Source organism: Peromyscus leucopus, chromosome 4 (genome assembly GCF_004664715.2).
Source record: "Peromyscus leucopus breed LL Stock chromosome 4, UCI_PerLeu_2.1, whole genome shotgun sequence".
Lineage (NCBI taxonomy): Eukaryota > Metazoa > Chordata > Mammalia > Rodentia > Cricetidae > Peromyscus > Peromyscus leucopus.
In genome coordinates, this window is record NC_051066.1 from 69785440 (window position 1) to 69851021 (window position 65582).

The window sequence follows — 65582 nt, forward strand, 5'->3', positions numbered from 1 at the left end:
TGAGCACTCCTGAACCATCCCTTGCTTTGAGGCTGCATCCCTCTAATGCAAAAAATGGTGGTAAATATCTTTGTCCATGTCACAGATACAGAGGACACTAATAATACCATTTACTAGACAGATGTAGTATACAAAAATAATAAATACGCCATATTTCTTGTAGCCATAGACCTTTCACCAGGTCACAGAAAATAATCTCACAAATTTACAGGAAGATAATTGTTATAGAAAACATTATTAGGTCCCAATGGAATTGAAGAAAAAGAAAGTAATAACAGTCTTGTTCTGGTTGTTATTACTATTTTTTTTGGACAGTTTGACACAGTCCAGGGTCATCTGGGAAGAAAGAACTTCAACTGAGAAGATGTTCCCATCAGATGGCTGATAGGCAAGTCTGTGAGGCATTTTATCGATTAATGATTGACGTGGAGGGCCCAGCCCACTGTGGGTGGTGTCAGTCCTGGGTTTGTAGCCCTAGGTGGTATATGAAAGTTGGTTGAGCAAGCCACAAGGAATAAACCAGCAGCAGAGTTCCTTCATGGCTTCCGCTTCGGTTCTGATTGTGGGGGCACACGCTGGGAAGATGAGCTGAAGAAGTACAGAGAGGGGACCTGACTGAAGGCTTGAGGCACGCCTGGAAGCAGGAACAGAGAAGTCACACGTGATCCTCACAGTTCACTAAAGATTAAGTGCAAGAGATGCCAACAGCCACCCTCTCCCCAACGCTATCCCCCACCCCCACCCCAGTTACAGCGGTGGACCGGAATAATAAAGCCACGGGAAAAATTCCCATTTGGAAAAGGGAATAACAGGACACTGGAGGCGTCACTGGCACAGCCACAGACCAACCTGGCTGCTTCCTGCTCTGAGAAAGAAACTGTTGCCCCTTTAGCCAACTCCATTCTGAGACTCTCTCCTTTCTCCGTCATCTTCTGGGGCCACAGCATCAGCAAAGAGAATGTTAGAGGACCTGGCCTCTTTGGGAGTCAGTGGGGGTGGGCAACCATACTAACCACTTCTTAGTCCTTTATTCCTTCTTGGACAATAAAAGTGAACCAATAAAAACTAGTTGGGGCCAATGGAATGGCTCAGTAGGAAAAGTATTTCCCACACTGCAACTTGATAACCTGAGTCCAATCCCTGAGGCTCATATTTGGGGGGAGAGGGGTAGGGGTTGAGGCAGTGCCAAGCATCTGTAATCCCAATACTCCTAAGGGGAGATGGGGGAGGGGCAGGGTAGGGATATTGTCCAGAAGCTCGTGGGCCAGCTAGCCTAGGGCACACAGCATGGCTGAACAGGAGCATGCCTGCCTCGACACAGTGGAAGGAGAGAGCTGGTTCCACAAAGTTGTCCTTGGATCTCCATGCATGTGGCTGCATATGCATGTGTGCCCCCTGTGTGTGTATGTGCATGTGCACACATGTGCGCACAAGTTTTAAAAGTTTTAAATCTTAAAAGAACATTCCTCTGATGTTTGCAAGGTTTTTAAGCAACCACACCCAACAATGCCTTTGGGTAGAGTCCTGAAGTCAGCTATCTAACTTGGCTTCCTGCCCTCACCCAGGCTTCTTGTAATTTGGGCTATCTTAGGGTGGTGCCAAACCAGTACATTTGAAGGGAACAGCCTTAAGAGCCTGTGTTGGATGTCTTGGGTGGCCTCTGAGAAAGGTGCTAAGCAACTGAGTCTGAATTCTTAGTGTGGGGGTGAAAAAGCACCCATGTTTCCAGACACTGTGTGGGTAGTTTGAGTGTAATTGGCCCCCATAAGGGCACAGGCTGTGGCACCACTGGGAGGCATGGCCTTTTTAAAGTGGGTGTGGCCTTGTTGGAGGAAGTGTGTCACTGTGGGGACAGGCTTTGAGGTCTCCTTTGCTTAAGTTTTGCTCAGTGTCACAGTCCACTTCCTGTTGCCTCCTGATCAAGATGTAGCCAGCACCATGTCTGCCTGCACGCTGCCATGCTCCCCACCATGATGATAATGGACTGAACCTCTGAGCTGTAAGCTGCCACCCCAATTAAATGTTTTCCTTTATAAGAGTTGCTGTGGTCATGGTGTCTTCACAGCAATGGAATCCTTAACAAGGACACACTGCCTGTCTTTCTTGAAAGGATCTGCTACAGGGCAGGGGGAATGCATACTACCTGTTGAGCTTTCCCAACATCTAGAGCCATTGGCTTTGTTAGCACCTGATCAGCCTCCCAGATGTCATAGAAGTGATTTTTCTCCAATGCTTTGCCAACAAGTCATCAACTTCCCAGTTGGCAAATGTGTGCCATCCCTGAGTGCAGCAAAAAATGACCAGGCTGGCAGCACCTGCTGCCAGCACACATTTCCATTCAGGGAAGGCTGGTATTGCAAGTACGAAGACTCAATGGCTCAAAGAAGACAGTAGCATGTATTGTCATGTGTAAAACTCTGTGGTGATCCCTCCCAATGTAAGGACACTTGTTTAGCTCCACAAGTCATTAGGAGACCTGGGGTTCTTCCCCTTGTTGGCTCCATTGCCACAGGGTTGCTGCTATTATGTGTCTCCATTTGTGGAAAAGGGAAAGAATGTGATTGCAGTGTGAGAGGAGGTTCACTCACAATCTTAGGGCCACACAAGAAAGTGGGTCATGAGAATTAGCTACATGGCCTAGGGAAGGATGAATGGGCAAGAAGTCATTAGGAATTCTTGTAGTTTTGGAGCCGCTGCCCCGACCCCTCCTCCCCTTCATATACACAGGCCACACACTCTCATTCCTACCCGGAAGCCCAAACAAGCCCAACGGATTATCACGATATATCTTAGTATGGTGAGCATTGCCATTTCCCCAAGTTTACCCTAAAATGGTGTCCACCACCCTTCCTGTGCCAAGTGGGGGCCGAGGGGAAGATTTAGAAATACTAGGAACACAATGGATATTGTGAATGAAAGAGTTTGCTAGCCCAGGGTATCCAAGAAGCAGGTATCAACAAGAGATTATGTCAAGAGAAGGCTGGCGTGGTGGCTTAGCCGTAAAGGTACTTCTCACCAAGCCAGACAACCTGAGTTTGATTCCCCAGGAAGCACACAGCAGAAGGAGAAAACCAGCTCCTGCAAGTTGTCCTCTGACTTACACACGCACTCCTTGATACACATGCTTATACACACACATACACACACACACACATACACACATACATATACACACATACACATATGCACACACATACACACACACACACATACACACATACATATACACACATACACATATGCACACACATACACACACACACACACACACACACACACACACACACACACACTACATTTTTAAGTGTCAAGATGTGCCTGTGTGGAATGAAACAGGGAGGGGCCTAGGAAAGACTGGAGTGGCTGCCAGCTGGGATGTGTGACAGATCCTGAGAGACAAGATGGAGAAGGTTCCCCGCAGAGGCACAGCAGCTATGAAAGCTACAGCAGAGCATTAGCACATGCTGGGGCCCAAGACTCCCAGCTACAAACTCTTCACACCTCCTTGGATCACTAGCTGTGTGCACACTAGTGTCAGCATCATTGAAGGAGGTGAAGGGATTCAAAGGCAGAGAGCATCCTCTGGTCATTTACATGCCCCACAGGAAGAACTCTGAAAGGCAGCCACCCTCGTGGCTGCCATAGAGGCTTAGAGCAGAAAACTAGGGATCTGTACTCTAGAAACAGCACAGGCTGGGAACTGAAAACATATAATACCAGGTCATAATGCACTAACTATATTTGGGGTGTGTGTGTGTGTGTGTGTGTGTGTGTGTGTGTGTGTCTAACAGCAAAGTCTCATGTAGCCCAGGCTAGCCTCAAACTTGCTATGTAGCTGAGGAGGATGACCTTGAACTCTTTCCAGGCACCTTGGAGGAGCCCTGCCCCCAAGCCTACCCCCCTCTTCCACCGTCCCAGGCTTGCTCTCTCAGGTATGGCCACACCGAAACCTCTGTTTCTCTTCCAGCCTCTCTCTGGGCCACTGATTCTACTGCACATCTTTTTCCATCATCTCTCAGAACTGCTACTTAGAGGCCAAACTAAGAACCTGGGACAAAATTAAATATCAATTCTGTGCCTGTAGGTAGGAGCCTTAGCTTCAATGAATAGGTTAGATACCTACTCGGATTTTATTAAACTATGATGCAGATCCATGTGTACTGACACTAAATGCAGATCCATTCAAGTCAAAATGCAGGATGAAAATGACTTATAGAGCACAGACCAAATATGTACACATAAGCACAGCTTCCAAAATGCCTGCCTGTTCACCCCTGGGCAGTGGGAGTAAGAGGGATGTGCTTTGCACTATAATGAACAAATATTTCCCAAATGATCAATATAGAAAAATCCAAGTTGGAAGTGGTGAAACTTGCCTATAGCACTTGGGAAGCAGAGGCAGGAAGAACAGGAGTTCAGAGCTGTCTTCAGCTGCATTGAGATCTGGAGGAAAGGATATGGTTTCTACAACAATCCTCCATGTGGGCCAGGACCCTGCATGGAGACTCTCCGGGAAGGCCTTCAGTGAGGTAGAGGGATCGTTCAGAAACCTGGGGCATCTGGCTCTTGGGGAGGAAAAGGAGCCAGAGTTGAAGAGCTGAGACAAGAATAAGGGACAGGAAAGTCCTTAGTGAAGCTGTAGCCTTTTGCTCCCAACCCTGGAGCTCAGGCTAGCCCAGCCTGACAGCTGCAGTGACTGGGATCAACCACAGTTGCCTCACAAGAATGAGGTCCTGGCAGCTAAGGGCATGCTGTTAGGATTCCTGACACAGTGGAGCCATTTTGAGTGCCATGGTGCTCTCAGGGGCTGGCATGGGGCTAAAGCCCCAATCGCTAGCACCCTGTGTCTGTCCTCCCATCTCTGAGCCAGTAGGAGAGGCATCCTTTCATACGTTGTGTGTGTATTTTATGTTTGTTTCCTCTGCTCACTGTCTTGCACATAGTATGGCTTCATGAGACAGAGGAGAAAAGGAGTAATTTAGATCCTAAGTGAGTCATGTGCAGGAAGACAGACAGCCGGACACAAACACACACACACAGAGTCTAACCCTACAGACAGCCGGACACACACACACACACACACACACACACACACTAACCCTACCACTTACGGGGACACACACACACACACACACACACACACACACACACACACACACACACACACACACACACACAACACACACACACACACACACACACACCACACACACACACACTAACCCTACCACTAGGGGGCGCCTGAGCACGGAGACTTGGCTACCTCTGAGCAGAGTTTGTATTTGTTCTCGGGTTTAGCAATCTGGCCCAGGTGAGCCGTGGACTAATTCTGCGGGCTTGATCGTTCGGGACTGGGTATAAGCACCGGCTCTCCTTAGCAGAATGTTGTTTGTTACCCCGGACGCCACCTGCCGCCAGGCAACACTGCTCCATTCCTAGCCCGGGAGATTTCGGCTGTAGAATGTGGGGTGGCCGCTGAAGAGCCCTGGGAAGGGAAAGGAGACCCAGAGTCAGCAGCCCTCGGCTCTCCTTGTGGTTTCTTCCTGGAAGCTGGGCTTGTTTTCTACTCCGTAAACAAAGACCTATGCTGAGAAAGGGTGGGGATGCGGTGGGACCTTGTCGCCCTGCTGACTCTGATCCTCCCTCCGCGGTAGCCTGAGGGAGCCTAGGAGAAGGGAGGGAGGAAGAGACTTGATTCACCCGAAGCACAGGTGCACTGGGCACTGAGCTGAGTCAGCGCAGCGTGAGGGGGCGGGGAAGGGAGGAAGAGTCGCTCACCTGCCGGGACAGCGAATGCGCACCCACACACTCACCCTCCCTCGGCTTAAACGTCCCGGCCCGACTTCCCATTGTTGGTTCGGGATTTGGTCTCCTGCGGTCTCCCAGCACCACGATGTCTCCCACAAAGAAGACATCGCCAGGAAAGGGCAGAGTGGTATCTTGCCTGCTAGGTAACCCGGACCTCCCTGAGAGGTCAACCGCACAGAAGAGAGAGCTCTCCATCCTTAGAACACCACCCTCGCCTCCCAGGCCATGTGGAGAGCAGACCAGAGCGTCAGGGACACCCTGGGCCGGGTGGGGACCCACTTGGGTAGGCAGGTGCACCGGAGGTGTCGCCTCAATCTGGAGACAGAAGTTTTCTGGGTTACCCCACTTGGCCCTCCCTGCCCCTTCCTCATCCACATTTCCTCCTCCTCTGTCTTCCAAACCGGACCCACTAAAGTTCAAGAAGTCCAAAGCCCGGAGAAGTGCACTGTGTAAATATATTGGCTTTATTTGTGTCCATTCGGACGCCTCACCGACAACATCCAGGTAAAAAGACCGTTAAATAAAACGCCTTCAGCTATTGCAATGCAAAAATAAATATCAATCCTCCGGCTGCAGCAGCAGGCGCGCTGCGCCCCAAGTCCCCTCGGCCAGCCCAACAATTATAAAAGTGTTCAGCGAGAGTGTCGGCGTGAGTGTGAACGGGTGTGCGATGGGGGTGGGGCACAGTGGAGCGGTGTGCAAAATCGGAGTTGCAAACCAAAAGGCCTTGCAGCGGCGACCCCCGGCAGCGGCGAGCCAGCTCAGCACGGGCCGCCTCCCGCGCACACTCACAGTTCGTACTGGGAAAGAGTTAAAAAATAAACATTTACAAGGGCAAAGAAAGCGGCTCCCCTCCCTGGCGTCCCCGAACTGGCTCCAGGGAGCCGGCGTGTCCGCGGCCCGGCAAGAGTCAGAGCGAGCGAGGGGTGCCGATCCCCGATGGTCGGGGCCGCCTGGGGGCACGGGTCCCCTCCGGGTGCGCCCGCGGCTTTCCGGCGCGTGGCAGCGGAGCGAGTCCCCAAGCTGGCTGTTGCCTCACAGGGCCGAGTCGGAGTCGCTGGAGTCCAGGCTGTTCCTCAGTTTGCAGCTGGCGAGCGGCTCCCTCTGCAGCGACAGGCTCTGCGTGCTGCGGCGCAGGCACTCCAAGCTCTGCAGGAACGACTTCTTGGCCTTCTCCTCCTCCATCGGGGACACCCCCTCCTCCTCCACCTCCTGGATCTCGTCGAAGGTCACCGGCTGCGTCTTGAAGCGGGACTGGCGCGGCCGCCGCAGCCGGCCCTTGCCCTTGGGCAGCTTGGCGGGCCGCACCGGCTGCGGGAACTCGTCGGCCAGGCACACGAAGTGCGGCATCACCGCCTGGTAACTGGAGCAGATGCCCATGAGCTCGCCGGGCTTGGCGGCCGCCATGGCGCCGTCGGTGGCTGCGGGGCCGGGGGGCGGCGGTGCGCCCGGGCTCTCCGGGGGCGGCCGCGGCTCCGGGGTCCCCCGGGAGGCGGCAGCCTGAGGCTCTCCGGGCGGGGGATCCAAATCTGCTGCGGGGTGGCGGCGGGCCTCGTTGGCCCGAGCCGGCGCTGCTGGGGAGGGATGGCGGGCGGGCGGGCCCGTCGAGGGGCGCGGGGCTGTGCTGAGCTGCTCCGCGGCGCTCTGAGAGGCTCCCTGCCGCCGCTGTCGCTGTCGCCGTGTGCCCCGCGGCAGCCCGCCTCGCTGCTTATATAGCCCGCCTCTGCCCACACGACTGCAAGCTCGGATGACAGCGAATGCCATTTAAAGCGTGCGCGCCCCGCGCCCTTCCGCCTGACGTCGCCCTCCCCGCCACTCTGGGAAAGTAACGGCCCCTTCCCTGGCCCCGCCCGCCAGGCCCCGCCAGCCACGATCCGGAAGGCGCGCCCCGCCTGCCGCGGTCTATCCAGCGAAAGTACCAGCTGCTCCGGGACCCTGCTACCCGGACCCAGAGAACCGGGCCACCACTGTCGGTCCTGGGACACCCTCAGCCCCAAGTCTGCACCGATCGGAGTGGCCGGGATTTCAGGTCGCTTCCCCCGTCCCCAGCTCCAGTCATTCCAGGGCGGCGCAGGCTCTTCTGCCAGGTACCGCGCCGCCACAGGGTGGCTGCTGGCTCTCCTGTGGGTCTCCACAGCCAGGGCGCCCAGCTCCCCAGACCCTGAACTCAGAGAAATGGGCGGATTTCTGAAGCCATCCCTCCCCAGGCGCCTTACGGTACACACACACACACACACACACACACACACACACACACACACACGCTCACGCACGAATACAAACACACCCCATTATTCCATCCCAGTTCTTCCCTTCCCTACGTGCTTATCTCCTCACTCTCCCCACCCCAAGTCCCTCTGGCACCCCCATTCATGAACCGCAGAGTGGCACTTGGATAGGGCACTAACAACAATAATAATAGCTCCCATCTGGAGCACTCTATCAGAGCCAGCCAGAGAGCTCCCTGTACATACATTATCTTGTTCATCCTCCTAACAGCCGGGTGGGATAATTAGTATTCCTTCAATTTCACATGAGAAAATGGAGGCGCGGAAGAAATAATTAACTACTCCACTAGAAACTGATGGAAACGAGCGGGGTGGACTCCAGAACCCAACACTAAGGGTAGCATTCTCAAGACAAATCCCACCAGTGAGTGACCCAAGACCTTGGGCAAGAAGGTTCACAGCCCTTGCTCATGCCCCAGGGCCCCAGGAGGTAACTCTGTGAGTCCTGCCTTAACCTGGATGCTCATGGCCTCTAGCAATGGAGGCTATCAGTGGGGTTTGGCCTCCATATATACCCACTCACCAGAGGCCTATTAAGAATTTGTGTGGGAGCTCGAGAACTAAATGGGAGCCCTGGTGAAAGAGTCCTGAGTACAGGGTATTGGCAAACACCTGTAATCTCAGCCCTTGAGAGATGGAGGACAGAGGATCCGGAGTTCAAAGCCAGCCTGGGCTACATGAGAACTTGTCAAGAGAGGGAGAGGGAAAAAGAAGGAGCCCATAGCTTCCATCATAAAAGTTCATTCTAGTTGGGGTGGGGTGGGGTGGGGCATAAAAACATCAACAAGAACAGGTGGCTTGGTGGAAATGCAGAGGGAGAGGTGGGCAGAGCTGTTACCGGGAGAGGCTTCTCCAGGGGGGTGGCACTTCGCCGGCACCTGATAGACAATGACAGTACTGCTAAGCGCTCCAAATGCACCGGGGCAAGTCGGGTTATGCATCAACTCGGGCAAGTGACGCCATGCTATCCTCTCAGCAACCTTGGGGAGCCACAACCATAGCACCGCTGGGCATACCGGAGGAAAACAGAGGCACAGGAGAGCTGAGCGACTTGTCCTGTAGCTGGTCAGCGGCAGAGGTGAGATCGAAAGCCCTTACTGTTACCCACCACACTGCGGGGGGGCACGGGGGTGGGGGGATGCCAAGGCAGGAAGAAAGTGTGTGAGTGTCAGGACCTTTGGCACAAGGCACTAAGGCAGCAGTAGGATTGGTGAGTACAGTGACCACTGGGCAGCCTGTGTGACCGCGTAGGAGAGGAGGACGAGAAGTGGGGAGTTTCTTAAGGTCTTGAGGCCGTGCCATAGAATAGAATTTCATCATGAGGGCATCAGTAAGGTATTGACGGGGATTTCCTCTGATTGATGTTTTTCAAACTCACTGTGGCTACTGTGAGGCGAGAAGTGTGGGCACCAGGGAAGCCACCTAGATGACTGCCACATGACCTCGCTCAGGCCACTAAAGCCTTGCATGAGGGCCGAGGCCATAGAGATGTAGGAAAATGTTTTGATGTGTGTTTGTCTGGAGATGGGGTATGGGGCAGGCCTCAGGGATCCAGGCTAACTTCTAAGCAGTTGGCTCCAGCAAGCGTCCAAGGGTGCTTACTGTTGGCGATCAGGGGAAGGGGAGTGCCATGGTAGATTCTGCCAGCTGTCCATCAAAACTCATTTTCTGCTTAGGTGAGACTTGAAATTAGATTAGATTAGATAAGAATTATATCAGGTGAAAAGAAGAAAATCAGTTTGCATAATCTTAAAACTTGAGGCCGCTGTGCTTTGCATTGCTTTTAATAGCAGTTTAGCAATGCTCAAATATCAGTGTGGGTACCAGGAAGGGAAAACTGTCCCAGACGGATCCGTTCAAATCAGAGTACTAGCTTAAGCAGCTACTGGGGAGCAGAAAGCTGGGGACCTTTGTTACGATGGAGTGCAGTGCTTATCACTGACATCACGTGAGGTAATTTGGAAGTCAGGCCAAATGCCTACTGTGCCTGTGCAATTCTAGAAAGATGGCTGGGAAAAGCACACACACACAAAGTCATTTGCGTATGTTGGCTGCCTGGTGCTGCTTTTAGCAAGATATTACAAGAAAGAGATTGGCCGGCTTGCAAAAAGAGACAGGCAGAAATAGAGTCCAGAAAACTGATGGCCTTGGGGTTGGAAAAGCTACTTAGATATCCAAAGAGGTGGTGATCAGGCCATGGCCCAGAACCTCTTACAGCCTGCCTGTTATGCCAAAGATTAAGGTTTCAAAACTGCCTCTGGGGCCAAGTATTATATTAAAGGTGTCATCCAAGCCTGTCATTTCAGATGTCCAGGGGGTGACTTTTATTGTAAAATAGTGAAAAGTGATGGGTTGGGTCAGAAAGTCTGTAACTGTCAGTAACTGGGTGTGGCTAATGGTCACACGGAACTTTCTAGAACCAGATAACCCTGAAGCCAGCTAAGGTTCTGGAGGAGTTGGTATCACCAACAGAGTTGCAAGGCTGGTCTCTGGGAGCCCAGGATGGATCGTTCTGTATGGAGAGTGCACGGCAATCCACTGCCAGTTGGGCCAATGGTCAGCGATACAGAGGTCAGTGAGGTCATCCACACAGAGCTTCCTCCAGTGGTTTCAGAGAGTAGGCTTGGGCAAAGTCCTCTAGATATTCAAACAGCTAGGTCACATTCCTCAATGTCCCTGATAGCAGGGGGGTTACTCAGCTGAGCTACCATTTGTAGAATGTGGGCAGTAACAGTATGTCACTTCTACCTCATCTATCTAAGAGAAAATGCCTTCTGTGATCTCTCTATCTGTCTCTGTCTCTGTCTCTTTGTCTCTCTCTGTCTCTGTCTCTGTCTCTCTCCCCCCCCAACAGCAATCAAGAGACTATGGCAACCACCATTAATCTGGGTCCCTCAAAGGTCACATGGAGCTGAGCTAGCTACAAGCTGGAACTCTTCTCAGAGCTATAAGGAAATAACTGCACATTTTAAAGCTTTTCTAATTTGGAGTCTTTACATTGACATGACATTGTCCTAAGGGAGTCATGAAATATCCAAGTGGAGATGTCAAGAAGGAATGGAGCTTAGGAGAGGCCTGTGGGGTTGGGATGGAAGTTTTGGGATTCATCAAGGCCATCAACACTGGAGGTGTGGGAAAAGACCCACTTTTCAGACCAAGGGCCGGGACAGGTCTACTAGGAAAAAGGCTGGGGTGACCGGTCGGTCAGGCAAGCATGAAGCTCTGAGTTGGATCCACAGAACTCATGTAAAAAGGCTGGATGTGGTAGCATATGCTTGTCATCTCGGGACTAGGGAGGCAGAGACAGGCAGGTGCCTAGGGCTCCCTGGCCAGTCAGCCCTCGGGGAGTGTCAGGTCAACGAGAGACCCTGTTTAAAAAATAAACTAGAACAAAACAAGTGGATGGCTCCCGAGTAACCAGTCTAGGCTACCGATGAGCTCCAGGCCAATGAGAGAGACCAAGAGAAAATGTCAGAATCTAAGAGAAGGGTTCTCACAGGATGCGAGTCCAGAGGCCCATCCTAGCCTGACCCTACCAGAACCCACTGTGTGGCCTTAGCCAAGCCACCTGGTGGTCTACTCAGAGTTACAGTGCCACCTCCCCAGTGTGAAGCAAGCCTGCCCTGCCCACCTTCCTCAAGGCAGCCCTTCAGTCTCCCCACCCCCTTTTACTTTACAACGGACCCATCTCCACCTTGGAACTCTTCCCGAGTGTCGTCTGCGATGCTTCTCTTTCTCACTGGGCTTTCAGCGCTGGTCACTGCCTTTCTCCAGCACCCGGGTTGGAGCTGGCACACACAAGGGCACATAGGTCTTTTTTTTTTTTTTTTGCAATGGACAACACCATGCTCACCATTTCCTGCGGCTCCCAGCAGGCCACACTGTCTCTGCCAAGCCTTCCTTTCTAACAGGAAGCTCTCCTGGCTCCAAGTTCCCAGTCAGGGGCAGCTGCCCTGGACTGCCCCCCCCCTTACCCTCAGATGGGGATTTCCTGAGCCTGGCGCAGGGCAGTGAAAATAGGGGGAGAGAGATTTGTGCTTCACTGTAAGCGGCCCGAATTAGCCACGAGGTCATCCTCCTTGCCTGCGGGACTGCTCAAATAAGCCTCTAGGAATAACAGAGAGGGTGGAGAGATGGAATTTTCCCTCAAAAAAGGAGGGCTGGAGCGTGGCTCAGTGGCAGGTTTTGCCCAGCATGCTGGAGTGACTGAGCTCCAGCGCACCTCTAACCAAACAGCAACAACAAGGTAAGCAGCCATCCGAGCTCCTACACTGCCTGGTCCTCTGTCCTGCACTACCCCAACTCACCCACAACTACCTCCACCTCTGGATGGCATGAGAACCAGCCTCCCCATAGGCGGCCTTTCCGCATCTCTGCCCCACCCACAAGATCCAGCCAAGGGCTACGGTCAGGTTTGAAGGTCACGAAGCTTTATTCCAGATCCTGCTATGCCACAGACTTGTTCTGTGACCTGGAGCTGGTCACCCTGATTCTTGGCTTCTCACCTGGAAAGTCTGAGTAAAGTCTGGGGGCCAATGGCCTAAGTGTGGTCAGCTTCTCAGAGAGCCCGGCACGGGTTAGCATGAAGCTAAAACCCCTTTGCCCTTATGATCTCATGCTTGAGTCTTCCCAGCCCCCCAAACTGGTGGAAGATATGTCAGGGATATGGGAACCCCCAACTCCACAAGACATCTGGGACTCAGTGCTCAGTGTCTGTATCTCTCTGCCTGACTCACAGCTTAGAAGTCATAAGCCATGGTGAGTTGAAGTCAGGTTTGTAGGTGGAATCCTGGTGTTGGACTGTACATTGAGTGCTGCTGCCCATGCCCAAAGGAGGGCCCAAGGGACTCTGGGGACATTAACCCTGTTAATGTATCCCACGCTATACAATGTTCTGTCTGCATGTATGCCTGCAGGCCAGAAGAGGAACCCAGATCTCATTAGGGACAGTTGTGAGCCACCATGTGGTTGCTGGGAATTGAACTCAGGACCTCTGGGAGAGCAGCCATCTTAACTGCCAAGCCATCTCTCCAGCCTTCCACTTAGTTTTGAGACAAGGTCTCTTGCTGGGACCTGGTGTTTTCTCAGACTGACTGCTCAGAAAGCCCCAGGGATCTTTTTTTCTCCACCTGCCCTGCCCTGGAATTACACCAGGTACCTCCGTGCCCAGGATTTTTTTTTACATGAATGCTAAGGACCAACCTCAGGTTCTCATCTTGTGTGGCCAGCACTTCACTGGCTGAGCTCTCTCTCCAGACCATTCTGGTTTTTTGATACAGGATCTCATGCAGCCTAGACTGGCTCAGAGCCTGCTGTAGCCAAGGATGACCTTGAAGTCCTGATCCTCCAGCCTCTGATTCTCAAGTGCTAGGATCACAGGGATGTGCCCCCACATCCAGCAAAACCTTCTGTTCTGTCATGAGCATGGCGGGGCCGGCAAACCTGGGGGTGAAGGCTGCATACTGGAGCTGCTCAAGCACTGGATTCCTGCTGCCCACTGGGCTGAGTTTGTGGGCGCTGGGAGCTTTGGTAGGGGACATTGTTCAATTTTACACATGGCCTTGCTTGGATACTCTGGGGTGGGGGTGGGGTAGCCATTAAAGAGGATGCAGGATAGTCATCTTGTCAGGGCTACAGCCCTGGGCATGCAGAGGGTCACAGCAATGTGCTCAGTTGGGCATTTACCATGTGCAGACTCTGGGCCAGCTGTGTTCAGAGCATCACCTCACCTAAATCACCCTCTGGACTCCTCTGAGGCTCCTAGCACCATACCCGCTTTACAAGCAGGACCAGGGGAGCTTGGCATGTTGCCAGGGCCACCCGAGTCCTGGAGCAGGAACGCAAAGCCAGATAGGTCGGCCTGACTCAGGAACATGTTCAGTTTGCCCCAGTCCATCCTATCCCGCCGTCCTCTGCTGACAGAAACAACACCAGAGGTCTGGGCTGTGGCACCCAACCTGTTGTACTTCTTAGCACCTGTCTGTAAGCTGCAGTGTCCCATCTACGAGGTGAGGCAGCCACTCCTGGATTCTCTGGACCCCCCTAGGTTTGGAATCTTTGAGGGCGGGTACGGCGATAAGGAGAAGCCATTCGCCAGAAGCACGTGCTTTCTCTCAGGCCAGAGTGGCCAACAGGCCAGGCTGCAGCTGAGGGAGAAGGCCCCATCCATCTACAGAGAGCAGATGGAGGCAGAAGTTGGCAGCACACAGGGTGAAGCTCCCGTCGCCATCTCCTCCACTGTCCCCACCCTCACGTGGCTTTTGGGCAGAGCCCAGCTTTCAAAAGCTGGCATCAGTGCTCCATCTATGCTCGTCTCTCTGCTTCCAAGGAGGCCCTAGCATGCTGCCCCAGGGTGGTAGAGAGCAGGAGGAGAGGGGATCTCAGGAACCCAAAGCTTTCCAGGTCCTGAAGGACACATCGCAGCCGGAGGAGGGTCAGGGTGACAGCTCCCGGTCCCTCCTCTGCTTTCCGCAGGTTCGAGTAAGAGAGTCAGGTCCCTCCTAGTGGCTCCTGAACTACCCTGACACAGACCTGCTGTGAGCCATAGCCTTGGTAAGCTGCTATCTTCCCCCACAACTTACCCTGATATCTTCCCAGAACGGGTCTCAGGGACCTAGGTACTCAGTGAGAGGTGGTATTTCAGATGGGTTGTATGGGTCAGTGTCCTTTGGGATTTTTCTAACCCGGCTACTGTGTGTGTGTGTGTGTGTGTGTGTGTGTGTGTGTGTGTGTGTGTGTGCCTATGTGCCTATGTGCCTATGTGTATATGGGCTTGTGTGTGTCTCTATGTATATATGTGTTTGTGTGTCTCCGTGTATATGTGCTTGTGTGTGTGTGTGTGTGTGTGTGTGTATGTGCACATGCATGTGTTTGTGTTTGTCTGTATAATGTGAATGGGACATAAGAGGAGGGAAAGGGAGCAGACAAGGCACAGACAGGCTGTTTGGGATGGCTGTGCCTCCCCTGGTCACACCCCCCTCTCCCACCGCTGCTCACTCCACCCTGCAGCAGGCCCTTGGCACAAAGCCCAGGACCTCAGCATCCTACCAACGGCTTCTCTCTTTGCTCAGAATTAGCACTTGTCTGGAACAATTGGGAGCATAAAAAGTGCTTCGATAATTTGGCTAGAGGGTTGCCATGACGATACTCAGCAAGCTCCAAGAGGGGGTGTCAGTGTGCACTGAGTGGGGAACAGGCAAAAGGGAGAGGGCAGAGAGGCACAGAGGTTCAGAGCAGTGGGGAGGAGCTGGGGGGGGCCCAAGGAAGGCCTCAAGTCGACCCTCAGCCTCCAGGGGTCCTCTGCAAGCAGCGATGAGCAAGGGGACACCCGCTGCTGACAGGCTGCAGGACTAGCCTGGCAGGGCTGCTCCCATCTGGAGGAGTCCCCAGGAATACCAGACTGGGATTGAGAGTTAGACATTCTTGGGAATCCTGGGAGTGAGCCCGGGAGACCCTCCTGAAAATCCTGTCCAGCCTGCGGTCCAGCAGCGCTTGTGGGAGAAATGAGAGTCCATGTCCCTGCTAAGGGCCTCTTCTCACCACCGTCCCCCAGCTCAGGTCCAGCTCTCCATCCTTCCCACAGGCCTGAGAATCCAGGTCAGGGGTGAAGTGCTGCACATTCCTGAACTTTGCAACATGGTTTCTCCGCTGCCACCTTAGCAGGGCAAGGGAATCTTTGCTATCTTCTGAAATGCAGCGGAGAAGCCCAGGGAGGAGAGGGGAGGAGACCAAGGCCAAATAGCACACAGCGGGCAGGGCAGAGTGAGGGTGGAGCCTCGCCCTGGACTCTACCCCAAACCGCACTGCTTCCTGGGAGCACAGGCTGTCTGGATTAGGTCCATCCAGCTCCCCCAACTATACAGATGGGGAAACTTGGGCCCTAGGATATGCCCCAGCCTCCTAAGGCATTTCTCTGCCACTGTTGGACTGTGAGCCCCAAATATGCATTCAATAAAGCAAGCCCTGGTGACACTTTTATGTCCCCAGATGAAAGGAAATACAAGTGTCCACTAAGGAGGATGAGACAGAGGCAGAAGAATCACATCACTCCCACCCATGAGGTTGGGAAACATGACCAGACCCAACAGAAAGGAGAGAGGAGGGACATAGGAGAGAAGAAGCAGGCCTTGCTTTGGAAGTCCCTTGGCTGGCGGCAAACTAAACAGAAGTCAGCTGGAGCCAGGACCACAAAGGCAGACTGTCAGAGGCTTTCCTGGGCAGAATCAAGTCGCTGTTGTCCACGACAGCCTTGAAAAGGGCCTCCACTGTCCACACAGTGGGGCTTGGCAAGTCACCTGGGCTCGCAGAGCCCCAAGCCCTGCAGCTGTCAGAAGTACGTCTTACGAATATGGCTATTAATCCAGGAGCCCAGGAGGGGACCACCTTCCAAGGTCTGGAGAGGGCAGGCCTGGCCCAACGGTCTCTTGATGACAGAGGTGTCCTCGGCCCACAGCTGTCTCTAGCATGGAGAAGGTGGCACAGAAGGCCTTGTAGACACTAGTGAACAGGACTTTCATGTGGCCTTGGTACTGGGTCCCAGCACAGGGATGAACGGCGGCAGCTCAAGACCACCTCCCTGCAGGTCCTGATTCTGGTGCTGGCTAGAAGGTTCTTCTCACTACCCCGAGATTGTGAAGCCTCATGCCTGTTCCATCCTTGTTGAGGGGGGCATTTATGGAGATCAAATTAGGTAATTTATAAGAACACACTGTAGTGAAACCTGGGCCCTTATCAAGGGTGCACATCTTAATGGAGTCCACAAATTGGGGTTGGAAAGATGCTCTGCTACATGATGTGCTAGACTGACCCTGAGAGGAGGCACTTGGTCAGCTTTGTACTCAGCTGCTGGCACGTCTTGGGGGCCCAGAGCACCTGCTCCCCGCCCCCACCCAGCCCTCAGACTGTGGGCACCAGAAGAGTCTGCTGTGGCCAGGTCTCGGAACTTTCAGGATGTAGGGTGTGTTTGGGGATGGGGCCACTCTTAGAGCACCCAGCTGGAGATGGCCACTGCTGCAGCAGAAGACATTTTCATTCTTCTCCCACTCTCCAAGCAGGAGCAGCTGCCAATGCTCTAGCCAGTCCTTTGGAAGGAAGCAGAAACGGGGTTTTCCTGAGTATTGATCTCAGGTCCGATGCCAGTGCATAGCAGTGTGTGCCTGTCCTGTCCCCAGAAATCTATCCTCCCAGGGGAGGAATATTACCCCAGGTTTTTGTTAAAACAGAATCAGAGATGGAGCAAACTTCCCAGATGCCACACAGCCAGGCAGAGGTGGGGCCGGGGTTTGAAAATGGGCCTGTCTGTAAGTTCCAAAGGTCCTATCCACATGGTGACAGCTGGGCCTGCCTCGGGTGGGTGTCCGTGGAAGGTGAGGAGGAAAAGGAGGGGGCTGGGCCTAGGGGAGGCCCATATCAAGAACGAGCGTTCACAGGTGCAGTCTATAGACTCTTAAGAGGCGGGGAGAGGGGGTATACAGACAACATCCATGCCCACTCCTGCTTCCCCACGGTAACAGGAAAGGCACAGGGTTCCTCAACGGTGGCAAGCAGCCACCTGGTAGATAGCCCTGGGGACATCAGACAACAAATTCAGGTGGGAGAGTAGGCTCTTGGGGGTAGTGCACCTGCAGCTACTCTATATGGGGAAACTGAGGCCCAAGATAAGAAAAAGCTATGCTTAGAGCCAGAGATGGGAGATCACAGAGCCAGTTTCTGCAGCTGGGTCACAGGCCTGATTTCTGTCTGTTCTGTAGACACTATCTGCTCCATTAACTTTGGCACTGTGTTCCCCGGCCTTCATGGGGACGAACGTAGTCCTGGGCTGGATTAAGGACAAGGTGGGAGAGAGCTCTGGCTGCTGTGACAGAATGTTCTCGAGCATCTTCCTATCAGGACTGTTCCTTCCCAATCTCTGTTTTTCCTCCTCCTCGTGGGAACACTTGGGTTTAATCCTCTCTTCACTCTCCCTCTACTGATGTCCATGATGTACCCTCCTCCCTCCTGTGGCCACCCCAATCTCTTTTCAACAGACTGGGTCCTTGCTCCCCCAGGCCTCTCCTAGACTTGCTTCTATAGCAACTCTCCTAGGAAGATGAGCCCTCCCCAGAGCCCCACAAGCTCCGCCCACCCTGCCCAGGTGTGGGGGCGGAGCATCCTTTTCTCCATATCACTCATTGGTCCACAGAAGCTAGAGCTGCTGGCACTAGATAGTCATTGTTTCTCTCCGGTCTTGCGACAAGCCTGGCTCACAGGTAGAGAAGCCACAAAGTCCTAAGGTAAGCAGCTGAGACTAGATCCCAGGCTGCTGAATACTGACCTCTTCACCAAAGGGCCACTCTGCCTGTCCTTTGCTGGCAGTCTTTCCTCCCAGGCTATGTGATTACAGAGGACAGTTTGTGGGGGGCCTAACTCCTACCTTAACACTATAATGAGGAAAGACCCCTCATTTTCAGGACTTTATTGGAATTCTACCTGCTAGTAGAATTCCCGCTAGTAAGCACTTTGTGGGGTATCGGAACCTGCCCCTTCTGCCCACCCCTACTCCTCTACTCCACAGAGAGTATGAACCACTCAGCTCCCAGAAGTCCTCCGAGGGAGAGTTGCCTGGAAAGGGCTGTCATCTACCTTCTAGAAGCAGGCCTTAAGGTACCTCCCAGCCAAGGACTTGGTGGGGTGGCCAGTGATCCTCCTGTGGCTGGTAGGCCCTGCTTGATTGCAGAGTGGCCTCGGTGAGGGAGGATGAAGCTTGCCTGGCCATGGGTGGACTCTGGGGTCCCCACCCAAATGCTTTCAGGGCTAACACTGATGTTCTTCTCTCACAGTGGGAGTCCCATGTCTGCTTTTTCTCTTGCTCCATAGAAAGGATGCCTGGCACCTCTCCATCCATCCCCGGGGGCCACACAGATGCCGAGTTCTGCATGTCACAGTCTTCACGGGTCTTCTTACATGTTGCCCTATTCCCGCCTCACTGGATCTTTACATAAGTGACCTCTGCTATCCTGCCATTGAAATACCTGACAACTCAGGAGAAGAAAGATTTATTTGGGGTCCTGGTGTCAGAGGGATGGCAGTCCATCACAGTGAGGAAGGCAGGGTGGAGTTCTTGGTGGCTGGAGGGTGTGGTAGAAACAGCTTACGTCACGGCAGACCAGGAAGCACAAAGAAGGGAAGCAGGGGCAGGTATAGCCTTAGCAGGTTGACCCCAGGAACTTCCATTCGCTTGACCCACCTCCTAGGTGTTCCACAGCCTCCCAAAACAATGTCGGACAGCTAGCAAACAAGCATAGCTTGTGGGGGGCTCTTAGAGCCAAATCACATCAATCCTGATAAGAATGCATTCCTCAAATGCCCCCCAAGTCCTCAGAGGCTCCCCATCAGCAAACGCCTACCCAAGTCAGCCCTCTGCCCTCTCCAGGCCCATCATGCTCTCTCTCATCATCTCACCCAGCGCGACACTCCCCAAACATGAGTCTTCTAGACACAAGCTACCTAGAGCTTTTCCCTGCTCAGGAGCTTTGAGCTACTGTACTTTGCAGACGCTACCTCCCCATTCTCCAAGCGCCTCCTCCACCAGAAAGCTCCCCTTGACCACCACCCCATAGCTGGAAGTTACTTCCTCAGACAGGCTCAGATCCTGGGGTAGAGGACAAGCAGGTGGGTAAACCTTTCTGGAAACTACTTGCATCATATATTCAGAGCCTTAGAAATACACAGCCTTCCATGTCTAGGCAGCGACCCCATTAAAAAAAATTCATTCAGCCGGGCAATGGTGCTGCATGCCTTTAATCCCAGCACTCAGGAGGCAGAGGCAGGCAGATCTCTGTGAGTTCAAGGCCAGCCTGGTCTACAGAGTGAGATCCAGGACAGGCCCCAAAACTACACAGAGAAACCCTGTCTCGAAAAACCAATAAACAAACAAACAAACAAATAAATAATAAACAATTTCATTCTAAGAAGCGATTGCAGATATGCTCAAAGGTTTGGTTGCAGACAGGCTGCACAACCCTGATACTAAGGGTAACGGCTGTGCCAGATTTCTTCAGTTGTGATGTGGTGATAAAAATAGCAGCTTGGGTTCTGGGGAGATGGCTCAGTGCTGGGGTGCATGAGGCAAAGGGCACCCAGCCTGGTCTAATCAGCAAGCTTCAGGCCAACCAATGACAGACCTTGTTAAAAAAAAAAAATCAAGGACTCATGAGGAATGAAACGAGAAGTTGACCTCTAGCCTTTGCATGTATGTATGTTCAAGTGCACCTACATGAACACACACACACACACACACACACACACACACACACACACACACAGCACCTCATGGCTACTGTAAGGATGAGTCAAGGGTTAACATGTGTAAAGCATGTGACCCACAGAACACACACACAGACACTAGCACCTCATCTATGGAAGTGAGGCATTAACACATGCAAGGAACTTCACAGGCGCCTGGTGTGCCTGCCCTCTCCGTGGAAGTGTCCCCTGCCACTGTGTTTGAATGAGGTCTCAATGAGGCCAACATGCGGGCTGCTGGCTCTGCCACCACCCTGCTTCCCGATGTCCATCCTCACCACGTCCAAGCCAGAGGTGACCAATTGTAAAGACGGCACCAATATCTCCCGGGATCTATGTATTCCATACATTGCTACTGTATGAGAACTACAGATCCCACATGCTACCATCCCCCACACTGTGCGACCACTCGACAACGCTGGAGAGGAGAACTAATGTCTCACAGCCAAGGGGCGAGGCTAAATTCACTGTAAAGTACACAGACATGCAGAAAAAAACAAACAAAAACAAACAAACAAACAAAAACCCTGTGAAATGCGGGCTTGCCTTCTCCAGCTTATGAAGTTACAAAGAGATTTTCTTTTATCTTTTTAATCTCTTACAAAGAACACACACTCCTTTTCAGGTAAGGAGGTGAAAAAAAAAAAAAAAAAAAAACAACAACAACAATGAATTTTGTAGAAGAAAACGCAAACCACCTTGGTTTGCTTCCATTTGGAGTGGAAGAGATTGTGTCTCCCTTTTGTCTGTCCACCACTGCATCTGACACAAAGTCTCCGGACATGAAAGCCCAATCGTGAACGGACGGAGCTCCGGCCAGGCGGTCTTGTGGCATCTGCCAGGCCAAGGCATTCAGTATACGGTGTAGAAGAGGCCAGCCAGCAAGGGAAACAACAGGGGTTGGGGAACATTTGTTCACAGCTTCGTCAGTGGGTGACCCGTTGGCCAGGCTGGCAGATGTGAGTGACCTTATAAGGGGAGGAGAAAGCAGTGGGATCCTGGGCTCCAGCCACAGGTGTGCCGTAGGTCAATTACCTGGGGAGCATGTGGTAGGGCGGCCAAGGGCCAGCTGAGCATCAGCGCTAGGCCACTTTGGCACCTGAGAGCTGTCTTCCGCTTGAACGTCTGAGGGGGGTTAAGTGCAGTCAGATCTTAATAGGATTAGCCCCTCAGTTTTCATTCTGGCCATTCTCTGGAAAACCTCCCCACCCCCCACCTCGATGACTCCACCAGCAGCACATGCTGAGTCAGGGGACACCAGGGAATGGGCCAGGTCAGCGGGCCATGGATCAGTCAGAAAAGGACCGCCCACCCGACCAAGGGCCAAGGCTAGGGTTAGGAGGGCATGTGAAATGTACTTAAGAGAATGTATTACTAAACATGCTAAAACAGGCATGGAACATGTCTGATGTCAAGGCCCTTTCAAGACCCCTAAGAGGAGGCTGCGTGTGTGTCCATCTCATAGCTGAGGAGACTGAGGCATGAAGGTCAATTAGCTAGCTGCTCCTAGGAAACTCTGGAAGGGCTGAGCTGGAACACAAGCTCAGGCTGGTGTGAGTCGGGCTCTCTCCCTCACTCCTCACAAGAGCTCTGCAGCGGTTCTATCAAGATGTGGATGTTGAAGTGGGACTGGGGTATCAAGTTGCTCCCTAATTCTGTCCTTGCAGGCCGCACTGTGGCTGAGAGACATGTTACCTTGCAAGGTGAAATGGAGTCACCTGGTTGCTGCAGTGTGCAGACCATCAGCACCAATCCTTGCTGGGCTGCCTCATAGGCTGAGCCCCGTGGGAGCTGTGGCGGGTGCCTTCACTAGGTTACTGGGAGTGGACATCCTGTGCTGCCTCATTCCCTGGGTGGCTTTGGAGATGGTGTGCTTTATGAATTAGTCTTCAATCTACTCAGTGGGGACAGTGGTCTCTAACCTATACTGGCAAGATGGGCACCACCAGGGGAATGCATACACAAGGCTCACTTCCCAGCAGCCTCTGTGGCTTGGAGTTTCTCTGTCCCTCTCCCTGACAGTGAACGGAGGCTGAAGGCTAAGGCTCTGGGGGATGGGGGAAACTGAAGGCCAAGAGGCAGCACCCCATGAGGCTCCTAAGGAAACCCCTAGCCTCTGTGAGGCTCTGCTCCTCTCCAGTCTTGCCTGGGTGGTCCTGTGGTAGGAATATCCCTGGGTCGAGTTTGCGGAGCCCTAGGATACTCTCCACAAACCATCCCACGGTCACTCCTCAGGCAGGGAGAATACAACCTTCTTCTCGGAATGGCTCCGGCAGGGGCTTTTCTTCTGGCAAAAGAAGAGTGTGGAGCTGGTGGTGAGGCTGGCGCCGGATGAAACCCGGGAAAGGTGGAGCACCTCCCCGCCGCAGTCTCGGGTTGGGGACCCTGGCGGGCGGCGAGCTAGTCACTGCACGCCCACGGCCTTCCTGCGGTGGGAGGCTAATTGCATCCCCGGTCACGCGGCCCTCCAGCGCTCGCGTGGCCCACCGCTTCCTCCTGCAGGCGCCCAGAGTCTTCACAGCATGCCGATGGCAAGGACCAGTGACCCCGGGAGCTCGGCTGTCACCTCCCTCTGCCATTGCAGCACCTCACTTTCCCAGGGCAGTTACAAGGAATGAACAGCTCATGGGATTGCTTTTCCTCGAGTCTGACGGAATGTGCCAGCTGCACACTCACTCTCGGGGCTCCCTTCCCGCTTCAGACCACAGGATTTGTCTACAGATCCAAACCAATGGGTCGGACTGAGGACCAAAGCCCTGCTTGAACAGTGACAAATCCATACTCCTAGAGGACACATGCGAACGGGACTGTCCCTACGCTGAGTGACATCATCATTCCCCTGTGGGGGAGTGACAGCACAAAAGCCATCCTTGTAATGATGCCACACACAGGCACACGCACATTCTGCAAGCTCACAGGGGGGCTGACTGGAGAAGTCTGGCTTCTGGTGTGCTGGCCACAAGTGCTGCCTGCCTTACCGGCTTCCTAGTTGGGTTCTCTCAAACTGCCCAACCCCCACATTATACAAGAACAGCCTAGCCCAACCCGGGTTCTGATCCCAGGCAGGGAAATGTGTTTGTAACAGCCCAGGCGTGGGACTACTAACCCAGCTGGGGCAGCACAATTAGCGTTCTGCCCTGATAAACATCAAAGTCATTTGCCTACCAGATCCAGGGCTATTATCTAATAATGGATTCTAGTAGCTCAAATCTGATGGGCGTGTGTGTGTGTGTGTGTGTGTGTGTGTGTGTGTGTGAGAGAGAGAGAGAGAGAGAGAAGAGAGAGAAGAGAGAGAGAGAAAGAGAGAGAGAAAGAGAGAGAGAGAGTGTTTCAGAAGAGAAAATGGGAACCTAGGGGAAAAGGGCAGTTGTGAACTAGTCCTTTGGTGGGAGCTTGTGGGTGGAATCATGTATAAGGATTTAAACAAACAGAATGCATCACTATGGAAACAACCGGTTTTTTTTCAAAGGAACCGTTAAAAAATAAAGTAATCAAGACTTCAGATTCAACACTCCAAGTGTTTATGACCAGAAAAGGCAAAGTGGGTCTTAGATACTCTGCCGCCAAGAAAAAGCTGCCAGAACTCAAGGAAGAAATATTCCCAGCAGAGCAGGAACCCATCATCTGTCAGGCTTTCCCCTGAAACCCTCACAGGCCAGCATTCTGCTCACTGCAGGCCAACTTAACTCTTTCAGGGTTGCTATGACAGGGCTCAGCAGCCTGGGCGCTTTCCCGATGGGATCCAGACAGACCTGCTCTGCACCAGAGCCAAGGCAGCCCAGGTAGCAAAAAGGAGTCTAAGGGACATTCCTGGATGAGCTGTAACCCAAATGTGCTAGAGACCACCAGCTGGGCTAGTGGACCTGGACCAGAGCAGACTCCCATTTCTGCACCGAGTGTCACACTGTTCGCTCGCGTGCCTGGAGGCTCATTCCATTTCTGGGGTAAAGCCCGGCGCACCCGTCTGCTGACTGGAGCAGTGATGCTGCTATGATGCCTCACACTTAGTTTGGACATCACCAGGGTTCTCGCATGTCCTCAAAGATGACAGGACAAACAGTAGGGGAAAATTCACCCATCTGTGAAAGTTCTGAGGCACATCTGCTTAGATATGGTTAGGAGCCACTTGCTAGGGAGGTTGCCCAAGCCTGTTTCTAAATTCACCGCACCCAACCCCCGCCAAAATGAGTTTCCCCAGTTTAATGGCACTGTGAGTTTAGTGAGCCACGGCTTCTGACAAGATGCTCATGTTAGCTAAGAAGAAATGTGATGCAGGCATCTGCCCTGATGCACAAAGAAATCAGGGGACACAAAGGCCGCCTGCAGCTGGCTCTGGTCAGCTCGGCTGGAGCGAGGGCCTCAGAGGATTCCACCTCAGTTCAGCGTGGAGGAGAAAGGGGAAACCAGCTTTGGAATTAGCCTTTGAAATTTGTCTCTGCCTGCACAAGTGCTACTAAAATACTTCTTAGGGACTCAGCTTCTTGTCTCCACAGCAAAATCAGTATGAGGAAGAAGAGATGGCAACTAGAAACTCAGGACAAGGCCTGCAAGCAACCAAAGCTCACAGAGGGCAACTAAAACGAAACCTGCGTCTCATGCTCAGCTGCATACTGGCTGTCTGGTGTGCTTTGTGCCAGCAGCCAGCTTTGTCTCAGTCCCTGGGTAGGGCAGGAGCTGCAAATGGCTGGTGTGGTGAGTGCACATCAGCATTCCTGTCCACACCAGAACTCTCTAGTTCTGGTCTATGGCAAGAACCTGCTTGACACTTCAGAAGGCATGGGTCCTAATGGTGGAAATAGCTGGTACCGGTCACACATGGGAGTCTCTGGGAAGGGCAAGAAGCAGCAGCGGTGACTTGTGCTCTTTGCCCAGGAAACCCAGGTGGAGCCCCGGCCTGTGTGGTCAGACAGGGCTGGGTCGAGTGCAGAGAGTGAAGGGTGCCCTAAAGCAGGAAGAGATAAGCCCCAGCAGTGAGGATGGGGTGCTGGAAGACCTGGAGCCGCCGGCCAGTCTTTTTATTTATAAGGAAGGGGGGAGGAATTTCCAGCATCAGTCATCAAGCTCCTAATCCAAGCTGACCATACCAGGTTTTCTTGGCTTGAACTGGTCAACAGCTGGGAATTAAACAGAGGGCTTATGCTCCTGGTGATTCATACCTTCTTCCTAGGAAGGCTTAGCACGATGCTCAAATTCTAATACAGTATTTAGAATTTCTTACAAATGGATCTATATACATTAAAAAAAAAAAAAAAAAAAAACAGACTCTGATACAAGGAACCAGGAGCTTGTGGGAGCAGAGTCTGGCCAGGGTAGTTCTATCTGAGCCCTGAGTAAGCTTGCCCAGCCTCTGGCACCCTTCCATGTCATGGGGATCATCCATGGAATGGAGACAGGATAATAATCAAGACAGGAAAATTTCCTCCCAGGACAAGAAAAAGAAACTCTAACCTGTGTCCTACTTTCATGCATTAACGCTCACTCTTCCTCTGGGTTTGAGTTAATCGGGTACATTGCTCCTGAGCCAAGGTCAAGGAGTCATGTGTTTTTATGATGCAACAAGGGGCAGCTACCCCATTCTGTTTTGGAAACCTTGGTGACATCACAGCTAACCCCTGAACTCGGACACCCAGTAAAAGGGAACACTGAGTCAGAAGAGCCTTAGTCACAGGCTTCTGAAATCTAAGGTAGAAGAGCCATGAGGTCATCCAGACTATTCCCTGCAGGGCTGATCTGATTCTCTCTGGCTTGGGTTTAAATGACTCAAGGAATTCTCTAGAGGAAGCTAATCTATTGGAACAGCTGTTACCAACAGGGCATTTGCTGTTCTTCAACCAAAATTTCAGCCTGCTTTCCTGACATCCAGTTATTTCTTGCTTCCAGGAGACAGCACTGTCTTCCCAGGTAGGACTGCCTGGGGTGGAGACAGGAGCACGCCACCTTCTCTTTATTCAGAGGCCTGTAGCCCCAATGTGCCCCAGGAAGACTTGACAGCTGGGAGGTTCAGCTGAATAAACAGTGTCCCTGAACATGCAGCTTTCCATTACAATAACACACAAACCAAGATGGTAAGGAGTCAAGGAAGACTTCAACAAAGCCCAGAGAAGCCACCTCTGTTTGGGTTTCAGCAGCTGTCTGCCTGTGGAAGGCTCCAGAGTCACTGACATGTATTTATATCTCCATTTTGCTAACGTCATAAGGAACAAACATGTTCAGATCTTCCTCAGAGGCACAAGGCCATTTGTATTTCTTCAAATTAAAGGGGGGAGGGCAGGAGGAAAAGAGCTGATGGACCGAATCATCTGTGAGCACAGTCATAGCAGTGTTTAATTTGCCTAATGATAACCCTTGATTTAGAGATCTGTCTCGAAGTAGACATGCTGGCAACAGGAAGCGCTGGTGGCCCTCCTTCAGAAGGACAAGGACCTGCCTGCGAGGCAAACACCACGGTCTCCCAACAGCCACAGGACGACGAGAGAGCAGAGCTGTTTCTGAAAGTGCTTCCAGGAGTGGGGGAGGGGGTGCACAGCCCCCACCTCAGTGGCAACTTTGCAGACATTGCCCATCACCAGGCTGCTCCTCTGGGCTCTGGATAAATGGTCCGAAAGGTTAGGTTTACTCTCCGTTCTCTGGAATGGTATTCCTTGGGCACTCGGTGCTAAATGGAAATATTAATAGTTGTCCGGCATAAATATACATGCATTTTTTAGTTCACCGTGATTTACAACTTACGTCTGAAGCTATGGAAACAGTCCCACTTTATCCCTGTCTAAGTGAGCAGCACTAGGTGGTCTACAGTCCTGTAGAAAAAGGTCTCCGCCTCTGAAACAAAACTCCCTGACCCCAGCAGGCTGTGGCAGTGCCCTGGCAGTGCCCTGGCAGCGAGGCACCTTACCTTTCCTAGCTGTTGCTTCTACTCTGGATGTCTGCATCTAACGTGACCACACCCACAGTGACCTAGAAGAGCTGTGGGGTTGGGAGGCCCAAGATGGCAGCCACTGAGATCTTCACAAGTAAATTAGTGTGAGTCATGGCTGAAGTGGTCGGTGGGCACAGTGGCTAGCGGCTGCCACGGCCGCACAGACATGGACCCCTCCACCACCACAGAAACTTCAACCAGAAGCCTCTGCTGAGAGGGCCGTTTTGACTGACTCGGGGTGTGACATCACTTTATTGCTGCTCGCTCAGTATAAGCATTGCTCCCCTCCATTTTGAAAGGACTACTCCTCAGCCCGGGCAGAAGCCGTCTCCAGAGAGTGAACTGCTGGTACTTTCCAGTCCTCACCTGCCAGTCGGCTTGCGTGGCTCCTTCCATGATTAGCAAGGTCCCGTGATCAAGTGGTATCCTCACTCTTTCCACGTACGTGTAGTCTCCATTCTCTTCCTAGAAGACAGCAGCCATCCCGCTGAGGCTTTTGTTCATAGGGCCAGGAAGCAAGAGAGCCTGCAGGCCGTGACTCCTCGGCCAGGCTGGGGGCGCTTGCATAATGCTCTCCCCCTTGGCGGCTCCTTGGCCTAAAGCCAGCTGTTTCCCCTCTCTATTCCTCAATACACTTACTTGTGACATGGGGAGAAAGATAAAGTAATATCTGCTACAGAGGGCCAGTCTGTGCCTCAAATGATGTGTGTAAATGACTTGGGGACCAGCAACAGGAAGAACTGTCTAATAGTTAGTTGTGGTCACTGTTCTTTAGAGAAGTCCACCTAAGAGGGAGGTTAAGATTCACCTACCTCTGCTATCCAGTGCTATGGTCCAACATAATGGGAGGAAAATGGCCTTTGACCACAGCATGGTAATTGCTTTAAAACAATGTTTCTCAGCCTTCCTCATGCTGTGACCCTCATGTTGTGGTGACCCCCAACCATAAAATTATTTTTGTTGCTATTTCTTAACTGTCATTTTGCTATTGTTATGAATAATAAAATAAATATCCGTGTTTTCTGATGGTCTTAGGCGACCCCTATGAAAGGGTCATTTGACTCCCATAGGGTCATGACCCACAGGTGGAGAGCTTTAGAACTAACCCCAGCTCTTCCCTTGGCTGCTCTAGGTGTTTGGGAGATGTATTCCTGCTCGTTCCAAACAGGAATTCTCTCAATAGCAGGAATTTCTCAAAGAAAGGAGCTCTGGCTTGACTAGATCAGTGTTGTCAAGGAAGCCTGGCTGTTTGATGGTGGTGCTTTTGAGAATGGATCAAGAATCCCCAACATCGGGAGCATGCTGGCTAGCTCTCAGCTTCAGGGCCTGACAGTCCCCACAGCACACTACAAAGAAGTCAACAGGTGGTTTGCTCCCCTTCAAAGCTGCTGCTACAGGGAACAGCCTCTTGGCTTCCTGGCTCAGCCCCAAAGAGCTCCCTGGGTGAGAATGGGACAGACCTGAGCTTCCTGATTTCTTCTCTTCCACTGTGGGCAGAGACAATGGGCCCATCCGTTCATCTGCCCCTTCCCATGCAACGGTTACCTTTGGGTTACTGCAGGATTTACTGTAGTGCAAGTCTGTTTATGTTTATTACTGCAGGGGTCTTTCTGAGAACCTAACTGTTTACAATGATTTCCCCAGGAAAATCTAAAATCAAAACAATACTGAACTTGTATAAACAGTCTACGTTCCAGGGCCTAACCCTTGGCAGGGGCTTTGTCAAGGACAGCCAGAATTTTTACAGACAGAAGACATAAGCAATGTTTGAAACAGCTTTTGATTGGTTGGCTGGTTTTGTTTTGTGTCTGTCACCTTTTCTCTTCCAGGAATAAGTAAGCAGCAAACCCTGACCTCTGGCTGCTCGGCCGACCGGAGAGCACGCTGGGAAGTGACCCTGGAGGGTCATGGGGGCCCATGCTCACCCCCACCTACCTGCACTTCAGAAGGCAAAAGTTGGTGCTTGGAAAAAGTATGCCAGGCCTCTGATGAATGCCTTGCTAGAAGAAAGACAGCAAAAGAGCGTGTCCATCCTCCACGCCATCAGAGGGCTATCAAAGCTTGACACAGACTGAAAGGCAGGTCGGCTCAAGTTAAAACCTGGCTGGAGGCAGAAGGAGCTCTCCTACTCTCTCCAGAATCATGGAGGACAACACGAGTCTGTAAATTGTACAGACACTCTGATGAGAGTGAAATGATGCTCAGAGGAGTCTCCACTACCACACAAAGGCAATTCTGAGATCCTTTAGAACATCCATGACACTGTGGGGAGGTAGAGGTGCTGAAAGCACGGGTGGGAGGGGGGTGAATGAGGTGGGGGCGGGGATGAGCGCTATCATTCCATCTGGAACCATGAAGCAGGAAGCCTCTGAGGGGCAAAAGAGAATTCCACATGCAAGAGGCTAGCGTCAGCATTGACAGAAACGAAGTTTAACTAATGCACTCTCCACTTGATACTTAGGTTCTCAATTTTTCAAGTGGAAGAAAATTTCAGGCATAGTTTGAACACATAATAGTCAGCACAGCCACTAGCCACACCAAAAGGCAGACCCTCGAGTTCATGTGGTCCCCAGGGAGAGAAAGTATTAGTACTGCTCATTTCAGCATGTGGTATGAGGGGTGATTATTGTTTCTTCCCTGCTTGTAATCTATTTCTCCTAACACCAGTGACTTAGAAAATGCATTCCTGATTGCAGGAGATGGACAGTAATGAAGGCAAATGTGGTTTGAAAGAAAACGGCCCCTAAAGGGAGAGGCACTATTAGAGGGCATGGCCTTGCCAGAGGAAGTGTGTCACTGTGGGGGTGGGCTTTGAGGTCTCTTCTGCTCAAGCTTCCCTCAGTGTGACTGTCAGTCAACTTCCTATTGCCTGCAAGATGTAGCACTCTCAGCTCCAGAACCATGCCTGCCTGCCTCCAGGCTTCCCATCATGATGATAATGGACTGAACCTCTGAAGCTGTAAGGGAGCCACCCCACTTAAATGTTTTCTTGATAAGAGTTGTCAGGGTCATAGTATCCGTTCACAGCAATAGAGAATCCTAAATAAGACAGCAAGGGAGCCCCCCAATGGCAGAGCTCAACAGTGGCTCTCAAGGCAGAACAACTCGGGGGAAGCAGATGAAAGGCCAGGGGAAACTCATGCTATGTGCAAAGACTGGGTGATGTGGGGAGCAGGGGCCACAATGTCAGAGAAGCTAAAATAAGCTTCTAGGCTAACAGTCAACCTCTGAGGAGTGAGTGATGATTGTAGATGTTCTAGAATTTTCCACATATTGAAATCTGGAAGAAAAAAAAGCCACAAATGGCTTATTTTTCTATCTGTGCTGAAGATAACCCTCATTCTCCAAGTATAACGGTCCATCTGGATGCTTAGGTACTCTTTCCTAAGGAATGCTGGGGCTCTGCACACTCTTGCCTCAAGCCCACCAAGGTATTGCTCTATTTAGTTTCCATAGAAAGATGGTACTTGGGGGAAATCCTGGGTGTATTTATGTCATTATTGACCACCACAGACAGGAAACAGGCAATTCCCTTCCCATTAAAAAGCTAATGCATATTATGAAATTTGAATTTTTCAGGTAATCACTTCTTTCTTGTCCTAAAAGAGTGTTAGAAGTTTCAGCCATCATTACTTCAAAACCTTCCTATTTTCTTTCTAGAACCCATCATAACTCATGTTAGGGATGCAGTTCTAACTCTCGGTGTCAGCTTTGCTGCTCACAGTCAGGGGAAGGGCTGTATGTTGCTGCTCGTCAGAAGCACTCGTGACTAGGGCACATCAGCAGACAGATGCTAAGCAACTGAGGAAAGTTCCAGTAATACACAAAAGCCCCCTCTCCCTCCCTTCCAGAGTTCACATGCAGTATTCCATCTACATGACCATTTCCATTTTAATGTATGAACTGTCTTTAAATATATAACAATTCAAAAATATTGTAATGTAATATTGCTTTGTGGGGCTGGAGAGATGGCTTAATGGTTAAGAGTATTAGCTGCTCTTCCACAGGTCCTGAGTTCAATTCCCAGCAACCACATGGTGGCTCACAACCATCTGTAATGAGATCTGGCGCCCTCTTCTGGCCTTCAGGCATACACACAGGCAGAACACTGTACATATAATAAACAAATCTTTAAAAGAATATTGCTTTGCACAAACATATTCTTTTTTCTTTAAGCTCACAGATACATTTGACTACCTGTGTGTCAGGCATTGTACCAGTGCTGGGGTACAGGGAAGAGTTAGTACATTGTGAGGCTGAGATTTTAATACACCAGTGCCACTGATTTGCTGGTGGTGTTGTTTTTAAAGGAATAAGAAAAGGTTACTGCAAGAAGACTTGAGGTGAAGCATTACTAAACATATATATCTTGGATAGAGTATAAAGATGGAACTCCTGGGCAAGGGTATGACCTTTAAGGTACTTGATTATAGTGCCAAACTGCTTCCTCACAAAGCTTCCGGCAATTGGTACTTCCATGAGGAGAACACAGCAGTACCAATCGGGCTGAACACTAGCCATTGCTGGTGTTGAAATGAGAGAAAGGACAATATACATAACCCGCCCAGTTCCACGTTTCCCCACATGCACATCTGCTGCTGTTTGTCCTCCGCTGGAATCTCTGTGTCCGTGGTCTCCGTCCACTGTGCTGTGAGTTAACACTTTCCTAACTCATGGGTGACCGCAGACATGGTCGGGCAGGCCAGTCACCTCGGCTTAAGTCTTGCAGGTCCTGTTCTTGTTTCTATCTGCCCTTTAACTGTTGTTTGATGTTGGATGGCTCAAGAATTTCTGGACGTGATTCCAGTGACCTTTCTTTGACCTCTTTCATGGGCTTTATGCTTAGAAAGGCTTTTCCCATCCTGAGGAAAGTTAAATATACAACTGCATTTCCTTTAGTTAGAACAAAAAAAAAAAGTTCACATTTTTCAGATTTAACTCTTTAGTCTACACTGCATTTTTGCTTTGTTTTAGGAGCTTTTGTTTGTTTTCTATGCCTTTAGGGGTGGGGGAAGGAGGACTAGGTTTCATGCATGGTAGGTAAGCAAACTAAGACTGAGTTACCCACTAGATCCAATGTTTCTCTCATAACAATATCCAAGTACTGAATGGAAGGTTTCCTGCTAGACTTGTAGCCAGGCTTAACCATGCTGGTACCATGGTGGAGGTGGGCATGTTGGGCACTCCATACATCACACCCACATGGCTTCCAGGACAAGGTGAACTCCAGTCCTCAAGTCCCGTCACTCTGTCCCCTCGTGACATGGCGCATTCACCTTACTGAAGGAACCAGCCACCTCCAAGGAGATGCAGCAGGAACACCAGGCCGGCAGTGGGGATCCTGAGGAGCCGAGTGTCTGCACAGAGGGGTGAATGCTGCTGAGGGCAGCCTCTCACGGCTGCCCGCTGTCGTCTCATCCTCTGGCTTTTCTGGGGAAGAAGCTAAGTGGGGCTTTTATACGAAATCTCCAGTTATAAGTGTGGGTAGCTAATTTAGTCTCTTCAAAAACACAGGCGGCCACACCTAGCTCCAGGGCTTCTCAGCAGTGCGGCTGCAGGACCCCAACATAACTGTCCTGCTCCTACAGCAGCTCCCCAGCTGGCCTGTAACCTCCCGGGGCCAGCGGTCATCGCTGCTCTTCCTCGACCCCGTCCACTGCACCAGATGAAGCCACTCTAGCTTCAGACAGCGTATCTTTGTCTCCCCACAGCAGAAAAGGCTGTTCAAACAAACTATGCTTCCCAGTGTGGGCCGGGTTAACAGCAGAGCGTTTGGTCTTCTACAACTCTTTGAGCCTCCGAAGAGCGATTTAAGAAAACTCCCGTCTTGTTACTAGGATCCTAATAAAAACAACACAAATAAGCAGAAAGGGAAAGGAAACAAAGTGAGCGCCCGCTACCTTCTCCTCCTCCTCCTCCTCCTTTCCCCAGCTCACAGGAAGCACTGGGCATATGGCAATTGCTAGTTTCCAGGCTGAGGCATCAGAGGAGACTCACAGGCTACAGAAGCCCAGACAGTACGTAACAAGGAGGTGTCAAGCATGTCCGATAGGCAGAGATAATTCAGGAGAATAGAGCAACCACACAAAGAATAGTGGGAACCCCATGCAGGCCAGGCAGAGATAACATGCATGCCTGACAATCTGGTTATGGGTTCCATCCTGCCCACTGGTCCAGCTGCAGCAATGGACTTTTCTGAGCTATTGTCAATTGGTTTAATAGCTCAGAAAAGTCCAGAAACAGCTCAAGGTTGGTTCTATGCCCTTTTCCCTCTGTTCTCGTCATGGATAAGACAAAGTCCTCTGCTTTACATAGTACTCATTAATAAATTAATAAAGATCAACAAATAGCCTCTAAGCATCCTCTGCAATGAGGTGACGCTGTCTGTTATTACCCTATCTGTACAACGAGGACAGTAACAGCATTAACTCAAGATTCAGGACAGATTAAGGATAAAACCTTTAGGATGTAGACAGGCAACACCATATGACTGGCGTCTGTTATCAGTGCTTTACCTGGTGGGACTCTCATAACCTGGATGGTGTCTCTGGCAACTGAAGCCAAGGCTTTCACAGTTAACGGCCCACTTTACACGTGTAAGTTCCAGGCATCTAAACCTAGCATGCAGGAAAAGAATTCCTGGGGCTAGAGAGACGGCTCAGGGGTTAAGAGCATTGATAGTCTTGCAGAGAACCTGGGTTGGGTTCCCCACACCCACAGAGTGGCTCACAAGTGTCAGAACTCAAGTTTCAGTGGATCCTATGCCTTCTTCCGGCCTATGTGGGCACCTGGAAGTATGCGCACATAGATGCAGACAAACGCTCAACACATAAAAATAAATCTGGAGAGAAAGAAAGGACCTCTTTACAAGAGGACAGAATCAAATAAAGGAATCCCTTTACTACACCGTGAGTTTAACAGCATCTCCATCCACCATGTGAGAAAGCCCACAATGTGGGAGCCATCCCTGATTCCTGCGCCCACATCTGAAACACTGGCAAGTTCTGCTGCTTCATATCTCCAAACAGACCTCAGATCTACTCTCTCCTCTTCCTCCCACAGCATCTGGTTCACAGTAGCAGCCTCCCACTGAGTCTGCCGCTCCCCAGGTCGTCTCCTGCTCTTGCCTGTCCCACTGCTATCCACACAGGGCCACAGTTATCCTTAAACATGGAAAGGCTCATGTCCCAGCCTGCACCAATTCCCATTGTGCACAGAGCGCACACCCACACTCCTTCCGATTGTACAGCTCCCGGGACTTGCATCTTTCTCCCGCTCAATGTCCCATCCCCAGAGCTAAGCACAGTATCTGACGCACAGTAGGTACTAAGTTAATATCTGGTGGGTGGTGAGGAGAAGGCTGGAAGTGCCGCTCCTAAAAGTACTACCTGGTACTGAGCAAAGGACAGAGGGTGGCACACAACGGGGCTGAGGGCACCCTGGGAAAAGGCAGGCTTGGCATTTGGATATGTGGTAAAGGAGCCTGGGATGAAGGGGTCACTGAGAGAGAGATGAAATCTTTAGTCATTTCAATGAAGAACTAGCAGTAAGATAGGGCAGGGCATGGTGCATGCCAATGTTCTTGAGACAAGAAGATCACAAGTTCAAGACCCTCTTGGGCTACATAGCAAGAGCATGTTTTATGAAAGAAAGGAAAAGGAAGGGGGAGAGTGAGAGAAGAAAAGGAAAAAGAAGGCAAAGAGAAGAATCAGGGAGCCAGGACAGTGGTATAGCAACTATAATCTTAACAGTCAAGAAGCTGAAGAAAGGGGTTGAGAGTTCAAGGCCAACTTGGGCAAAATTTTATCAAAAGAGAAATATAAGAATTCAGATCATTTAGACACTGATTTGGTGAGAAACAGGGAATAAAGAACTGAAAACAGCATTAACCTGACCAAGAAAATAGTGATACAATCACCAGAAATGGATTTATATGCAGTGGGATGGTGGCATTTTTTGGAAAAAATAATGACTCAAACTTTAAAGCTGAGTTTGGAACTTCCATGTGCTATTATGAAGTAGAAGCAGCTCATGAATGCAAAGAAAGTGACACTAGAAGCTGGATAAGAGACCGAGAAGTCATCCACCAGAGCACAGGGAGGCGCGAGGTCTGAGGAGCTCCTAATCGCTTGCCTAGCTGCTTAATCAAATCAGGGCTGTGCAAGGGAACACAGAACAAGACAGGCCTTTCCATGCAGTGTTTACAATCTAGGAGCTCACAACCTTCTGAAGAATAAGAGAAAGATAACAGAACCAAAGATAAGCATCCATATTTAATCCATCTTTGAATGTCAAGAAAAAACTCAAAGGAGATTAGTAACAAGGAAAGCACATGAAAAGTCCAGATAAGACAGGGTTTCAGAAGCCTTACCTAAGAGAAAGATGGCGTTTCATACCTGCAAGGTGGACACTAGTGAGCAATGTGCATGAAGAGATGATGGCTGAGGAAAAGCAGTGTTTTTGATCTTAGATAATGGCATCCATACACGTCTAACAGACTAGGGCGGGAGGAGCAGATGTTTCAAGAGGAGCTAAGATGTAAAGGAGACTGCAGACAGCTCATTCCAACCAGCCATCCTCACTTCCTTTTTTCCCCCTCCTTCTTCCTTTTCCCCCTCCCCCACTTCCTCGTTTTAAAATTTTCTTTGAGCGTGTGTGCATACGTACACACAGACGGATGGACGGATGATGGACGGATGCATGCACGCACGCACACACAGGCATACGTGGAAATCAGAGGTCAGCTGTCAGCTTTCCACTGTATTGAGGCAGTCTCCGCCTCTGTCTGTAGTTTCTGCCATCTCACTCCATGTTAGCGGGCACATGAGCTTACCCCCCACCTCGCAGTATTGGAATCTTGAGATTACAGATGTGCATCACTAGATCCTGAATTTTTTCCTGAGACCAAACTCAAGTTGTCGGGTTGGCATAGAAAGTGCAAGTTGGAATAGAAAGTGCTTTTCTCTGCTGGGCAATCGCCCTGATTGGTTGCACTTGCACATTTATTTGCTCTTATGCTCCCCTCCCCAAGAGCCATCCTCCCAACCAGGGGAGCCATGTTGGGGAATTAACCCTAGGGCCCTGAAGTACCCTACCACTCAGCACACCTCCATCCCCAAATCTGTGCTTCACAATCAAGAACAGAGCCAAGATGCTGGAACATGGGCAGGAGGAAGTAGAGCTTCCTCAGCATAGTAGACATAATGAAGGCTCCCTGACTCCCCAGCTCTCTGGTCCAGGGATCAGACAACTGGTTAAACTGCTTCCTAAGTACACTAAAAACTTACTTTTTTTTTCAGTATGCAATGATATTTTAAAAAATAAACGCAGCTACCTATGGGCTAAGGTAACACGTCCCCTTGTTGCCCTACCTCCCAGTGCATGGCTATGCCAATAACATTCCTTTGGTCAACAGTATCATTTCCTGGCAGCTGGTTTCCCCTGTGGTGTTTGTATTCCCCGGGAGCACCTGGCTGGGCTCGACACTGCTCCACAGGTCAGGCACAGCTGCAGGATGATCCTCTGGCTTGAGGAGGTCACTACAGCACTGGATACGGTAGGAATTTGTGCACAGTGGTGAAAAGGGACCCCACAAAGTCATCTCTGCTGTTACTCTGCTGACTCAGCCTACCATGCAGTGACAGCATCCTGGGCATTGATCTGAAGCACATTAACAACAGAAGCAGCTGCCTCTGAAATGAGATCCGGAAAAGCAGAACTTTGGACCACAGAGCTCAGTGGTTCAAAACCAACAGCCTGAAATCTTCCCGCCACACACACCACCCTTTGGACTTTTAGCAAAATTCTTCCTGTTTTTTGGCATTCATTGGGTTTGAAAGGTTCTGGTGAGTAAGTGAGAAAAGCAAGCAGAAAGGGTAGGTGGGTGCCACCTGTCACCCCCTCCAGGCACACTCACTGATCCTGCGGGGTGACACCACCTGCCTCGGTGGCTCACAAGGGGGTCTGGAGGCCTGAGGACTCTTGGCTGCAGCACGGTTCTCTGCAGGCACCAATGCGGAGCCCTGCGGCCTACACTAAGCAGAGTCCTGCCTTCTTCCTCCACCAGACATGCTAGAAGAGAACGGAAACCAGAGGGAAGCACTTGCTGACGGGGTTTACTGTTGAGATTTATTGTTGGTACAGTCCCGGGGCCTGGATGGGGCAGGGGGTTACTGAACTGAAGCAACAACAAGCCCAGCTTTTCACTCACAGCTGCAGCCACTTCAGCTACACTGGATGTCGCCTTGCAATCTGAAGTCAGTGATGAGGATGCTGTTTTCAGTTATACACTCTTCCTGGAAATGTAGCTTAGAGGAAGTGCTATCTTGACAGAGCTTCCTCCAAGAGTGCAGCACCAGAAACACCCTTCGTCCTCTAAGAGCAAGCAGGAAAGCACATCCAGCCATGCCTGGTATCCAGCTGACCACAGTCACTACAGACGTGAACCGTCAGCAGCAGAGCTCTCCTTCCCAGACCATTCCTGGACATGATCCGACCACACACAGCCCACCGCCTCCTGTACCTTCCACCACATCCTTTGGCATTCCTGTTCAGAAAGAGAAAGGCTGCCTACATCCTTCTTCCTTCTCATCCTAACTGAAACCTAGTTGTCTCCACAAGCTTGAACATCCCCTGAAGCCCTCTCATGCAGAAGATGGCCACCTCTCAATCTAGTAAGGGTAGAATATCCACACACCACCCACCACCCCCACCCCAGTCACCCCAACACCTGTGGTCCACTGTCCATGCCTCCTTGATAATTCCTGCTCCCTCCAGCCCTGGTGATCAAGCTTGCTTTCCTCTTGTTCCGTGGCCCCAGGTGTAGACAATGTCTAATACGCTCCTCACTGGCCTGGCTCTGCCCTTGCTCCTTTCTAGCCTCAGGAGCAACACTGACCGTTTACAGCAGTCACCCAGGCCAAGCTCTTCTGCTCCACACATTCAGTGGCTTCTTCAGGTTCTGAAATGCTCCTCCTTGAAGTGCCCACGTGTCTGCAGGATCCAGCTTTGCCCATCTTCCCATCTCTTCACCTGCCGTGTTCCTCATGCTGGCTCACTGTGCCCTACGATGGGACTTCCGACCTCTTCAAAACACTAAGTCCTTTTCTGCCTGACCTATGCGGGCATCCTCCAAGAAAGACCACAGAATCACCAGGACCCTCAGGAGCAGTCTTAGAGTACTGCAAAGGGGAGGGAAAACCTTCTGCTCTGAAGAGCTTTATGGTCAAGTTTGCCAGCAAACCCCATACTTAACAATAGTCTATATGGAAAAATGTGGCCTTAAATCCAGAAGCAGAGAAGAAGAGATGGTTGGTAAAGCGTGAGATCCCGAGTTCAGATCTGCATTATCCATATAAAAATCTGGGCATGGCACCATGTGACTGCAGCCTCAGCACTGGGGAGGCAGAGACAGGGGGATTCCCCCAAGTCTTGCTAATCACTCAGTCTGGCCAAATCAGTGAGTTCTGTGTTCAGTGGAAAACACTGTCTCAAGTCATCCAGAGTCAACGTCTGAGTTCCACACACATACATACACACACACACACCCTTCCCCAACACTAGAAACAAAACCAAACCACTAAATCTAAGGTTGGCAAGATGGCTCAGCAGGAAAAGGCTCCTATCATCCATCCTGATGATGTGAGTTTGGTCCCCAGGACCCATGGGGTGGAAAGGAGAGAACCAACAAACTCCTACAAGTTGCCTCTGATCTCACATGTATGATGTGGCACATGAGTACCCTGACACATATACATATTACACACACACACACACACACACACACACACACACACACACACACATACACACACACACTGTAAATGAAAAGAAAAACCCTAAATCACTTTACTGGGCATGCTGGCATACTTATAATCAAACCTACAGAAAGCTGAGGCAGGAAGATCCAAAATTCCAGGCCTACCTAGGTTACACAGTGAGACTCTTCACAATATACAAGCAAAACAAAAACTTGGGAACTAGTTATTTCCAGAACATATCAAGGCACGAATTCTGGTTGAGACAAGGTCCCAAGGAAGCAAATGCCAATTCCAAGTCTTCCAGAGTTTCAAGTCTGAAGGTAATTCAAGTCCCACAGGACAGTGTTATCTTTATTTACTCACCCCCCAGGTACGTTTATTTTCCCACTCACACCCCTGCCCTCCAGGGAGTTCAAAATCTCCTCACTATTTCTGAACCAGTGGCTGCCCCTGTCCCAGGGGTCCCATTATACTCTCATCATATTTACTTCCTTTTTAGCTCCTGATTAAGTCACCAATGGGATAGTGCATATCTACTGATTACTCCAACAACCGTCTTGGATAAGCATTTCAATGATTCCCCTGAAGTCACTACAAAGACCATTTCACTCTATGAGAAAAGAGTAGCATAGAGAGTATAAGTAAGTGCTGCTTCCCAGTCCAGGGGCAGAATCAGGAAGCGGGGCTGATCTTCCAACCTTCACTAGAGGGTGTCTGAGAAGAACAGGGTCATCAAGAACTTCTCTCAAGTGTTTCTTGTAAGCTCTCAGGGCAGATACTGTGATCAAACGGCCTAAGGAAAAGGAGGGAGCCTGGTTGGTGGTCAACTGTACTGCCAGCCTGGGGAGGCCAACTGTGAGCCTGAGGCCAGGGTGGTTAAGACAAACAAGACCCTGTCTCAAAACAGGTAAAAGGGCAGCTGATGATAACTTAAAACTGTAGCAGAGGGGACACTGTCTGTGGTGGAGGCTCAGTCACCAACTCTGAATGCCACACAGTTCCAGCCTGTCCAGCCTTCAAGGTTAAGCCACTCTGTGCCATAACATTTTAGAGCTCAGTATTTTCCTTCTTTCTAAAGTCCTGGGGGGGAAAAAAAATCAATATTTATGATCAAGATGGCTTTTTAGTACTCCAGTATTCCCAGGAGTGTGTAACAAATCATTTAGTGAAGTGTGTTCTCAGAGACTCTACCATTAGTCTTGCTTTTACAGCCGCCTCCTCTGTGTGCTGCACATCCTCCATAAGGTGCTAGGGAGAGGAACAGCCAGAGAGAAGCCTCTTTTGCCTCAACTCAATCATGGGGAGGTGAAGGGAAGCCCCTCCCACAGGCACGATTCAGCTGATCAGGAAAAGAGCTCAGCCAAGGTAATTTGCTACAAAAACAAGGCTTTTGGCATCTAACCCTCCAGTGCATCACAAACTTCCTGCTATTATCTAATAACCCCCCAGCCATCACGGTTTCCACGGTAACCGACAGAGAAATAGCAGCCTGCCAAGCGGCTTTTGTAGTTCCTTTTCTAGTTTGCTCTTCTGCATAGAATTAGAGTTAGATGGGGGAAAGAACCAGGCTAATCTTTGCAAACAGGAACACGATGTAGTTTGGGAAGTACAACCAGGCTCGGGATAAGGAGTGCAGAAAAGCTTTCACGAACCCTCTCAGGGTACAAAAGGTCTGCTGACGTGTATTTGGTAAGCCGTCCCTTGTCTTTGGGCAGGGCAGGCTGGCACTGGCCAGTTTCTGATGTGACCCACACGAAGGAAGGGACAGGGTGCAAACAAGACCAAAGGAGACTACTGTGCCCTTTGGACTCTAAAATCAAACTCGGAGCAAGACTCCAAAGGCTTGGAGCAGAGGACAGTGAAGGAAGCCTGGCACCTTGTTCCATGTGTAATCCTGACGGCATGGACTGCCCAAAGCAGAGGTCGTGTGGGTCTCCTTCCATGTCAGCAAGGGAGAGACTGTTGGAAATAGTGTATACGACATGGCGCAGTTTTCAGATCAGCAGCCGGACTGATGGAGGTGCCAGACTGCAGAGCAAGCAGCCACTACAGGGGTGGGAGAGTGTGAATTTGTAAAAAAAAAAAAAAAAAGGGGGGGGGGCGAGAGCATGACTCTCTCTTGCTGGGCACGGCAGTGAATGCATTTCCAGCACTCACTCGGGGAGATAGAGGCAGGAGGATCAAAAGTTCAAGGTCAGCTTTGCTACAAGAGATCCTGTCTCAAAAACCAAAGTCTTTGAAAGTAGTCCCCAAAGGCCTCTGTCTCAAAACTCCATAGCTATGTGAAACCCAAGAAATCTCTTGGCCTTTATCTGCTTCAGCCGAGAAACCAAGTCAATCAGACAGGTGACAGCTCTCACCTGATAGGACAAAGCTAACAGGGAGGTAGAAGACTCCCTCCCAACATTAACTAACTCAAATGTCCTGTTGGCAGACAGGAAAATTACAGCCAGTAGTGACATTCAGAGACAGGTCCTAAGAGTACCGAGAGTCAGACCTCCGAGTGCCACACAGAAGAGTGATTTATCCTGTTTAACTTCGGGTTAGGAGTCACGAGTCTTATTCTCTGAGCCACTCCTGAATTTAGACAGAAAAGTAGACGAAGATTTGAACAGCTGATTCCCTTGAATCCTTCAGGAAAGGCCCATTCGCAATAAGATGTATGCCCTGAGAAATAGTTCCACGGCTGTCAACTCAAAGAAAGGCTTCTGCATTTGGTTATATTTATGGGGCTCCAGAGTTTTGGAATCTGTTAATGAAGTCTGAGTGAGTCCTCAAAAGTTTAAACATGTGCTGTGTTTACTCAAGAGTGGAACTTCTAAGCTGTAATCACCAATGTGTGATTATAATCTCAAACACAATAACATTCAGTTTCTCCATCTTAAACAAAAGTCAAAATTGAGAATATGCACAAGAATTGTGCCAATTCAATCCCAGTTAAAATGAGGCCAGAAGCCAAAACTTACTAGAGCCAGTAACCTGGGGTACTGATTGTTTATGTTTCTTCCCAAACTCATTTCCGCAGCCAACTTTATTTCAAGACCTCAGATAAATTTTCTCACTTCAGAGATGTGTTATGTTCCATTAACTCAGCTGGCACAGTTGTAGTCCAGGGCCACAGAGGGGACTTGACCTCTTCCACTACTCCATGACCTATGCTTTCACCAGGTTCCTGAAAACAGACTTCAGGAAGCCTGAGGAGAGACAGCCTCGGTGTGGGCAGTCTCTCTCTTAAATAGAGCTTTCTTCCACAAGGTCACACCCAGAAACAATGCTGCATGTATTTGTTGTGTTTGCTGACCACACACCAACCTACAACATACCAAGTTATTACCAAGAAATAGTTCTTGTCCACCATGTGCTGGGCTCTTGTTTGGTTTGTCTGTGGTGCTGATAGAACCAGGGCCTTGCACATGTGCTCTGAGCTGTAGCCCTAGTCCCTGAGACAGGTCTTTCTACGAGACAATGAAGAGCTGGGTGCTGGGAGGGGAGATGGTCAGGGTATTTCTGGGCACCAACGCACCGCTAATGTTTAGCAGTTGGGAACGCATGTAATTGAAACTATCTACCCAGAAGGCATACTTTGGGAATTCTTAAGTTCCCATCTATAAATAGGCCCCCAATTTTTTCATAAGGGGGTGGTGTTGAATGTACGTGGGTAAAGAGACAGTCACTGAAGACTTAAACACTTGTCATCAAAGCATATCAATGTGAAGAACCAAAGAGAGGGTGATACCCACGCTTACAGTCCGAGAGCTGGAGGAGAGGCCTACTTACTCACAGCTAACCTGCAGCCCCAGGACCTGCCTGGAAAGGGTAGGTGTCCCACTGTCTGCTCGAGAAGAGGCTCTGAAAAGCCATCAGGCACAGTGGTCCTCCACTATCTCTAATACAGGAGTCTTACAAAGGCAAGAAGAGCGCTTCATATGTGTGGCCTAGGATCCAAGAGCAGGCCTAGGTCGAGAAGTGTGATCACGCCTAAAAGACACCAGCAAAGGCCCGGCAGTTTGGTGCTCAACTCCTTCTTCCTAGTCCCCAAGAAGGCTGCTGGAGATACGGTCATGGTTCTTACACTGGTGACTGAGAATGCTCTACCAACAACAACCAAAGTTTAGGTGGAAACAAAACCAAAGCAAACTTGATCAGTGGAAATGATACCAACAGATGGAGTTTGAAGTCATCTGTGTCAAATACCTCAACATGCTATAAAACAGCAGCACCCATGGAAACACAATGGCACTGTCACCTGCAGAGGCCTGTTAACTGCACTCTCACAGAGTATCTGATGTAGGAGAGACAGGAGCTCTGAGCGAGTCAGGAGGCCGGAATTATGAATCAGGTCATCATCAAAACACAAGCTGCTGGCCCTTCACACTGACCGGCCTGGTTTATCGGGGCAAGCTGAAGAACCAGAACTCGGAAATCAGGATGACTTAGTGAATTCCCTCTCCAAGTTTCTTCTAGCTTTGTTCTAAGGTTCACTTTTGATTTAGAACATAAGGGCTGGACTTGGGTGTGGTGGTATTCTAATTGTACTGAAATGTGATTTTGATTGTATGTTAATAAATAAAGTTGCTCGGGGGTCAGAGCTATTAGAGCCATAGACAGAGTGTGGCGGTGGTGGCGCACGCCTTTAATCCCATAGATCTCTGTGTGTTCAGGGATACAGCCAGCATTGGAGACATATGCCTTTAAGACCTGGGGGGCGCCGGGCGTTGGTGGCGCATGCCTTTAATCCCAGCACTCGGGAGGCAGAGCCAGGCGGATCTCTGTGAGTTCGAGGCCAGCCTGGGCTACCAAGTGAGCTCCAGGAAAGGCGCAAAGCTACACAGAGAAACCCTGTCTCGAAAAACCAAAAAAAAAAAAAAAAAAAAAAAAAAAAAAAAAAAAAAAAAAAAAAGACCTGGGGGGCTGTACATACAGACAGTGACGAGGCAGTCACGTGTTTGGGTTTACAACCAATGAGAAGGCAGAATGACTATGAAATGACTTACCACAGGGAAATAGCTCTTTTTCAGGAAGCTAAGACCACCACAGGAGGAAGGGTGAGATTTTAGCTCTGAGCTCTGATCTCTTGGCTTTCTCTTTTACATTGATTCTGTGTTTCTTATTTAATAAGACGGTTGGTTACATCAACATATGGGGTCAACAGTCCCAAATCTTTCAAATGCATGTAATCTACACAAGAGCTGGGGTGAAAACTGAACTTGAAGTCCGTTTACCCATTGCTCCCCAAACTCAACTTAGGCACACTATGGCCTGGTAACCTGGCTTGAGCTGCCTCTCAGGAGTCAGAGGCTTACATATCTTTCAGAAGAAGACTAAGAAGGCAGTGAGGATCGGCATGATGCTCCCTCACAGAACAGTGGCCTGGCACACAGGAGTACAGGAAATGACAGGCACTTCAGGGGCATCTTTCTTGAGTTTCTGGAATCTCCCTAACTCTGAGTCACCCTCCTGGAACTCTTCAGTCACAGCGTGCATCACAAATGCAATCATTTCAATGCTTTGCCTGGTAGATGCTTTGCATAGGACAAGGACTCTGTCACTCCTTTCCATCAGTGGGGATGGGCCTACGGGACCAGGCATAGGGAAGACAATTCCTGTTGGATAAACAAATGCCTGAGCGGGCACTTTGGAAGCCACGTTTCCTACAGAGGAAGCAATCAGCTGAAAAATATTTCACCAATACCACGAACTCCTGGAAACAGCGGCTTTTAGAGATCCGTGTTCTTCACTGATTAGGAGGTAAGAGAAAGCACATGTTTACGGCAGAGAATACTTACAGGTGGAGGTTTCTTCCTCATCTCAAAAGTCCGAGTGGCACCAAAACTAAGTGAGGCAATGACAGGGCAGCTCCCCAGTGAGGGCTCATCGTCACTGTGCCAGTCCACGCTGTCCTTCTCGTCCCGGTACAGATTGCAGAGCAAGGAGTTGAAGGTGTGGCCAGTGTTCTCCTCAACGCGGCTCTTCAGAGTGCAGAGCACGGGATGCCACTGTCAGCGAGCCGAAGCAGGTGCAGGGGCAGGCACACAAGACACAGTAGGCCGCCATGGAAAAACAGGAGGAAAGGCAAAAATCAACCGAGTTCTGAGCAGGGAAATGCAATGAACAGAAGGCCAGAGGAGTAGCTTTGTCTCCTCCCTCCATCTCTGTGCTGAAGCCAGCCAGCCTCCTCCACTCTAGGAAAGCACTAAGTGGGAAGGCTGGAGTCTGTCTACCATCTCTTGTTTCTCCTGCAGTGCACATCCCCACCAAGAAGCCAATGCCACTCCGCTGAGGGTGGTCTGGAAAGGCAGTGCTGGGCTAAGTGGAGCGGAGACGCTGACGTAGCCAGTCAGTCCACACACTCAGGCTCAAGTGAAGAGCAAGAGAACTCTCAATGGGGTGCCTTCCATTCATCCTGTCCCTAGTTTCTTCTCAACAACAGACTTGCTTTCCTGAAAAGTATGTAATATTTAGAGTAGCTAACTTCCTACAGTCAGAACCCGCAGCCTGGCAAAGTGGTGCGTGCCAATAATCCTAGCACTTGGGAGGCTGAGGCTGAGGCCACCCTGGTCTATACTATGTCAACAAACACATGCGCTCTTTTTCTGTCCTATAGAATGGGACCCAGAGCACATTCTTAGAGCCATAAAATTACAGACTTACACTGCACAGCACCGCTTGCTGTCCATGCCCAGTTCAGGAATGCAGTTTGCACCGTGTGGCCATGTACTCGGGGAGCTATGTACATCAGTCATAGGCTGTGCACTGGCTTTCACTAGAGTTCTGTGTCTCACTCAAAGTCTCAAGAGCCCGGCATACGCTTTAGGACAGTGCTTTTCAAACTTTACACTACCAAAATTACTGATGTCCTCAAAAAACCTCTGTTGAATTTTACTGTTGTTGTTGTTTGAGACAGGGTCTCAGTATGTAGCCCTGGTTGGCCTGGAACTTGCTATGTAGATCAGGCTGATCTTGAACTCACAGAGATCTGCCTACCTCTTCCTCCCAAGTGCTGAAACTAAAGGTGTGCGCCACCATGCCCAGCTCGAACCTTTGTTCTTTTAGGTTATAGTTATTGATATTTACTATATTAAAATTAAAGCTGAACTGAGAGGGGTGGCACATGCTATAATGCCAGAAGGCTGAGGCAGGAAGACAAAGTTCAAAACAAGCCTGGGCTACAGCAAGACTCTGTGTCAAGATAAATACAACATTGGTAGTTCATTCAAAAGGCAACAACAAATCCGTGTAACTTTGTATGAAAAAATTTCTGTAATTTCAATAGAAAAACATGAGGAAAGTGGCCCCGCTTTGCAAATGCAATGTCTGTCTTCACAGGAGGCAGCCAGCTCTTCTGCTTCTGCATTTACTCTGCTAAAATTAGAATTAGTGCACAGTCCTGTCGGAGAGCGGGTTCTGTGACTGCATCCAAAGCTCAGCCTGTGAGGACTTCTTGAGTTAGCCGCAATCCGGAATCTGACACTATCTCAAACTTGTCTTGTTCTTTTACATTTCAATTTGAATGGACCTTTATCTTCTGTGGTTTTGGTAAGATCTACCCTTCGTCACCTGGGAAACACCGGTCTCTGAGTTATACAGTTCTTCTAAACATTCACATATTTCATTTACACAGTAACGAAACTGTAAATGTTGACACTAATTTCATCAGACAAGTCTAGGTCATGGGAAGAAGCCAGGCTCAAAGTGATGGATGCTAGTTTCCCCCAAAGTCTGGTTTTTTTGCTTGAAAATTCAACTTTTATCATTGACAACAAACCCTGTCCACTCTTTTCACTGAAGTGAAACTAATTTAATTTGTTGATGAGGACATATTAGTCAGGTTCTCAGATCTGAATAAGAGGTCTGTATGCCAGTTGTTTTATATAAAACTAATCTATGGGGGGGAAACAGCTTACATCTCAATCACACTCAGTTTTTAGGAGACATGCTTTATGTATTCTTTCAATATCATCAAATGAACTATTCAGATGTACTTGAATTCCAGGATTTAATAAAACTTAGGTTACTGTTTTCGTAAGGCTAATCTTCAATGAAATTAGCTCTTTTGTTTGTTTTTTGAGACAGGGTCTCTCTAGATAGCCCTGGCTAGCCTGGAACTCACTTTGTAGACCAGGCTGGCAGATCTCTGAGTAAAAGCATTCACCACTTATGCCTGACTTAGCATTTTTATTTTTAATTGGAAAAAATTTAGATTTATTTTTACTTTATGTGCATGTATTTTTATTTTATGAGTACAAGTATTTTGCCTGCAGGTATGTATTTATACTATATGTGTGCCTGGTGCTCATAGAGGTCAGAAGAGGGCATCAGATCTCTGGTAACTGGAGTTACAGACAGTTGAGTGTGGGGAACTGAATCTAAGTTATCTACCAGTAGCATCACGTGCTCCTAACCTCTGAGCTGTCTCTAGAGCCCCCCATTTTTACCTTTTCAAATTACATTTCTTTAGTGTGTGTGCACATGTGCCCACATGTACACAGCACATATGTGGCAGTCAGAGGACAATTTGCAGGATTAGTTCTCCACTTTCACCATGTGGGTCATGGGATTGAACTCAGGTCATCAAGCTTGGGGGCCAGTGCCTTTATCCACTGAGCCATCTCATAGGCACTGAACTCAGCATTTTGAAAGCTGTAGGCGGGAGTGAGCAGTGGTGGGGAGCACGGTGACCACTGGCAGTTCGTTGGTGCTGAGGTGCTCCCTGGTCATCCACAGGCCTTTCTGTAGCATCAGAGCAGATGCTACAGTCACAAACGCACACTCTTGCATTGTCGTGAAAACATAGCGCAGTCCCTACAGAGGCTTCCTGGACCCGTGGGTTGCGCTTCCGCAGTGGCTGTGTCCCACCTGGTAGTGACAGGATGGGTGCTCAGAGGGACAGTGCAGCACTGAGTCTAGCCCCGCTCCTGCCACAGAAGCACTGGAGCGGCACTGCAGTGTGACACCGGAATGAACGCTGGGCCTCTCTGTGCCTACCAGCATCACATCAGCAGAGGATTTAGAAACGGAACAGCAACAGCACACAGAACTTAGGTCAGTACAGCAAAACAAAAATGTTATTAAGCTGGCCCTCGTTCAAGAGAACAAATTTCTAAAATGAAATCCCGGCTACCACATGGGCAAGCTGAGCTGCCTGCCCATCTCCCAGCTGTAATCTACCTTCACAGAGAGATCGGATGCTAGAATTACACACTTAACAAGAAAACAAGAATGGAAAGAAGATGGCTTTTCTAGACTGTGACGGAGAATCTCATTAGCACTTGCCTGACTCGTTTGGGACTCAACACTGTGGCAACACATTAAGTTTGCATTACGTTTCTAAGTGGTATATGGTTTTCTCCCGGCTATTTTTGGTCGTGAAGTATAGAGAAAGGGGGATATGCAGAGGGTAATGGAGGATTAATTTAGGCTCTTTAACCAATTCTCTAAATAGAGATCCCTTAGAACTGAATGTCTAAATTAAAATTCAGCGTCATCTTGCTGTTCAGGGAAGGCATTCTATCCTTAAAGGACATCAGAGGAAAGTGTGAGAACACAGAAGACGAAAACAGGCTTCCGACAGTTTTCAGAGTGACCTCCGGGCCACAGAGGTGGGTCTGGGTCTACAGAAAGAAGAGCTCACGTTGGTGGGGCTTGCAGCTGACTAAGTTTTAATCTATGTTCTTCACTGGGCCCGTTATCATTCAGTTTGTACAAAGACAAACAAGCTTCAAAATCCAGGACTGAAGCTGGGCGGATGGACATGCCTCTGACACCACTCTGGGAGGCTAGAGCAGTAGGAGTTTGAGTTGAAAGCCATCCTTAGCTATAGAAAGTTGGAGCCAGCCTATCTATCTAATGAGGACTTGTCTCAAAAGAAATGTGTGTATACTAAATATATTAGCAATAAACACACAAAATTCCACAATAGGACTTATAATTTGAGAATCTTTTTTTTAATTGGTTTTTTGAGACAGGGTTTCTGTGTAGCTTTGCGCCTTTCCTGGAACTCGCTTTGGAGACCAGGCTGGCCTCGAACTCACAGAGATCCGCCTGGCTCTGCCTCCCAAGTGCTGGGATTAAAGGCGTGCGCCACCTTTTGTGTAAATGTGTTCCCACATGTATAACACTTAGAGACCAGAAGATAATGTCTAATATCATCCGAATAGGTGCGGTCTGGTTCTTCTCCTTTCTTTTCTTCCTTCCTTCCTTCCTTCCTTCCTTCCTTCCTTCCTTCCTTCCTTCCTTCCTTTCTTTCTTTCTTTCTTTCCTTCCTTCCTTTCTCTCTCTTTCTTCTTTCTTCCTTTCTTTCTCTCTCTCTCTCTCTCTCTCTCTCTCTCTCTCTCTCTCTCTCTCTCTCTCTCTCTCTCGATACAGGATCTTTACTTGCCTGGAATTCACCAAGTAGGCTAGACTAATGGGCTAGCACTTCTCAGCACTAGGATTTCAAACATGCACTCCTACGCTCTTTCCCCTGGGTTTGGAAGGTGCAGGTCAAACTCAGGTCCTCACTCACGCCTGTGCGGCAGGCACTTAGTGGCTGAGCAATCTCTCTAGCCCTATTTTGACAATCTTAATGTCCAACAAGAGGCTTGCTTGAATAAATTACTGTATTTAAAGACTATGAAATATTATACAGGTATTAAATCCATGTAGCATATTTACTGATTCTAAGATATGTTAATGATATATAGGTAAGAGAAACATATAGATAATTTTTCAGTCTTATTTACTGAAGGGGGTTTTGTTTGGTTTGGTTGGTTTATGTTTTGTGGTGCTAAGAACAAGACCCAGGGCCTTGTGCACAGTAGGTAAGTGCTGTTCAACTAAGCCACATGCCCAAGCCACTTACAATTTTCCAGGGAAGGGTCTAACTATCTCAGACCTAGAGTTCTCTTTCCTCTTCGTAAGTGCGGAGACTACAATTTCAATAAGAGTCAAAAAGGCTCGTCATTGAAAAAAAATTCTCTTGGAAAGATGTTTTAAAAATGCCTCCTAAGTGAAAGACGATATGAAGCAAGGCTGTGTGGTGTGGCTTCTGTACACTCTAAAATGGTGGGTTTTCAGCCAGGAACTGCCCCCAACCGATGCCCAGCAACGTCTGCTGAGAAAGCTGACTGAAGAACAAGCTGGAATGAAAGAAGAAGGACCTGCCCAAGCCTGCTTGGCCCCCAGCTTCGCCGCTGTGGATAAGCAGGTAAACGGCTGTGACCAAGTGGGGACAGCTTTTGTTCCTCACGGTCTCCAAATCTACTTCCGAGAAAAGGAGTCTCCACAACTCTAAAGGCACAGTCTTCATCCAGCCCCAGAAAACAGCCCATCAAAGCAGCAGCCTCCTCCTGTGACAGCCACACTGTGTCCATGTCGTCCCTGGGTACCTCAGCACACAGGGGCTTTGTGCTTACATCTTGCCAGGGCTCTAAAACATGTCACACGTCTGTGTGTCCAGATGAATAAGCAAAACTCCATTTCTTCAAAGTCTCTTTCAAGAAAGCGCAACATTTTTGTCAGAGGCAAGAGTCCAAGAACTAAACAGGGAGCTATTTCTTGGACCTCAACTCTAGCCTTTGGACAAGCTTATTTATATACCAAAATATCTTTGTCTGCTGTCATGGAATTTTTTTTAAGAGATAGGGTTATACTGTGCTGTTCAGGCTGGCCTTGAACTTATGATGCCCCTGCCTTAGCTTCCTGAGTTGTAGGATTATAGGCATGTAGTACCAAAAGAAGCAGTAGAAACAAGCCCAAGTGGCAGTAAGTTGGAAGTCTGGAAACTGTACCCACAGAACAAACATAAAGTTAACAAAACCCAGGTTTTTTCACAAGTCACAACAGAGCTGAGAAACGGAAGGGCGCCCTACCCTCACTGGCCGGCTGCAGGGGTGTGCCACACAGCAGGACACAAGCAGCGTTCACGGAGGAGGGGTCGGGAGAGACAGCTCCTTCCCCTGGGAGCCCACACTCCAGTCCCGATTCACAGTTCCAGTTTCCGCCCATCCTCTGAGCTCATTTACAAGTCATGAGCTCACAGAGGACAAGAAGCAGGAGGTTTCTGAACCCAGAGGACTTTCTGAAGTAGGAACCGTCACGTGCCTCTCTGAGGACTTACTTTTAGTACTCAACACTTAGGCCAGCAACCCACACCAGTGACATCATTTCAACATACGTGAGGATTTGGTTCCATAGTGATTCTTGAGTAAGTGTAAGGAAGCTCTCCATACCATGCTGTAAGTCTTGGTTGCGGATAAGTTATATCTAAGAAAGAAAATACAGGGCTCTTGAGACAGTTGCTGCTGGTAAGGTGTGTCTGCTGCCAGCCAATCCGTGCCTGCACTGTGCAAGAAGCGTGAGGAACACGAAGGAAGAGGAAGGCCGACCCAATCCCTTCCTCAGACAGGATGTGAGAGGGGGCTAGTGGAAGCTGGACGGGCTACACAGGAAAGAAGACATGCTGGCAGGGATAGCCTGGGCAAAGGCTCTGGGGAGGGAGGGATAGCCTGGGCAAAGGCTCTGGGGAGGGAATGTGTATCATCTGTTTGTTTCAGTCACAGCAAAAAAAAAAAAAAAGTCTCAAAAAGCAGAATATGGAGCCTGGACCTTGGGAAAAGGAATCTGTGGTACCAATAATCCATTTGAAAAACAAGAGAACCTATGTGTCCTAGCAACACTGTACATGCCCCTCTGATCTAAAAAGTGTAAGCAACCATAGCACACACCTGCCTGTCACAAATGTATGATATCCAGACTATTTTAGAAAGGTTATGGGGTTACCATCTCTCCCCAGCAGACATCAGCCACAACAAGATTAAGCACAGGGCTGGGTACATGTAGCTCAGTGGTAGAGCTTTCTAAGCCTGCCTAAGACCCTAGGTTTGAACCCAGAACTGCCAAAAAGGGGTGGGAGGAGCCAATGTTCATTAAAGGCCACACACACACACACACACACACACACACACACACACACACCCCAGTCAACATTCTATTAAGCAGATATCATGCATCATTTGAATTTAATTAACACATGAATTTTATAATTTATGTACTATTAGATAAATTTTAAAGATAAGAAAACCTAAAATTATAGAGTCACAACTGTAATTTGCTCAAAATTAACCATTATTTGGAATGCTAAAGCCAGCAACCAAAAGCCGCACTGTGAAAACTCCTGGAATAGGAAGAAGGCTTCCCTAAGAAGGCTGGCTCATATTCTGACACCCGAGATAAAAAATAATAATAATAATTAAAAAAAAAAAAGAAGCCAGTTTACACACACTTTGTCTCTTTTTTCACAAGCAATTCAAACTCACTCCACAGCCTACTGGAGTCTATGCTAGAGCACAGACGCCGCCTAGTGGCCACGCGTGGTATGCTGGTGCAGGGAGCGCAACAGAAAAGGCAGATCACATCTTTACATGCGAGCGGACATTGAAACTGAGAGAGACTGGCCGACTCCAGCGACAGGAAAGAGAACACAAAGTCAGTAAGAAGGACTTGAGAAAAATGTGTGCCAAATGGATTAGCACAAAGAAAGCTCTGGAAACTTCTATGAAGAAGAACTGAGCACCATCAGAACTAAACAGAGGAAGCAGATAAAGCGAAAGGGAGAGTGGGTCAGCCTCGGGTCAGCCAGGCAGGCTTTCCTGGCTCTCTGAGCTCTTGCTTCTCTCTTGTCCACTCTCCCTGACCTCTAGGACTCTGCTGGCTGTGGCTTCTGCCTGGCATACTCCTTCCTTCCTGTCTGTCCCTTAGGGAGTTCTAGGCTTGAACCTGCTTGAGACCAGCTGTGTGAAGCAGATGTAGGGAACTGGAAAACATCTGAATGGGGACTATGCAGCCTGGAGGCCTACTTACCCTCTCTGATACCCATCCTCTGTTTCCAGGGGACATCCCGACAAAGGCGCTCCAATATCCAGTCAGCTTCCTTCAGGTCCACAAAGCCAGGATATAAACGCACCCTTCATGCAGAAAGAACTGACATTAGCTAAACTGCACAGAAGAGGCGGACAGAGTAACAACTGGGGGATCAGTTGATTGACCTTCACTTGAAAGGGAAGAGGAAACCGTCTCACCACTTCCCTCCCACGTGATCTTCATGTAAAATAAACTCCATTCACGGAACCACTAAAGACACAAGGAAGTACCAGGGATGCACGAGGTCTTTTTAGATTTCTGCTTCAAACAACATTCAAGATACTGCCCAGGAGATAAAGGACAGAGATTACTAGCATGGCTTAGTTCGAAGGTACTTAATGTCCCTCAGTTTCCAAAAGTGTAACCTAAGGATGACATCCATTTCATAAGGCCACTATGAAGAGTCACCAGTAAAACGCGGGGGTCAAAAGATAATTTTTTAAAACTACATCCATTAGAAGACAGAGACTATCACAGCTATCAAAACAAACACATCCTAATGAGGTCTCCCTTTTACTAAATAAGTTCTCATCCTATTACAGACTCAGCTGAAAAGGTCACTTTGCATCTCTTTCCTAAGAAAAGTCTGGACTCTCTTTCAGTCTTGACAGCAGCAAGCCCTCAGAAGGCTCATGTGATTTAGAAGACCCAGAGATCTTCTAGGGCTACCTAGTTAACACAAGACATGGCTGACCAAGACAAGACAGCTGGTTCCGCACACTGGCTGTTAAAGTTTGGCTTTAAAGGAGTGTCCCGGTTGGATGGCTGGTTTGTTTTGCTGTTGCTGTTGTTTTTATTTCTTGTCAAGCTGACACAAGCCTGGGTCATATGGGAAGAAGGAATCTCAACTGAGGAATTGTCTCTATCAGACTGGCCTATAGGTAAGTCTGTAGGAGTTTGCCTTGATTGACGATTGAGGTGGGAAGGCCCAGCTTACTGTGGGAATACCATCCCTCGTCAGATGGTCCTGGGATGTTTAAGCACACAGATTAACCTAGGAAGAGAAAGCCAGTAAGCAGCATTCCTCCACGGTCTCTGCTTCCGTTCCTGCCCTGACTTCCCTCGGTGATGGACTGTGACCTGAGAGTTGTAAGATGAAATACACCCTTTCCTTCCCACACTGCTTTTGGTCACTGTCTTTATCACAGCAATAGAAAACAAACTAAGACAGAAAGGTTCCAAAAGGGATTAAAACAGTAGCCATTCCAGCCAATTTTACAGGGTGCTCCACATCCAGCAGAGGCTCCTGTTAAGCAATTTTCATTTGTCATTTCTGATGCATTTGTTTATTCACTGGTTTATGGTGATAGTTAATATACTTGTGCATTAAGTTATTTTCAAAATATTTTAAAATAGTGACTGCACTTAATATATGATTTAACTTTACCTTCAATTCACCTTGATGTGGCAATATAATACTATATAATGAATACACACGTAGTTCCTGAAGTGCAGCAATAATAAGGAAGCGCTCACAGAAGACTCGAGCCAGTGCCGGCACTAAGTTACTGTGAGTTGTGGGGGTGCAGAAAAAGGACAGTCTCTCTGGGCCTTGCTTCCTCACGAAACTGTAGTCATGATAGTTACTGGAACAGGGAGAAGCTGTACCTATGTTTTGATACTAGAAACATTTTGTGAAAAGGAGGTATTACCCAAGTCTTGCTCCTTAACAAGGAGAAGACAATTCAAGAGGTGATAACTCAACGACAGCTGCACTCACGTTCCAATGAGGAGTCACCTACCTAGACACACCTGTGGGGGACAGGCTGATCTCATACACACCTTCCCTGCTAAAGAAGCAGAGGAAAAGCACGTGTTAGTGTGAGGCAAAAGAATCCACCCTGTTTCCGTCTTCCCAAGGTCCTGGTTTGGTCACTAGGATTGGTTACTGATAGAGAACACTATGAGGGAGGCTAAGTTACACCCTCCTTAACTGCTGGACAAGGGGAAAATGGTGGTGCATCATTAATGGTGCTGGGAACAGAACCCTGACAGGATCAGGCCATGGAGACAAAAGTGGGAGAAAGTAACCTCCATTCTACCCCTTAGGTTTCGCCCATAATTATGATATGATCTAAGAATCTATCACCCAAGGAAAGTTTGGAATGAGGCGTACAACCCAGGGGGCAAGTGCATGCATCTCAAGACCTAGAGCTTCTGATACTTGTAAAGTAAAGTCTAGTGAGTTCTTCCTCTGAGTAAAAAGCCTTCAGTGTTCCCATAACTGCATCCGCAGTCCTTGAGACCTAGACCCCTCTTCTGACGACTCCCCAGAGTTACCATCTCCAGCATCAACTGCTTGCATTCCCTTAACACAGCACTGTGGGTGTTTCTAGCCCATGTTTCTGTATGCTGGAATACCTCCCTACCAGTAAGCAGCGCCTATCCAACTTAGCTCCCAGTCTGGCCCAGTGAAAACTTCTGACTTCCCCTACAAAAATCTTACTTAGCCCCCACTTCTAAACCTTCCTTGACCATTAATTTGTGCCAGTAACATCACCCATCTCACCCTGTGCCAGTATTAGATCTTACGTACAAAATTACAACTTGTTTACACGTGTATTTTATTCACTAGAGTGGCTTATTTTCACAGCTTATACACACTGGATGGTGAGAAAAGTTCACTGAATTTAATCAAATGTGGGAAGGTGTGAAACACAGATATGCAGGTGTAAGGTTCATGGCAGAAGAGCAAGAGAGCAGACACTACTTTAAAGGTTTTCATATCCCTTCTCTCCAGGGGGTCAGTGGTTCATGACCTCTGAGCTAGGCTCTAGGCTGAGTGACCATAGCTGGCATATAGTTCACAACGACCACATCTACAGAAGTTGTCTACAGAGGTTCTGAGGCACGAATACTGTGTTTTAATGAGGCATACCGAACTGTATCTAGACACTGTCTCACTTCAAACATGAAACACATTTCTGGGAACTGACAAACAAAACCTAGGAGAGTTAACTTTAGATACAGCAAGGCTGAACCCCAAACAAACAGGGGTAGATGCTGTGACTTTTCTTGACTTGCAAACTTACAATTGCATCCCTCCCATTTCAGCCTGACTGTCATGGTTCCATGGCTTTGTTCATTTTATCACTGATGGAGGTGATATCGCACAGCTACTATACAAACAGTCAAAGACTAGAAGATCTAGACTGGGCTTAAGTAATTGGAATACTAATCCTTAACATACAAAGAAGAAAATCAAACTCTACACATGTGGAAAGAACTCAGGACTAGTTATATAGCTAACTAGTTGCAAAGATGTGACTAGATATTTTTTTAAATTATGTTGACATTTGTGTTAGTTTCAAATCCTTATAAAAAAACCAATCTAAAATATCTATATAGCAAAACAGACTGCTCATGGGCAAGAACATCCATCTGATGCTAACTGCTAACATAAAAGGATCGTTCATACTGATAATTTATTTACATCAGGTGGAGAGTGGGAGGCAGGAGAAAAGAAGCCAAAATATCTATCAGCTTTGGAGAACATTTCAGACACAGATCAATACAAGAGGAACATTTAGCATTGCTTAAATCGCTCGGGAACAACCCCGTGGTTTTAATAAATGGGCTGTAGGGTCATCTAGGTTAGAGAAGCTTTCAAAAGGACTGTTAGTAAAGTGGTACTTACAGGTTTCTCAACAAACCAAGCTGCCAGGATTTAGGAAAAAGCCTTTTCTGTCTCCAGCCTACTCTGACACCAATGAGACGGGGCCAGGAAATTTTCCCCAGAGGCAGAACTCAATGTGCAGAGATCTTGCTGTGTTTTCTATAGCATCAGCAACCCCAGAAAGTCTCTTCGAAAGATCAAGTTCAAAGATTGAGGTAGAACTATTCCTTCCAGCTAAAAATTTAGAGGTATTGAGCCATTCTCTTTTTAATGGGAAAATCATGGAGGGAAAGATTCTGGCCACCCACTTCACCGCCGACAATGCTTACTTACTCAATCACTCTGGGTTCTGGGGCTGTACGTACAACCTGCAAGGAAACAGGCAGATGTGAGTTCTGGGATGGTTCCCAAGGGTCAAGAATAACCCCATACCTCTCATTTCCAGCCAAAACCAAGCCAGGTTTACAGCTAGCCTTTTTCCATCCCCACTACCCAACAGAGCATTGTTTCTGCAATTCCTACAACTCTGTCACACTGGCCAGCTGACAGAAAGCGTGATACAATTAGAACTCTTCAACTTTCGTGTTGGCCAGAAACTGAAGAAACCTTTTATTAATATGGAAGACTTTTTTTTTTTTTTTTTAGGAGAAGATACATTCTAAGAGGAGTTTTGATAATTATTTGTATCACCTGTGGGCCACAACTTCTTTGGGAGCTGAACAACCTTTTCATAGGGGTCGCCTAAGACCATTGGAAAACACACACATTTACATTTTGATTCAAAACAGTAGCAAAATTATGAAGTAGCAATGAAATAATGTTATGGTTGAGGTCATCATACATGAACTGTGTTAAAAGGCTGCAGCATTAGGAAGGTTGAGAACCACTGATTTATAAGGCTGTTATTATACTAAGGTGCCTAATTTTCAAACTGTTTTTTTTCCATTTTTATTATTAATTTTTGTAATTGAAGGAGGTGAGGAGCTGGCTCAGTTGATAAAGCACTTGCTACAAAAGCATTGAGAGGCCGGGTTCAAATCCTCCACACCATGTAAATGCTGAGAGGGTGCAGAGGCTTCTCTGCAATGCCAGAGCTCGGGAGGTGGAGACAGGGAACTCCCAGGGCAAACTGGCTCGTTAGACCAGCTGAATCAGAAAGTTCTATATTCAGCTGAGAGACCCTGACTCGATATAAGGTGAGGAGCAATTGAGGAAGATACGTGATGTCAACCTCTGGCCTCTGCACACACATCTACAGGCACATACACATGCACACCCATTTATATGAACGTGCATTTGCATAACACACACATGAAAATAAAAGAAGAACTGGGAGTTGAGCTCAAGCTCAACTTGTCTAGCACATATAAGACTCTGAGCTTGATCCCCAGTCCTGCAATACCCTTGTCCCCCAAAACTGAATCGTCTGTGGGTTTTATACTTATTTTCCATGGGAGGTAGGGGGCTAAAAATCAGGCATTTTGCTACAATCACTGACCTTTCAGAAGGATTTTCTGTAACAGTTCTGAAGAGAGCATCATTACAGAACTGTTAGGTCTTAGTCCACACAAGCACTAGTCACAGTATAGCCCTTAAGGTGGTTGTCATGGTACAGCTTCCCTGTCCCCACCCCCACCCCCAAAAAAGGGCAGAATACAAAGAATCTTCAGACATATAAGAACACTAAAATAGTTCATATTTCATTATTATTAGAGTCCTTTTGTTCGGCTACTCCTAAGCAAATTTATTCAGGCCCTGTTGGAGTCCCTGCTACAGAAACAGCTTTTCTAAACACGCCTCTGTTACTACTGAAGGAGAAACAACCATTTACCAGCTGAGGCTCTTGGAACACAAACGCTCTCTCAGGCAGCTTCTGCTCCTTGTTCTTCCAGGCCTGCCCCGGTGTTTGGGAAAGGTGGCTCCTAGCAGCAGTAGCTGAAATGGCAGAGAAGAGTCTCAAACAGGAGCCAATAAACCTCCTTGAAGATGACGTACGATCTCAAATGTAATGGGCAGAGGCACCGAACAGCCGCAACACACTCTGAGGGGACTGACTAAACAGGAGGAACTGAGTTCAAGTCCTTAGCTCACCATCAATAAGATCAGACAAAGTGCCAGTCACAGTTAAAGAAAACCGTTACCAACGCAAGTGGGAGTTCATTATAGAGCAAAGGATATAAACGAGATGGTGGCAGCTGTCCACATCCACACACCCAGTCCCTGCAGGTTCTTGCCTGGCTGGGCAGTAGCCTGGCTCTTGGCAGGAGCAGCCCAGGCTCCCTGCACTCGGGCTCGCCGTCTTTTGTCCTCCATGTTGAACAAAAAGCTTTCTGTTCTGAGATTCCAGAAGATCTCATTCCCGATTCAGACCATGGAATGGTTACCTGCTTTCAAAAAAAGAAACGAGTGCTTTGTTAAAGGCCTCGAGGGCCAGGCCCACTAAAGGATGTACTGAATTTCCTCAGAAGCTTTAAAAGTACCACGACAGAGGAATCTGAAGGACTTTGGCCACATGTAGGAAAAGCACAGAGAGACAAATGTTACATGACCTCACACATAAAGACTTCGGAAAGCTGAACCCCTCAGAGTAGAATGTGATTGCTTGTGATTAGGGAAGGAGACCAGATGGGAAATAGGACGAAAGTACAAAGTTTCACTTGGACAAAGATAAGCTTTACTGTTCTCCTGCACAGAACAATGACCTTAAATACCAAATCCCTGGATATTTCAAAGTTACTAAGAGTCGATTTTAAATATTCCCATCACAAAAAGGTATGTGAAGTAATAGATGTATTAATTTGATGCACTCATTATATATCACAAGTATATATCAAAACGTCACAGTATCCCATAAATACATACAATAATTTGTCAACTGAAATTAAATTTAAAATGAAAATCTAAAATATTCATGTACCACTTTCAAAACTACGATTTAGGAACGATTCCATTTCTATGCTTATAACAAGCAGTGAAAGGTAAGATATGCTAATATGTATGGGGATCAGAAGGGTTAGCGATTTACAAAGTCACTCAGGAAATCAATATCAACTAAAAATTCAATTTTTACCAAGTCCCAGGCTTTAAGCTAATCAAACCCCCTACATTTTTGGCCAAAAATTATACCCTATAGCAAATACAGAATCCAGGAGGGTTGGGCCATATGTTCTGAATTTAGAGCCACTTATTTTGGGGTCTAGGAAAGCTTCAAGTTCCCAAAGAGAGCACACTTACATTAATGCTCAGCCTACAGATTCCCAGGCCCCATCTCCTAGACCTTCTGGTCCAACAGCTCTGGGCTCAGGACTCTATGCTTAAATTTGCAATCTTAAATTTCCTTAGGTGGTAAGAATTATGGTTTACCAGCATGCACCTGTAATCCCAGCGTTCAGGAAGCCTGAGCTAAATATTGAGACGCTGTCTCACCAACAGCAACCCATCCCGTGCTTATCATTTATCAGGTAGGGACATGCAGAGGCTGTCACCTGCCCCAAAGAGTTAAGGAAACAAGCAAATCCAGCTCTCCAGCCTTACGAGATGTGTGAAAGAAGTCTTAAAGTGTGGGAGGTCTTAAAGGACTCAGATGAGGGCAGGCGGTGGTCCCCGAAGGCCTCCGACCGGCTCCCCTTGCTGCTCACTCACCCGGGAGCGATGTCCCTCGTCTAGGACAACTAAGGAAAATAAAAATTCTAGAGTGCCGAGTGAGACTTAGTTTGTGGAGTCCTAGAATTTATCTACTAACCAAGGTCCCCGCCACCCTGACACTCAAAGCTTGAAACCTTAAAAAGAACAAGGGCTCTGGCGGTAGCGGGACCTTGCTTGGAATGCAGGTCTGTCCCTGTCCCACCTGCAACACGGGTTACGGTCTGAGTCCCAGCCTCTCCCCACAAGCAGAGGAGTCAGTGCTGCCCTCAGGGTTGAGGTAAAGTAAAGCGGGGAGGAGCCTGCTGCTGTGATGGGCAGAGCTGGGCTCCTCACACGCCCCGCAAGCCAGGCGCTGAGCGAGCTGCACCCACCTGGCTGGACTTGAGGAAACTTCCCGGCGCTCTCAAACAGCTCAGCTCTCCGGACGCTGGGGAACCTTCCGAGTGGGGCACCCACTCCTGTACCGCCCAACCACAGGCCGTCACTTCCTCCTACGTCACAGACCGACACCGCTTCCGGTGTGTACCCCGGAGTCCGGGTCGCCCCACATCCCTGGTGCCTACAGGGCCGGGTCGAGAAGCTGGAGGGAACAGGATCAGAACTGTGGACAGGGGCAGGGGGGCTAAGGTGGCCCTGGTGAGGCGGAGATGGGAATGCAGATGAGTCTTCTAGGCCTAGATTCCCCAAGATGTAAGCGCCACGAAACTAGTGCTGGCATCTTTGGTCTGTCGTGCAAAGGGCAACCGCAGTACCCCGGAACTTGGTGGACCGATCTGGGAGTTAGTTGGAAGGTAATGGTGTGTTCAGCCATAAAATTCGCTTGTTATCTTGAAAACCATGAGGAGCCTAGGATATGCCTTGTTTCCACGGTTGCCTGCTCAACTTTGGTTCATAGTATTTAAGGCGGAGCATGGGATCATGTCTTATTTGTCTGGGTTCCCCAGTGCAAAGTAAATTTTACTTGAGTCCACAGGTCTGTCTAAATTTCATCTAGTACTACCATTCACAGCAAGTGCTCCGTTTTCTTTTTAAATGATCATAGCTCCTGTTAGCAGGATTAAATGAGATCACAATGTCTGGAACACTATATAAATTTAATAATTCAAGATAGCCCAAAGTGTCTTCTCACCCATCCGACCTCTTGAGAAGCATCTTTAAAGTGACCAGGTTAAGCCTATGTACCTTACAATATGACTGTTCTAAATGTAGCACTGATTCAAATATTTTTCTGCAAGTTATTCTCTAAAATTTACCCAAACATGATTATTGTGAAATCTTTCAAATAAGCCTGATACTGTAAGAGTAGCAATAATGACCTTTTAGGAAAATCCTTTTCTGATTAAGAGGCCAGAGTCTCTGTCCTGGGGAGACATAGCATCGCTGTTGGTCCGTGTCAATCACCTGGCCAAAGGACTACCCCTAGAAGGTAGGCTTACCTTAAGCAGCACTAAAGAGATAAGCGGACTAATTAGTCCTTTAATGGGATACTATACTTCTCTGAATTCCCACCCTCTACCACGGTCTCTTATGGAACATGGCCATACTGGTTCCTAAGTTTTCCTGCTTTTCTGAAAGATCCAGAAAAAAACAAACAGACATAGCTTTTCTTTTCTTGCCATCTCAGCTCTAAGCATGCTGCGCCTAACACTTCAGGCTTCCCTCAACATTCTGGGCTTCTGTACTCTTTCTCTGATGCTTCCCTGCCTGCCATGTGGCTGCTTGTCCACCCTGTGTCTGACCTCCATGCCCACTTAAACAGCACAGCTTCCCTACCTCTCCATTCTCTTCCTCTGAGCAGCTGCTGAGATTTACAGCTTACCTGCCTTCGGATGTTTGGGGATTTTTTTTTTTTTTAAACTAATACAATTGTTCTTGAACTTCTATTTGAGTCCGTTCTTAATGAGACTAAGACCACCAGGCAGCAACCCCAATTTCCCTGGTATTGAGACTGAATAGTGCTCGGCTGTAGCGAGCTCAATGTTCCTGACCAATGTTCTGATATTTGCTGCCACTTTCAAGTCCAATTTTCACGGCACCTATTTTTTGTTATACTTTGTGACATTGAAGGAAAAATGATTTATCCCAGAACTGAAAAGAGAGACAGCTGGATTGTAATTTTTACCTTTATTTTTTTCTTTACCACCTAGTAACTGTTCAATGTCTGCTCCTGGCTCAGGAACATTTGATACATCTCCTAAAGGGTGTTATTTCTTTCTTTTTGATGATTATAGTTTGAAACAGCAATAGAGATGCCTGGAGTGAAGTGTTCCTAAAAGTAGTGATTAACACCTAGTCAGCCTCAGTAGAAGGCTTCAAAAACTCAGCCTGAAACCACAGCACTTTCTTTTCCTTTTTATAGTATTTTTTATTTAAGACAATTTTTAAATTTCAATTTTAAATATATTATGATCATATTCTTCTCCTCTCAAAAGTTCTTCCATCTTTTCATCCTTTCCCCATCTCTACCCATCCAGCTTTAAGTTCTCTCTCAAAAAACCCAACACAACAAAAGCAAAAATAAAGCAACACTAACAAAACAAAACAAACCAAAAACCAAAACCACCCAACTGTAAAAACAAACAAATAAAAGCAAAAAAAAAAAAAACCAAAAAACAAAAAACAAAAAACAACAACAAAAAAAACCCGTGTGGGGCCCATTATATATTGGTTGACTATTCCTGAACATGAGGCCTGCCCTGGAGTGTTTGATATACCCATGGAGAAAATTGACTTTCTCTCTCCTAGCAGATATAATTGATAGTTCAGTTGTTAACCTTTATCTTAGTGGTTAGGTTTCATTCATTCATTCATTCTTTTCTTGGGGGGTTGAGACATATAACAAAATGAAATATAATAAAACCAAAACTATCACATGGAAGTTGGACAAGACAAACCAACAGAAGGAAAGGGGCCTAAGAAGGCACAAGAATCATCCACCCACTCAGGAATCCCATAACACTAAACTGGAAGCCATAATATGCACACAGAGGACCTGATTCAGACCCGGACAGTCCTTGTACATGCTGCTTCAGTCTTTCTGAGTTCAAATGAACTTTGCTTATGTTGATTTAGAGGGCCTTGTTTTCTTGTCCTCCATCCCCTCTGGCTATTACTCTCTTTCTACCTCCTCTTCCATAGGGTTCCCTGAGGTATTCAGAGAGGGATTTGATGGAGACATCCCATTTAGAGTTGAGTGTTCCAAAGTCCCTCACTCTCTTCACAATGTCTGTCTGTGGGTCTCCATATTTTTTCCCATCTGCTGCAGGAGGAAGCTTCTCTGGTGATGGCTGACCAAGGCACTGATCTATGAGCACAGCAGAATATCATGAGTCATTTTATCACAAATGTAATTTTATTCTCTTAGACCAGTATTGTCTGGTTTCACCAGAGGTCCCTGGGCTATCTAGTCTCAGGTTCTTGACCACTCAAGCAGTGATCCATTTTGTGGGGTGGGCCTTAATTCAGGTATTGGTTAGTTGCTCCCACAAGCATCTGCCCCACCACTGCCCTAGGGTATCTGCTCGGCAGTACACCATTGCAGAAAAAAGGTTTGGGGCTGGCTTGATGTTTACCTTTCTCTTTTGATAGCCTGTGGAGTACCTTTCTGTACCAGAGATGCTGGAATGTAGGAGTGAAGGCTCTCTGTAGGCACCAGATCAACATCTCCATTGGATATAGGAAAAACCTATAGTGTTGACAACAGCCTGGGTTGTTTGGGGATTCCCATGGGGCCCTATTGGCCAACAACACACTTAGATGTAACCACTTCCCAGTACTGGAAGCTTCGTTTGGTGACAAGAGATTGCCAGTGGGGGGTTCTCTCTTCCTATTATTTGGAAATTTCATTAAGTTCACCTTCATGTATGTATATATTTTAGTTTTTACTGTATTAGGTCCCCATATTAACCCTCAAATGCCCCATAATATTTCACCATCTCTCCCCATGTTCTCTTCCACAACCAGAAATACACACTGGAAAAACGCATCTTCAACAAATGGTACTTTTCAAACTTTATTGCTTCGTATAGTAGAATCCAAATAGATCCATACTTATCACCCTGCACAAAACTCAACTACAAATGGATCAAAGACCTTAACATAAAGCCCAGATACACTGAACCTGATAGAAGAGAAAGTGGTGAATAGCCTTGAACTCAATGGAACAGGAAAAAGACTTTTTGAACAGAACATCATTAGCATAGGCACTAAGATCAACAATAAACCGAGAAGCTTCTGCATGGCTTCTGCTCTCTCCACTTGATTCTCACGTTCCAGGCCCCTCCCATGCATCCATAATGCTCTATCTAGTCTATTTCTCTTTCCCAATGAGGTCTATCTGTTCCTTCCAGTCCCTTGTTCTATACTCTCCATCTGTGGTTCTATGCTTATCTTGCTTGGTTATCATTGACTTAACAGTTAATAGCCACACAGAAGTGAATACATACCATATTTGTCTTTCTGGGTTTAGGATAACTCACTCAGGATGATTTTTTTTTTTCAAGTTTCATTCATTTGCCCGAAAATTTCACGATGTCATTTTTATGACGTCATTTTTAATGGTTGAGTAATATACTCCATTGTGTAAATGTACCACATTTTCTTAATCTATTTTTCTGTTGAGGGACATTTAGGTTGTTTCTAGTTTTTGGCTGCTATGAATAGAGTAGCAATGAACATGGTTGAGCAAGTGTCTTTGTGGTAAAAAGAAGTATCCTTTAGTTATATGCCCAAGAGTGGTACAGCTGGGTCTTTTTTTTTTTAATTTACATTTCTAGTCAGGATACTTTTTTTTTTTTTTAAAGATTTTATTTTTTTATTATGTATACAGCATATATGACAGCAGGCCAGAAGAGGGCACCAGATCTCATTACAGATGGTTGTGAGCCACCATGTGGTTGCTGGGAATTGAACTCAGGACCTCTGGAAGAGCAGTCAGTGCTCTTAACCTCTGAGCCATCTCTCCAGGCCCAGCTGGGTCTTGAGGTAGATCAATTCTCATCTTCCTAAGGAGTCACCACACTGATTACATAGTGGTTTATGAGTTTGCACTCCCACCAGCAATGGATGACTGTCCCTCTTACTCCGTATCTTCAACAGCATGAACTATCACTTGTTTTATTGATCTTAGCCATTCTGACAGGTATAAGAGGAAATCTCAAAGTAGTTTTGATTGTATTTCCCTTATAGTTAAGAATGTTAAACATTTACTTGCTTTTCAGCCATTTGAGTTTCCTCTATTGAGAATTCTGTTTAGATCTGTACCCCCATTTTAAAAATTGGCTTGTTTTCTTGATATCTAGTTTCTTTAGTTCTTTAAAGTACTTGCTGTGCAAGATTGATGACCTGAGTTTGATCCCCAGAACCAACAT

General features: G+C 48.5%; 2 protein-coding genes across 8 annotated transcripts; both read right to left on the bottom strand.

Annotated features, from left to right (window-relative positions):
• Nucleotides 1-6251: 6251 nt before the first annotated feature.
• Nucleotides 6252-7595, bottom strand: C4H11orf96 (chromosome 4 C11orf96 homolog). Its single transcript, XM_028879000.2, has one exon. The coding sequence runs from the start codon at nt 7570-7572 to the stop codon at nt 6844-6846; it is 729 nt and encodes a 242-aa protein (XP_028734833.1). The 5' UTR covers nt 7573-7595; the 3' UTR covers nt 6252-6843.
• Nucleotides 7596-26586: 18991 nt separating this feature from the next.
• On the bottom strand, nt 26587-60673 carry Alkbh3 (alkB homolog 3, alpha-ketoglutarate dependent dioxygenase). 7 transcript variants are annotated; one of them, XM_037205034.1, is made up of 11 exons: nt 60585-60663; nt 60211-60239; nt 58782-58952; nt 58400-58503; nt 56902-56936; nt 54695-54742; nt 52893-52996; nt 51208-51296; nt 44840-45049; nt 27661-27759; nt 26587-27033 (listed from the first exon to the last, which is right to left on the bottom strand). In XM_037205034.1, exons 3-11 carry the CDS (start codon nt 58879-58881, stop codon nt 26941-26943), a joined length of 882 nt encoding a protein of 293 aa, XP_037060929.1. In that variant the 5' UTR covers nt 58882-58952; nt 60211-60239; nt 60585-60663; the 3' UTR covers nt 26587-26940. The 7 variants fall into 7 exon arrangements, with proteins under 7 accessions (XP_037060929.1, XP_037060930.1, XP_028734836.1 ...); XM_037205035.1 differs by having other exon boundaries at nt 58782-58955; XM_028879003.2 differs by lacking the exon at nt 60211-60239 and having other exon boundaries at nt 58803-58952; nt 60585-60673.
• Nucleotides 60674-65582: the final 4909 nt, after the last annotated feature.

Bases quoted from the DNA above. Each gene is read 5' to 3' on its own strand.
- Alkbh3 (XM_028879001.2), bottom strand. From the start codon at position 58,881: ATGGAGGACAAAAGACGGCGAGCCCGAGTGCAGGGAGCCTGGGCTGCT. The intron at 52,997-54,694 runs GTAGGTGACTCC...TTCTGCATGAAG, and splicing joins TCCCCCACAGGTGTGTCTAG to GGTGCGTTTATATCCTGGCT. The intron at 27,034-27,660 runs GTGAGGACTGGA...ATTTCCATTTAG, and splicing joins CCACGCAAGCCGACTGGCAG to CACCGAGTGCCCAAGGAATA.
- C4H11orf96 (XM_028879000.2), bottom strand. From the start codon at position 7,572: ATGGCATTCGCTGTCATCCGAGCTTGCAGTCGTGTGGGCAGAGGCGGG.